The sequence below is a fragment of the Sciurus vulgaris genome (genome assembly GCF_902686455.1).
Source record: "Sciurus vulgaris genome assembly, chromosome: 3".
Lineage (NCBI taxonomy): Eukaryota > Metazoa > Chordata > Mammalia > Rodentia > Sciuridae > Sciurus > Sciurus vulgaris.
In genome coordinates this window covers 21,798,316-21,870,404 of record NC_136463.1, presented here as the reverse complement: position 1 = coordinate 21,870,404, position 72,089 = coordinate 21,798,316, and the positions used below count along the sequence as shown (strand labels likewise).

The window sequence follows — 72,089 nt, the reverse complement described above, 5'->3', positions numbered from 1 at the left end:
CATAATCAAGTGGGATTTATCCCAGGGATGCAAGGTTGGTTGAATATCCAGAAATCAATAAGCATAATTCATCACATCAATAGATTTAAAGTTAAGAATCATATGATTATTTTGATAGATGCTGAGAAAGTGTTTGATAAAATACAGCACCCCTTTATGCTTGAAACACTAGAAAAAATTGGGATAGTAGGAACATACCTCAACATTGTAAAGGCTACCTATGCTAAGCCCATGACCTACATCATTCTAAATGGAGAAAAACTGAAAGCATTTCCTCTAAACACTACAACAAGACAGGGATGCCCTCTTTCACCACTTCTATTCAACATCATTCTTGAAACACCAGCCAGAGCAATTGGACAGACTAAAGAAATTAAAGGGATACAATTAGGAAAAGAAGAACTCAAGCTATCACTACTTGCTGATGATTCTAAACTTAGAGGAACCAGAAAACTTCCAGAACTAATAAATGAATTCAGAAAAGTAGCAGGACATAAAATCAATATGCATAAATCTAATACATTTCTATTCATAAGTGATGAATCCTCTGAAAGAGAAATTAGAAAAATCACTCCATTCAAAATAAACTCAAAAAATAAAATACTTGGGAATTAATCTAACAAAAGAGGTGAAAGACCTCTACAATGAAAACTACAGAACATTAAAGAAAGAAATTAATGAAAACCTTTGAACATGGAAAGATCTCCCGTGTTCTTGGATAGGCAGAATTAGTATTGTCAAAATGACCATTCTACCAAAGACACTACAGATTCAATGCAATTTCAATTAAAGTCACAATGATGTTCCTCATAGAATTAGAGAAAACAATCATGAACTTCATCTGAAAGAATAAGAGACCTTGAATAACCAAAGCAATCATGAGCAGAAAGAGAGAAGCAGGAAGTATCACAATACCAGACCTTAAACTATACTACAGAGCAATAGTAACAAAAATGGCATGGTTTTGGCACCAAAATAGACAGGTAGACCAGTGGTACAGAATAGAAGACACAGAGACAAATCCACATAAATACAGTTACCTCATACTAAACAAAGGTGCCAAAAACATACAATGGAGAAACAGTAGCCTGTTCAACAAATGGTGCTGGGAAAACTGGAAATCCATATGTTGTAAAATGAAATTAAACCTCTATCTCTCACCCTGCACAAAACTCAACTAAAAATGAATCAAGAACCCTGGAATTAGACCAGAGACCCATCACCAAATAGAAGAAAATGTAGGCCTGATTCTTCATCATGTTGGCTTAGGACCAGACTTCCTTAACAAGATTCCCAAAGCACAAGAAATCAAAGCAATATTCAATAAATGGAATGGACTCAAACTTAAAAGCTTTGTCTCAGCAATCAATAACAATCAATCAATCAATAATCAATATTCAATAACATGAAAAGAGAGGCCTACAGAGTTGGAGAAAATCTTTTCCACATGCACTTCAGATAGAGCACTAATCTCCAAAATTTATAAATAACTTACAAAACTTTATACCAAAATTACAAAGAACCCAATCAATAAATGAGCCAAGGAAATGGACAGACACTTTACAGAAGAAGATATACAGGTGATTAATAAATACATGAAAAAGTGTTCAACATCTCTAGTAATTAAAGAAATGCAAATTAAAATAACTCTAAGATTTCATCTTACTCCAATTAGAATGGCTATTATCAAGAACACAAACAATAATAGATGTTGGTGTGGATGTGGGGGAAAAGGCACACTTGTACATTGCCTGTGGAGTTGCAAATTGGTGCAGCCACTCTGGAAAACAGCATGGAGATTCCTGAGAAAACTTGGAATGGACCCACCTTTTGACCCAGTTATACCACTCCTTGGTTTACCCAAAGGACTTAAAATTAGCATACTGCAATAACACAGCCACATCAATGTTTATAGCACCTCAATTCACAATAGCTAGATGGTGGGACCAACCTAGATGCCCTTCAACAGATGAATGAATAAAAAAACTATGGTATATATACACAATGGAATATTGTTCAGCCATAAAGAAGAATATTATAGCATTTGCAAATAAATGGATAGAATTGGAGAATATCATGCTAAATGAAATAAGCCAATCCCAAAAATCCAAAGGCCAAATGTTTTCCCTGATAAGTGAATGATGATACACAATGGGGGTGGGGAGTGGGGGGTGGTGAGAGAAGAATGGAGGAACTTTAGATTACATAGTGGGAAATGGGAGGGAGGAGAGGGCAGGATATGAAAGATGGTTGAATGAGACAGACATCATTACCCTATGTAAAAAATTTTAAAAAGGAAAGCACTTGAAAGAGAACACAGAAAGAAAAAGAAAATAGAAGCAGACCTCAGATGACTAGGAATGCTTTATTCAGCACTGGAGGGCAGATCTTTGCAGGGGAAATGGAAGTGGGCCTACACAAAGGTCTGGGTTTTATAGGGTCTTAGCAGGGCCAGGAGATGGGAGGAGTTTTGGTACAGGATCATTTAGGGTAGGGTGGGATGGCAGGTTGGGGAACAGGAAGGTAATTTCCTTGTGTCCTATTTTCCATATCCTTCAGTGTATATATATCACATTTTTTTATCCATCCATCTGTTGAAGGGCACCTGTTGGTTCCATAGCTTTGCTATTGTGAACTGTGTTGCTATAAATATTGATGTGACTGTGTCACTATAGTAGACTGATTTTTAAATCTTTTGGATATATGGCAAGGAGTGGGATAGATGGGTGGTCATATGGTGGTTCCATTCCCAGTTCTTTGAGGAATCTCCATTATAGCAGCATGAATTTGAACAGTCCCAATCAACAAATAAGCTACATGTTCATCTAGAGGACAATCAATAAATAAATTGTGTCATTTCCTTCATGGAAATTCTACAGCAATAAGAGTAAACATTCTATAGATACCTATACTTATGAATCCCACAGCCATAACATAAGGAGATTGACCAGTTATATTATCCTGAGGAACCCAAGAGTGAAAAAAAACAACACTGATTAAGAAGGCTACAAGTCAGCAGAGGGATCCAACCCCTTTAGGAATGAGTAAAACCAAAAGATTTCTGGGGAGCAGGGTTCATGTCTATTTCCTAAGCTGTCAGCAGTGGCCGGGTTAGGTTCACATTAGAATATTTTACCAAAAGAGAATGTAATAAATTTCATCCTCTTAGAATGGTAGACCTAAAGTATTTTAAATAGGTTAGTCCTCACAAACAAATCAGGTACCATCTCACCGAATCTTAATTCTCCCATGAAATAGAAAGAAGGCAACAAAGTAATAGATAAAACTAGAAGGGAGGAGAAAGAAACAGAGAGATGGAGAGAGATGGAGAGAGAAGGAAAGATCCCTAACCTAAGACTGCTGAGTCTGCTGGTATCCAGGTTAAGACTAAAGTCACCTGCTCCTCTTGCCTGGGTCTCCAAGGCTTGTATGGTAGAAAGTCCTGATCCTCAGTACTAGATAAAACAAAACTAATAGTCACCCACACATCCATCCATACCTGGCTCATCCACATGCACTGCTTCTGCTTCCACCCTCACTTTCTCATTCTGTTCTGCTAAGGAAGACCATGTGCCAAATATTCTCTTCCAATGTGCCTTGGATACACTTGAGACACACAGGTGGAAGAGCTGGTACACAGACAGGTGCCTCTACCAGACTTGAGTCAGGATCCTCTGGGTAAACGCATGCACTCTTCATCTCTGTGAATACAGCAGCAGCGTGCTCCTCCCACAGACACTTCCTAATCTGAATTAGGAACAAAAACTTCAGAGGAACAACTGCCCTGACCTTCCCAGGGCTGCAGAAGCCACCACATGACCCTCATGATGCTCAGAGCACCAAGGATGCTAATGAGGTGACTGTCTTCCTTTCATCTGGAAACAGTTCCTGCGAGTTACATGCTCGGAAGAAACAGATTAAACACTTCATTCACAATACTCATCACATTTGCATAAAAAATATTCTTCCTCAACAAACAAAAACTGAATGTAGAAAATAACATAAACAACAACAAGGTGAAGTGCTGCTGATTGGTTCATGCGTGGAGGCCCCAAGGATAAAAGAGCCCAAATGCAAGGAGCCCTCATATTGTGAACTCACCTGTGAACAGGATTCCACCCTCCACACCTGACACCATGGCCCCCTCCTGCTGCTCCTCTTGCTGCAAGCCTACCTGCTGCAGAACCACCTGCTGCAAGACCACATGCTGCAAACCAGCCTGTGTCACCTGCTGCTACAGCAAACCCTGCTGTCCACCCAGCTGCTGTGGGTCCAGCTGCTGTGGTAAGACCAGCTGTGGGTCCAGCTGTTGCCAGCCTTGCTGTCCCCCAGCTTGCTGTGAAACCACCTGTTGCAAGACCACCTGCTGCAAACCAACCTGTGTGGTCAGCTGCTGCAGCAAACCCTGCTGTCCACCCAGCTGCTGTGAACCTTGCTGCTGCCCCAGTTGCTGCATCATTCCCTGCTGCTCTCCACCTTGCTGTGAAACCACCTGCTGCAAGACCACCTGCTGCAAACCAGCCTGTGCGGTCAGCTGCTGCAGCACACCCTGCTGTCCACCCAGCTGCTGTGGGTCTAGCTGCTGTGGTAAGACCAGCTGTGGGTCCAGCTGCTGCCAGCCATGTTGTCCCCCAACTTGCTGTGAAACCACCTGCTGCAAGACCACCTGCTGCAAACCAGCCTGTGTGGTCAGCTGCTGCAGCACACCCTGCTGCAAACCCAGCTGCTGTGAGCCTTGCTGCTGCCCCAGTTGCTGCATCATCTCCTGCTGCCCTCCTTCTTGCTCTCAAACCACCTGCTCCAAGACCATCTGCTCCAAAAACACCTGTGTGACCCGCTGCCAGCCTTGCTGCTGTGTGTGCAGCTGCTGCCAGCCTTGCTGCCCATGATCAACTCCCAAAGATCAGTGTCTGTACAAATTCCTCTCAACCTGCTTGCCTTACCTGCACCAATTCTCCTCCTACCTTGACTGAAAACCAACATGCTGTCACCAGAAATTGTTCATCACCCTTCACCTTTAGGGAATGCAGACCTCTCCGCTCTCGTCCTCTTTTTCCTTAGGCTTTGTGCCTGCTCCATATGTCCTTAATGGGGAGGAGTGGTCTTTTCTGAAATTCTGAAGCCAAGATCTTGACCTCTCTAAGGAATAGGAAGACACTTCCTCTGAAGATTTTAATAAGTGTATGCAATTGTTCCTTCATCTTTACAGTCAATGATGACTTTTGCGTTGTCCTCTGGAGTCCTGTGTACTGCTTTCTCCTTTCACCATCACCTTCAGTTTTTTCCCTAGGTACAGCCCTCCTCCCTAAATTCCTAATAAATTCTGATTTCGATTCATTCCATATTGTCTGTCTTGTTTTTCTGTGCTAAGAACACCTGTTATGAGAGTCATGTGCAGAGTAGATTTTGGGGTGCAAAAGTCATTGCCGTTATATCACACTCTGTACAAAAGCTGTACAGTAGTTATTCATCTTGCACAATTGAAATGGCATATCCAATGATTTGCTACTCCCTACTTCCACCTCCCTCCAATGTCTAGAATCTACCATTCTATGCTTTCTTTATCTGAGTTGACCTATTTTACACGCCTCATATAAGTGGAATTAGGTAGTGTTTGTCCTTTACTTGGCTTGTTAGCCTAGCTCATTTACGCAGGTGGCCTAAGATTCATGCATATTAGTAAAAGGGGGAGGGTTTCCTTCTCTTTTACATCTGAATATTATTCCATTGTATGTTTGTGACACATTTTCTTGATCCATTATCACTCAGTGGGTATCTGGGTTCCTTCCATAGCTTGGCTGTCTTTAATTGTTCTGCCATGAACACTGGAGTGTAATGTCTTCGATATTCTAATTTCATTCTTTTACCTGCTGGATTGTACCGTGTTTCCAGGTCTGCTTTTATGAAGTCCCTCCATACTGTTTTCCCTTTCTCCGGAACCATTTTACATTTCCTCCAGCACAGCAGGGTTCCTATTTCTTTACATTATTGTCAATTATTTTTTAGTCTTTAGTTGCATTTTTTATTATTATCCAGATACAATATTCTATTATTGCATTTATTGCCATGGTGGAATAGTATTCTGTTTTTGATATCTCAGGCAATGAGGAAAAATTCCTTGGTCTTGCCTAAGGAACTGGAATATCAAGGAACACTATTCTCATCTGTGGTTTTCTAACCAGGCACTGTCAACTATTCCATTGTGCCCCCAAGACCCTGACCCTCGACATCCGACAACAGTCAGCAAACTGATCGCCGACTGCCAGTGGAGCACCAGCTGCCTGCTGTTACCTGGAAGTTCACTGTTACAGTACCTGTAGGTTTGATTACACGTGGCTGCCGCCATTTTGAGACAACAGCCAGGCCCTGTAGGACCCCTGGCCGGACTGACTGAGCCCCATCTCCAGGATCCCTCAGCCCGACCGATCACTCCCTGCCTCTGGGGCCCTCACATTGACTGACTGCTCCCTGCCACCAGGATCCCAAGACCAACTGACTGCACCCTATCGCTGGGACCCCAGACCGACTGATTGCAACCAGCCTCCAGGATCCCACAACCACACCAAACACATCCGACCTCCAGGACCCCTGCCTGACCAACTGCATCCCGTCTCCAGGACCTCCTGCTAACCACGGCCACACCCTGAGCTGCACTCCCCATTTGCCAACACATTTTGAATTAAGAGCAGCCATCTTGAATAATTCTGGAAGCCATAGCTCCAATCTTTAGGTGAGGCAAATCCCATCTTGAGACACCTGCTGGAGGCTTGAAGCTCATTGTCAGGTACCTCTCCTGTATCAGACTACAGAACTCTGGGAGGTTTCATTACTATATGACTGTTATACTGTAGATTTTCTTTTTTCTCCTTATTGAAAAAATTTAAGTTTTTATTTCTTTACTTTTCTTGCTCTCTTTTCCTTTTGTTTACCTGTTCCCTCAGAGTCTCTTTCTCCCTTTTTTGCATGCCAGCATCCAATTTCATTTGATTACACTCTCACACTTTCTATTATCTAGAACTTCTGTATATTCTTTTCTTATCCCATTAACAGCCACATACTACATCCCTCTGCATCCTCTTTGTCCTCCATTTGAAACTGCAGACCTTATTGCAAATTTGTTTGTTTTACTGAAGATAATATTTGAACTCATTCTGTTTATTATGACAATTTTATTATTGTCCTCATAGGGGCTATTTGGTCTAGGATTGCATAATGTCTGAATTGGGCACTGCTAATATTGATCTCTCCTTAAAGAAAGGGTTTTGGAAACCTATAGGGCCATGATAAGCCTATAGGGGGAAATCTGTAATACCCCAGATCTGCACTACTAGAGGGGAAGATACATGAACAACATGAAAAAACGAGGGAAGAAAAGAAAATGATCCAAACAAATCTAGATTCTATATTAATAGAATCCAATGACAGTATGTTAGAAGAAATGTCAGAAAAGGACTTCAGATTATTCCTGATTAAGATGATTCGCGAAGCAAAGGATGAGATAAGAGAGCAAATGCAGGCAATGAATGATAATACCAATAAGCTGAAAGAGCAACTGCAGGAAGCAAACGATCATTTCAACAAAGAGATAGAGATTCTCAAAATAAAAAACAAATGGAAATCCTTGAAATGAAGGAAACAATAAACCAAATAAAAAACTCAATGGAAAGCATCACCAAAAGACTAGACCACTTGGAAGACAGAACCTCAGACAATAAAGACAAAATATTTAATCTTGAAAATAAAGTTGCCCAAACAGAGAAGATGGTAAGAAATCATGAACAGAAACTCCAAGAACTATGGGACATCATGAAAACACCAAATTAAAGAATTATTGGGATTGAGGAAGGCACAGAGATACAAACCAAAGGAATGAACAACCTATTCAATTAAATAATATCAGAAAATTTCCCAAACCTGAAGAATGAAATGGAAAATCAAATATAAGAGGCTTACAGAACACCAAATGCACAAAATCACAACAGATCCACACCAAGGCCCATTATAATGAAAATGCCTAACATTCAAAATAAAGATAGGATTTCGAAGGCCGTGAGAGAAAAGCATCAGATTATATATAGGGGGATACCAATACAGATAGCAGCTGACCTCTCAACCCAGACTCTAAAAGCTAGAGGGGCCTAGAACAACGTATTTCAAGCTCTGAAAGAACATGGTTGCCAACCAAGAATCCTATACTCAGCAAAACTAACCTTCAGATTTGAAGATGAAATAAAATCCTTCCATGATAAACAAAAGTTAAAAGAATTTACAAATAGAAAGCCTATGCTACAGAATGTTCTCAACAAAATATTCTATGAGGAGGAAATGAAAAACAACAATGTAGGTCAGCAAAAGGAGAAACTACCTTAGAGAAAACCACTCAAAGGAGAAACCAAGCCAACTTAAAAACCAAAAATAAGCCAAATGACTGGGAATACAAATCATATCTCAATAATAACCCTGAATGTTAATGGCCTAAACTCATCAATCAAAAAACATAGACTGGCAGAATGGATTAAAAAGAAAGACCCAACAATATGCTGCCTGCAAGAGACTCATCTCATAGAAAAAGACATCCACAGACAAAAGGTGAAAGGATGGGAAAAAACCTACCATGCACATGGACTCAGTAAAAAAGCAGGGGTTTCCATCCTTATATCAGATAAAGTGGACTTCAAGCCAAAGTTAGTCAGAAGGGATAAAGAAGGACATTTCATACTGCTTAAGGGAACCATAAATCAGGAAGACATAACGATAGTAAATATTTATGCCCCAAACAATGGTGCATCCCTGTACATCAAACAAATCCTTCTCAATTTCAGGAATCATGTAGACCACAACAAAATAATTCTGGGTGACTTTACTGCACTGCTGTCACCACTAGATAGATCTTCCAAACAAAAACCAACCAAAGAAACTATAGAACTCAATAACACAATCAATAACCTAGACTTAATAGACATATATAGAATATTCCATCCGTCAACAAGCGGATTCACTACTTCTCAGCAGCACATGGAACCTTCTCAAAAATAGACCATATGTTATGCCACAAAGCAGCTCTTAGGAAATGCAAGAAATAGAGATACTGCCTTGTGCTCTATCAGATCATAATGGACTGACAATAGAAATCAATGACAAAATAAAAAACAGAAATTACTCCAACACCTGGAGACTAAATAATATGCTATTGAATGAAACATGGATAACAAAAAACATCAGGGAGGAGATAAAAAAATTCTTAGAGGTCAATGAGAATGACAATACAACATATGAAAATCTCTGGGACACTATGAAAATGGTACTAAGAGGAAAATTCATTGCATGGAGCACATTCCAGAAAAGAATGAAAAGTCAACAACTAAATGACCTAACATTACAGTTCAAAGCCCTAGAAAAAGAAGAACAAAATAACAGCAAAAGTACTAGAAGACAGGAAATAATTAAAATCAGATTTGAAATTAATGAAATTAAAACAAAAGAATTCAAAAAATTGACAAAACAAAAAAGTTGTTTTTTTGAGAAAGTAAACAAAATAGACAAACCTTTCCTTAGCCACATTAACAAAGAGGAGAGAGAAGACTCTAATTACTAAAATTCATAATGAAAAAGGAAATATCACGACAGACACCACTGAGATACAGAACATAATGAGAGGCTACTTTGAAAATCTGTATTCCACTAAAATAGAAACTACCAAAGACATTAACAAATTTCTAGAGACATATGCTCCTCCCAAACTGAACCAGGAGGACATACACAATTTAAACAGATCAATAGCAAGCAATGAAATAGAAGAAGCCGTTAAAAACCTACCATCCAAGAAAAGCCCAGGACCAGACAGATTCTCAGCCAAGTTCTACAAGACCTTCAAAGAAGAACTCATTTCAATACTTCTCAAAGTATTCCAGGAGATAGAAAAGGAGAGTACCCTACCAAACTCATTCTATGAAGTTAATATCACCCTCATACCCAAACCAGGCAAAGACACATCAAGGAAAGAAAATTTTAGACCAATATCCTTCATGAATATAGATGCAAAGATCCTTAACAAAATATTGGCAAACCATATCCAAAAACATATTAAGAAAATTGTGCACCACGATCAAGTGGGGTTCATTCCTGGAATGCAAGGATGGCTTAACATCCGTAAATCAATAAACATAATCCATCATGTCAATAGACTTAAGGATAAGAATCATATGGTTATTTCAATTGATGCAGAAAAAGCGTTCGATAAAATACAACACCTCTTTATGCTCAAAACACTAGAAAAAATAGGAATAGTAGGAACATACCCGAACATTGTAAAGGCTATTTATGCTAAGCCCATGGCCAACATCATTCTTAATGGAGAAAAACTGAAACCATTCCCTTTAATAATGGGAACAAGACAGGGATGTCCTCTTTCACCACTTCTATTCAACATTGTCCTTGAAACTCTGGCCAGAGCAATTAGGCAGACCAAAGAAATTAAAGGGATACGAATAGGAAAAGAGGAACTTAAGCTGTCACTATTTGCGGATGACATGATTCTATATTTAGAGGATCCAAAAACCTCCTCCAGAAAACTTCTAGACCTCATCAATGAATTCAGCAAAATAGCAGGCTATAAAATCAACACGCATAAATCTAAAGCATTTTTATATGCAAGCCACAAGACAGCTGAAAGGGAAATGAGGAAAATAACTCCATTTGCAATAGCCTCAAAAAAAAAAAAAATACTTGGGAATCAATCTAATGAAAGAGGTAAAAGATCTCTACAATGAAAACTACAAAACATTGAAGAAAGAAATTGAGGAAGGCCTTAGAAGATGGAAAGATCTCCATGTTCTTGGATAGGCAGAATTAATATTGTCAAAATGGCCATACTACCAAAAGTGCTATACACATTTAATGCAATTCCAATTAAAATCCCAATGATGTACCTTACAGAAATAGAGCAAGCAATCGTGAAATTCATCTGGAAGAATAAGAAACCCAGAATAGCTAAAGCAATCCTTAGCAGGAAGAATGAAACAGGGGGTATCGCAATACCAGAACTTCAACTATACTACAAAGCAATAGTAACAAAAACGGCATGGTATTGGCACCAAAATAGACAGGTAGATCAAAGGTACAGAATAGAGGTCATGGACACAAACCCAAATAAATACAACTTTCTCATACTAGACTAAGGTGCCAAAAATATGCAAGGGAGAAAAGATAGCCTCTTCAACAAAATGTGCTGGGAAAACTGGAAATCCATATGCAACAGAATGAAACTAAACCCCTATCTCTCACCCTGCACAAAAATCAACTCAAATGGATCAAGGACCTTGAAATCAGACCAGAGACCTTGCATCTTATAGAAGAAAAAGTAGGTCCAAATCTTCACCTTGTTGGCTTAGGATCAGACTTCCTTAACAGGACTTTCGTAGCACAAGAAATAAAAGCAAGAATCAATAACTGAGATAGATTCAAACTAAATAGCTTTCTCTCAGCAAAGGAAACTATCAGCAATGTGAAGAAGAGAGAGCCTACAGAGTGGGAGAATATCTTTGCCACTCATACTTCAGATAGAGCACTGATTTCCAGAATATATAAAGAACTCATAAAACTCTCCATGAAGAACACAAATAACCCAATCGACAAATGGGCTAAGGAAATGAACAGATACTTCACAGAAGGAGATCTACAAGCAATCAACAAACATATGCAAAATGTTCACCATCTTTAGTAATAAGAGAAATGCAAATCAAAACTACCCTAAGATTTCATCTCACCTCAATTAGAATGGCAATTATCAAGAACACAAGCAACAATAGGTGTTGGCGAGGATGTGGGGAAAAAGGTACACTCACACATTGCTGGTGGGGTTGCAAATTAGTGCAGCCACTCTGGAAAGCAGTGAGGAGATTCCTTAGAAAACTTGGAATGGATCCACCATTTTACCCACATATCCCACTCCTTAGCCTATACCCAAAGGACTTAAAATCAGCATACTACACAGATACAGCCACATCAATGTTCATAGCTGCTCACAATAGCCAGACTGTGGAACCAACCTAGATGTCCTTCAATTGATGAATGGATAAAGAAACTGTGGTTTATACATACAATGGAATATTACTCAGCCATAAAGAATGATAAAATTATGGCATTTGCAGGCAAATGGATGAAATTGGAGAATATCATGCTAAGTGAGATAAGCCAATCTCAAAAATTCAAAAGACGAATGATCTCACTGATAAGCAGATTATGACACATAATGGGAGGTGGGAGGGGGGCAAGAATGGAGGAAGGAGGGACTGTATAGAGGGAAAAGAGGAGTGGGAGGGGTGGGGGGAAGAAAAAATAACAGAATGAATCAAACATCATTATCCTATGTAAATGTATGATTATGCAAATGGTATGCTGTTACTCCATGTACAAACAGAAACAACATGTATCCCATTTGTTTACAATAAAAATAAATTTTAAAAAAGTCAACACATTTTTTAAGATAGAAAACCTTAACAAATGAGGAAGAAAAAAATTGCTACAAAAAACACTGAAAGCATCATATTTAACTATGAAATATACTATATGAAGAATATAAGGACTCTCAGCCCTCAGCCATGTGCAACATTGTACTGGAGGACCTAGCAGTGTACTATGGCAACCAAAATTTTAAATATAAAAAGATCATCATGAGATGAATAAAACTGTTATATGACTATGCATGTAAATTTCCAACCTCCCAAAAAAATCTGTCAATATGTTATTGATAAAATAAAGGAGAGCAAAGAGAAGTGTAGTTGGCGACCTGAAATGAGGGTAGACTAGAATGACTCTCTCATTTCATTTCGTGCATAACTCTCCCAGTTAATCACCATAAGTCCCACATCCTGGGAAACCCCTCGATACTGTGCAAAACTGATAAATGGTCACCCCAGGACTCATGTTGTCAGATGCTTTCTGAGTCTCAGTGTACTCCTCTCTCTATCACCTGCTCTGGTTCTGCTCTGCCATAAGGAATGCCTTGTGCCAAATAACCTCTTGCCAAGAATCTTGGGTAGACAGATGTCTGTTAATTCTGAACCAGGTTTGTGCAAGGAAAACCTTGAAATCATGCACGGATTCAATTTGTCACAGAGGTATATCATCATTACACCCACCGCAGAGATATTTCCCAAAAGAACAGGCTGTGGATGGGCATCTGTCCTCACTTTTTCTCCAGGTCAGAAGGAACCATCAGATGAAAAATAATGATCAGAGCAGGAAAAATGCCAATGATATGATTCCTTTATCTGGAAAAAAAAAATCCTGTGAGTTATTCCCAATTTAAAAAAAAAAAACAGATTAAACACTTTCAAAAGATTCATAACATTTAGAAAATGACTTCCTCCTCATCAACCCCAAAATTAATATGAAAAATAACATAAAGAACAACAAGGAAAAGTCCTACTGACTGTCCATTCTTTGGAAGTTCGATGCAGATAAGACCTAGATTGGAAGTAGTCATCAGAATCTGAAAAACTCACCTGTGAAACAGGATCCCACCCTCCACACCTGACACCATGGCCAGCTTCTTCTGCTCCTCTTGCTGCAAGACCACCTGCTGCAAACCAGCCTGTGTGGTCAGCTGCTGCAGCTCAGCTGCTGTGGGTCCAGCTGCTGCCAGCCTGTTGCCACCCTGTCTGCTGTCAGACCACCTGCTATAGCACCACCTGATGCCACCCCAGCTGCTCCTACAGTCCGTGCTGTGTAACCAGTTGCTGCCAACCTTCCTGTTACTGACCCTCCTACCATAGAATCATTTGGCATAATCAAACTCTTGACAACAAACCTGCCAGTTCCCTAGTTTCTCCCACAAGCTCTGTCACCAGGCTTCCCCAATGTCCAGCATGCTGCTGCCATCTTTTTATTAAATTATTGATAAAAAGGTTGTATGTACTTAAGTCTAGGGCTCCCCTACGCACACTTATACTTTGTGGTCAGGGGTGGCATTCTGGGATAGTGTCTTTTCTCTGGCCATATACTGTGTGACACACACAAAGGATCAAATAAATCACATTCTCTCAGGTCATATTTCATGTATCCACCCAAAACCTTAAGCCCACGTTTTTGTCTTGACCATACTTTATTAAGGAAATTAAATATGGGTCCCGTCTTAGGAACTGAGCTAAACACACCAAGGAAATTTTGCCTTTGAGCTGTCTACACTCTACACTATCCTGTGTTTTATGAGATGAAGCTGAAGCGCAAATCAAATACAGATATATCTGAGATTTTATGAAGAGACTGCCCAGTTCATAACACGGGAGAGAGGTAAGCGAAAATAATAATATTTGTTGTCCAGCGCAGTGGTGTGCATCTGAAATCCCAGTAACTGGGGAGGCAAGAGGATTGCAAGTTGGAGAACAACCTCAAAAACTTAGTGATACCCTACCTCAAAATGAAAAATTAAAAAATAAAAGACTGAATGTGGCTCAGGGGTTAAGTGCCCCTAGGTTCAATCCCTGGTACCAAGAATATATTTGCATATATTTACATATATACATGTTTACATACACACTATATATTTGCACGTATACATATATTTGCATATGTTTACATGTGTAAATAGATGCATTTGTGATGATATATTATGATATATGCATCTATTTACCCATTTAAATATATGTGAATATATAATATACAAATATATGATATATACATATGCATAATTATTTTTAGATGTTGGTCTAAATCAGACTTCTTCACCCTTGGCACTGTTGACATCTTGATCCAGGTGATCCGCCTCCTGTGGGGTCTGTTCTGTGCATTGAAGAATGGTGAGCAGCCTCCCCAGCCTCCACCCATTAGATGCCAGTAGTAATCCTCCCCAGTTGCACTACACAGAGCTAAGATGGTAGGAAAGTGGATCAAGGGTAAAATCACAAGCATAGAGTCTCTAGAGGAGTTGTCCAAATGTATAGAATTAAATAATTATAAAACGACATATCAAAACTCACAGGATGCAACAAAAGCAATATTTTGAGGGTAATTTATAGCTTTAAACATTTGCAGGAGAAAAGAGGAAAGCCTCAAAATAAATGAGCTAAATGTCCCATCTTAAAAAAATGAGGAGAAAAGCAATAAATAACATTGCCCCCTAACCACACTGAAGAAAAAAATACTATAAATAAGCATGGAAATTAGTACAACAAAAAAAAAAAAAGGAAAAAGAGTGAATTTTGACAGAGCCAGAAGTTTGATCTTTTTAAACAATGAACAAAATAGGTAAAACTCTGGCCAGATTAATCAACTAAAAAGCATTAAGATAGAAATTAACAGCATTCTGAAAGAAATAGTGGGCTTAAAATATGGATAAAACAGTTTTAAATAAGTAAGAATAAGATAATTTTAATTATCAGTTGTTGCGTTGCAGATTACTTATTAACAGTGACAACATGTTACCAGTTTTTATTATTTTATAGGCCAAATTCTTTTGCCTCACGTCAGATTGGCAAGGAAGAGATTCACAATGCCCGCGAGGGACAAGGATCGTTCTCAAGAACATAAATAACTTCCACGAACTAATAAGCATTAAAAAAAAACTCAATACTAAACAGAATGAAAGATGCAGATAGGAACATTGTTAGTTTGTGAAATTGTGAGGCAGCTGAATGAAGAGCAGCCTGCTTCATTTGATTGTTTTCTTCTTTGTTTTCCACTGATGTGTGAAGTAGCTGCCGGTCAGCTTCATCTATCCTCCACACCAAGTCAAGATCTCCACCTTGGGAAAGCTATCATCCCCCTTTCCCTCTAAGAATCTTGAAAAACAAATCCTTAGGACCGTTTCAGTCTCCGCACTGATGGCTAACATTTCAAATGATCCATGTCAACCATGTAAATGATCCACGTCAACCACATTTTATCAATGTACTCATCAGTCCTGTGTCCCCTGCCTTGTCTCCATGGTCACTTAGAATCATGTTTTTCAAGTCTTCGCTCCCATGGACCCTACACTGAAGTCTTGTTTTTCACAGCCGTTGCTTTCAAAGGCTTTATTTGTGTTTTGCATTTTCTATTATCTCTTGGAAAATCAGAGCATCGTAAGGATCTTAAACATTTAGAGAACTCTAGGAACTGAAGTAAGTGAGCAATGGGTTTTTACCTCCTTGTGGTCCAACCAGTCTGAGTGTTGTATCGCAAAGTTGAAGCTGATGAGATTTGACACCAGAGAGTTAGCAGAAAGATTAAAGAAAAGAAATGGGATATCCGCAGAAGCCATGGTGGACAGGAGATATGAAAGTGGTCCGCCAAAAAGGAAGGCAGATTTTTCTGAAGAAAACCTGAACAAATAAAAATGACATCTAGACACTTGCTTGGAAAAGAACTGGTACTGGCTCTGGAAGTAAAAGAATACTTTATGGCCAGAGCCATCTTGTGGTTAGACCTTAGATGACTTAACAGGACAGAGGGATTCTCAGAAAAGCCTGCCAAGTTGTCTGGCTTACTAAGTGCCTGTTCCTTTGAGGAGAATGAGCTGAGGAACTTCACTTACTGAGCATCTACAGGTATCATCCTAGATATTTTCTCATCTAATTTGTAACCCAGCAGGGTTTTATTATTCCTGTTTTACAGATGCGGAAACAAAGGCTAAGGGAGATTAAGTAACTGGTTCAAGATTACACAGTCAACAGTCTACCTGGCTTCAAACACTAAGCTGTTTAAACTACACTACCTGGGTGCTCTCTGCTCTTTGCTTCTGCAGGTATAGAAGGGGAAAAGGGTCTATGAAGCCTTAAACGTGAAAACAAATTACTTAATACATTCAGTTTCATATCCTGCTCCTAGTTGGAACTTTAGGAGGGAAAATATAAACAAAGAGTTCTATCTGGATATTAAAAGTTCCTTTATTTCAACAAAATTTATTGAACATGCACCCTGCCACATGCTCTGATTATAGAAGTGAACAAGATGAAAGTCACACACAGAAACGAGGGTGATTGATGAACATGTGTCACTAGTGATACAGGAAAGGTGGTTCAGAACAGCTGCGTCTGACAGGACTGTGTCTTGCCAGCTAATCAGGAAAGCATCTTCCCTATTGACCCCGTGAGCCAACTTACTGTTTAGAACGGCAGGGGTGATCCTGAAAGAATTCACGTGCAAAACTTTCTGAAAACATATGCAAAAATGATGAAAGCTTGTTGGAATAAGTAAGTAATTTCTCCAAAAACCTGCTGTTAGTTTACCAGAACAGGAATGAGTGAATGCTCCTCTCTCTGACTTTAGTCTCCAAGGCCCAGCCTTTCCTGCCTTCTTCCACAATGGAAAGCAAATGGATGGACAAACTTAGAAGGAAAGATGAATGAATGAGCTCTCCTGGTGTGCACATTCTATATAGTCTCCCTGGCAAATCCCAGAAAATTGATTATGCTTTGAAAATGCACATCACAAAATTGGTACTTATGCAAGAAGAAGGGATTAAGGGATACCCAACAATCTAGAAATTTCATTGAAATCTCAGTGCAACTAAAATACAGCAGAAAATTCTTAGGCATCCTCAGAAATCACTGTGAACTTGAGTTTAACAAGGAAAAGTTCCTGGTAAGCAAAATAAGTGACGATAAACTTGCTACAAGAGGACCATCCAAAAATTCATATTAGCAAGGCAAAGAAATCCTTGCTTGACTGGAACCAGATCGTTCAGTGCAGGGATAAAATTGCCATGTTTAGAGAAAAATAAATGTAATTTCCTATCAAAATTCACCAGAATAGAGGGCAGAGTTAATAAGCGTAGGGAATGCCATTCTGATTAGGAGCAACATGCTCCAAATGAGGAAAAGCTCAGGGGACCCAGCAGGAGTATAGACTAACGTGGAGCAGCTGTCTAACAGAGTTTCCCCAGAATGGATGAAAACACCTGAGTACATGAATGTTCAATTACTAGACATTCAAACACTGAATCTGTCAACTCCATGGCAGGAAGTTTATCAGGATTCCTTCCATACCTGGAATTCCTCACGGTCCCTAAATACCCTTCCTCTTGCCCCATCATTATTAGATGTATTACTGGCTAACACACCATTCTCCAAAATCCAGGCACCTTCAAACACATAATGCTTTTAAGTGAAGCAGACCTTTGTCATGGTAAATGGTATCCACTGGAAGAAAAAAACAAAAAAACAAAAAAAAAAGAGCAGGAGAGTGCTGTCTTCCAAAAGACATTCAGAGCAGGAGTCACACTGTGATAAATCGACCAGGGTTTGGCATTTTAGTCCTGCAGACAGAGAGACGTGGTACTGTTTACATACCAAGCATGAAACCACCCCTTGCAGCAGACTCTTGTTAAGCAAGCCCATAAAGCAAAGACACCTATTTATTAACTTGCAGGAGAATTAACTAATAGGAACTTCTTAACCACCACAGGAGCAAGGAACCAGCACAAAAAAAATTAAGGGAACTCAGCGTTGGAGGGCCTTGGACATGTTCGTTTCACAGTAGATCTCCCCAGTAGAACTGACAAACGCACAGTCCTGCAACTAACTCTCCAGCTCCCATGGGCACTGGTTTTACTGGATACTGGTGACGTTGACCCCAGCACTCGTGCTAGCTCCGGATTTCCATGCTTCACCAACACCCTCCTTTAGGCTTCACGTTATTAGATATTCAGTCGGATCTGAGTTAACTACTGAGACTTTTGAAGATTCCCTTCTTTTTAAGGTGTCTTTGCATAATTTGGATCTGATCCTTTGTAAGATGGGTTCCAAGTCTTGGATGGCATTGAACTGCAGTCCCCAATTTGTGATATACCCTCCCTCACTCATTGCATAAAGAGCATCTGTCACGGAGTTTACATTTTACTCTGGTTCATTTTTACCATAACATCTATGCACTATTTGTGATATTTCTAATTATACTTCAAGATAACTTGGGGTTCATCAACTTTTCTCTTATCCTCCAAAGTTTTTCAAAAAGGAATTCCCAGTGGTATAGAACTATCATCATAATAATAACGTGGAATTATCATCACCATGTTACATAGATTTGAGTGGAGTGTATCTGGTGTGGGAGTGTATCTTTGTTCATTAGGTTACCATCTCATATCACCAACTTGTTTGGAGAAACAACAGCCTTTAGAAATGATAGCTGAAGAAACTCTCTCAAATCAGATGAATCACAAAAGAAATAGTTAATAGTTACTCAGCAGATGACTCACACAGAAAACAGAGGATTAAGAATCAAAATAAAAACTAAAATGACTTGCATTTAAATAAGGAAGTGTAGACAGTATTCTAGGAAAATCAAGGGTGTTCTACAAATAGAGAAATTTCGATTAAGAACTGTTTTATTGTAACTTGTCAGAGAGCTGTTCACAACATTTGCAGGACATTTCTGTCTCTCTGTGGAGTCCCTGGTCAGATGGTTGGAGAGTGTTTGCAAATGACAACAAAATCTTCCTTCTTAATGAGATTCCGTCTCAGTCTTTTAATCTATCTTTAAAAACTACAGACTCGAAACTGATTTTTCAAGTTGTAGTAACTGCAATTTCTCATTATTCCCACATTTTGCCCCAGTTTCTATAATTTCCTTTTCTCTGCCTCTTATGATAACTTTGAATTGTCTTTCTAACCTTTCTGGCTAATTTCCTAATAATCTTTATTCATCTGGAAAACTCTAACTGATATGAGCCCTGCATCTTTCAACTATTCCCCTTGGGAAAGGCTTTTACATGTTTACAAAGTACTTCTGCTCTCTCCCCATGTCCTGTGACCCAGGCCACACCGATCATCTTATTTGGCTATCTGACAGTATCTGCAACATAAGACATAAATAACCACTTTCTGTATACGCATGCCTCTGATCACTCACAGATCTTGATCTGAGCTGTCTGTCATTCCATTCGCATTTGACAGGTCTCCACCCCCACCTTCAGACTCAGGCCCCACTGCGGGGCCTGAGGGTGAGAAGGCAAATCATTGGGTTTTGGTTCCTCTCGTCATGATGCAGAGCCCCCAGTAATTCATTCACATGGAAGGACTAAATCCAGCGGAATAAAAAGGGTTACTTTATAAATCTGAGAGTTACAAGCATAGGCATGTTTCATAATGGATATTGTGGCTCAAATTTAGACCTTTCGTCTTCACTCCCCAAATCTCGTGAGCATTTTGGTCTCTGTGCCATGCAGCCACTCCTCTCTCCCTTCCCCCATCCTGTGGTACCCGGGATCCCCAACACCTCATCTGAGCTGCCCCAGGATGCTCTCTTACCCCTTGTCTTCTTTCATACCAAACAGATCAAACCCACAATTTCAGGTCATCTTACTTTTTCTCCTCCAGCCACCCTATCTTCAAGAGTTCATGAAGATTTACAAAAGCAGAGTCAAAATGTGTCTATTCACAGATATTTATGGAAACCAGGCCCTACACAACAGGCCCTGCTCTAAATTAGAGGCATTTTCTAGCCTCCTATGTTATCTCTCCCAAGATCTGCTCCTTTGAGAATTCTTGTTTTCCAGCACCACTATCAGATTCTTCCTCCAGGTCCAAAGCATAAATTTTAAAAGCCTAAGTTGTAACGGATAATGTAAACCCGATAAGGACAGCCTTGTCTATCTTTTACTCTCCCTGTGTTCACAGCGGTTGTAATCTGTCCTGGCCAGAAAGCCTTCAGATCCCCTTTTGTTTGGCATTCCTCATCCAAGATAAGGTGGAGATAAAAACCAAGCAGTTCAGCCTCAGCCAAATTCTTGCTCGAAACAAAGATTAAGATGATTAAGATAGAAAGGAACAAATTTCAATAATCTTCTACCCCTTCAGATTGATTCTAAGCGAAATTAACCCAGTTCTTCTCCAGCATTCCCCTTTAAGTGCCCAATAGTAATGAATATGGCAAAGCACTAATATACTTAAAATATAAAACTAACAGCTCAGTAAGACCAACATCAAATCCACAAATAGGTGAACATATGAAGAAATAAGATGTAAGAGCCATTAGTAAAATTATGATTATGACATAAGAAAAAGAAGACTTCTCTATATTGCTTACATTTTCAAACAATTGTTGTGAACAAAATTGTATAGAGAGAAAATTCTATGTCTGGCTCATTGGTGAATTGAGTGCCCTGTTCTCTCCACTCTTCTTCTTTCCCTGCTCTTTCCTGGTCTTTCAGTTCAGTAAGATAAATTCCTTTTTTGAAGGTTTGAGATATATTTATAAGCTTTCTTACACTTATTGTTATCAGAGATTATAACAAGATTTAGCAGGGCTCTTTACTAAAATTTTACAAAAACTGGATTTTACAAGGCAGCACACAGAGGGGTCCAGGAGAAGTTTCCAAAGCTTGACTAAAGTTTGGGCAAAGAAGATTTATAATGAATGGGACATTATTACCCTATCTGCATATATGATTACACAATCAGTATAACTCTACATCATGTACAACCAGAAGAATGGTTAAGTTATATTCCATTTATGTATCATGTGTCAAAATGCATTCTATGGTCATGGATAACTAATCAGAACAAATTTAAAAAATCATATGGAAATAAAAATGGTCAAAATTTAAATAAATAAATAAATAAAAGCATTGTGTCCATCTACAACTAAAAAAAAAGTAAAATGTCAAGCTAAAAAAAAAAAGAATGTTTATTAATCTTAACCACCTTTTTAATTTAAAAAATTGTTAGACTCCATGGCCACAAGAGGTTGAATTTAGTTCAACGTCATTAAAAATTGTATGCACCCAAAATTCTCCACCCTGATCCTCTCCCTACGCTGATTGTCTGAATAATAGGTTAATTTTGTTACCTTGAAAGTATCTTCCCTTTCCAGGGCCCCTTGTGTATATAAATGTGTTTCCTACCCACTGTGATCATTTTGACTTGTCTTCCTTACAGCTAAGGTATTCCCCAGTTTATCATCTAATGAACTACACTCCTCTTGTGTATTCTTGTGTGACACAGATTATGCATACAGTGTGTGCTTCACACACCCTGAGATTTAAAAGATATTTTATATTTTACTGAGTTTTCCACATCTGTTCCCATACCACTAAGGCAAGAGGCCAAATTTAAGAAAATGGTCTAGGATGACGGATCCCACAATCAGGGCTTCCCTAGACCATTAGAGAGGAGTCTTTCTAAAGAGCAACCCTCTGGTTTTGTTTGCAACAGCTCTGGGCTACTGGTAAATCACCACCTTCAGGTATTTCTCCAGATTCAGGGTCTAGCCAACAAACTTGTGATGACATGGTTTAAAAGAGGAAATCTACTTCCCAACTTTCGGGACCATTTTTATAAAATGAACCCATTGATTTGAGCATACTGATGAGAACAGCATGAGCAGCACTCAAAGCCATGCACCCCACAGATGTGCAAATTCCACATGCCATGGAGGGGGCTTATCCTATAGGTTCTTTATGAGGCTGAACTTTGACTCGGTGTCAGTGGAAATGAAAACAGGTCAGGTGAGCGAGTGTGCAGACACTGACCAGAGTGGCAGGCTGGCTCCAGGAACAAGGGGAGAGAGTTCCTTTTGTTCAGGCAAAAGGGCTGTTTGCAAGGAGGTCTAAGGGTTAGAAAGATTAATTAGCTTTAGGTACATTGCACAGGTGTGTTTCCCTTCCCCATTAGGTAGGAAAGGTCAGTCTGTCACTCTGAAGCCAGATGTTGGTTTTTGCTTTTCTGTTGCATTCTGTCTAAACATCTGTCTTATGATGAGGATGAGTTGCTGCAGCTGTTTAGAGAACTCACAGATGGGAAATGGAAGAGAACACAATTCATGGTGAGTAAAAGGCTAAGAGCCCCAGGAACTTGCCATCCTGAGGGCTCCTCAACAGGTTTTGCCCTTTATGTTGCTTGTCCTGGGAGAGCCACACGAGAGCTTCCTGAACCTTCCTATGCATCTTGTCTCTGAGGCTGATCAGGTACTAAAAAGGGTGGGTACCAAGCTTTCACTACCTAAGAAGTTATGATTTCAGGTGGGAGACCAAAGAAAAATGAGTTATGGCTTAGGAGTGCATTCACCCTTTGTCCCTGTGGAGGTCTCTAGCTGTCTCATTTACACATATCTTTTTGGTCCATTTGGATGTCTCAAATGTCAGCTTCCACTCTATTTTCCCAATTGAGAACCACTGAGACAGGTCCTTAGTGGTCTTGACTTTTAATGACCTTCGTGAGGCTGCTTCAATCATTCCACAGGTTCTTCTGCCTCTACCAAAGCCCACCATGCCAATCCCACATTTGGGATTTCCAAAATCAGACAACTAAAGCACAGTTTTTGCTCTTCAGGAATACAATTTCAGAGGAAAAGTCTGATGTGTCCCCTCATTGCTAAGTAGATATCAAAACAATCAGAAAAAGGACAGGCAAAATTCCATTCTAAAAGACACTATTAGGAAAGGTGACATAAGTCGTTTTAATTCCTGTTAAAATTCTTCCCTTTGTGTGATTATTATCTTAAATGCCTTTTAAAGTGCTTTCCCACCCGTAAAAATACCACCAGCAAGTTATAAGGAGCTGTATATACTGGAATTTGATTGAAAACAAAAAAGGCCACATAAAAATACTAGTCTGAGCCATAAGACATTTCCATATTTATAGATTAAAAACAACTGCATGTCTGTGATTTCAAAAGTTTAACCTTAGGAAGTTCTGTGAACTAGACATTAAACAAGGTTAGTAGGAGCCCATGGAAAGAGTGAAGGAAGCTCCAAATAGTCTCAGGTTGACAAAAATAAATAAATTGAAAATGGGGAAAATGGCACACACCATGAAAATATGGGTTTTTTTTTAAATAAAATGATTATAAGCAAAGTGAAGATACCGTCCAACAGGATAAAGGCAGGTTGGGGCTGTAGTTCAGTGACAGAACTCTTGCCTAGGTCCAGATTTGATTCCCAACACTGGAAGCAAAACCAGGACAAAGTTCTACTACTTTGTGTCAATATTCTCAAGTTTGTGCTGGAGATATGGAAATGAGTGCTCTTTTTATTTTTGAAATGGGGATAATAAACAACCATCTGTAAAAGAAAGCAGAAATCCAACATGGGCACTAGTAAACAGTCACCAGGAGTTTGTCCTCAGGGGAACTGGAGGAGGGGGGTGCTTTCCTTCTCAAGCATACATTACTTTTATATTAAAAGGAAAAAAAATTAAAATGTTTCCTTTCAAACAGAAATAGAAAAACTTGCAAAGGTGAGAAAGACTGAGAAACAGAAGCAGAGATTTTAATTCTTTTTAATCTGAATAAGAACAGCAACAACTACCAAAAGAAGTTTGATGCAAGGTAAGCTCCTCGGTGTGATGCCGCAGCTTCATTGCAGTTGTTGGGTTTTTGGTGTTCTTAGTTGTCTTTACATGATGCATTTTTTCATGGTGCATTGGTATCCACCCCTCATGATTCAGGAACTTTAACAACTCAGTATCTGGCAAGGAAATTCTAGGCTTATAAAAGGAGTCTGGCCTCCTTAGTTCATGCTGAGACTGGAGATTGAAATAGATCTGAGGTCTTCCTGTGGGATGCAGCACAAAGAATATCAAGGTTGTGCTAGAAAGACTCTTTCTTAGTGTCTATCTTTTTAGACAATGGGAAATCAACAAATTCTAGTAGGTGCTCAGAAAATCTGGATGTTGCTAGGAGGAGATACTACGGTTAATGTGGACTCAAATTTTAGGATCTTACCTGGTAAGCCACACCTATATTTCCAACCCACAGAAACAGTAAGATAGTAAATGTTTGATATTTTCAGTCACTACGTTTTGGGATAATTTTTCTTGTGTTAGTAGATAACTAACACAATGAAACAGATCCATGTACCAAAATACATTGCTCATAAAAGCAACAATAATGAAATTAAAAAGTGAATTGCATAAATTCACATTGTATATGTAAATTCTTATGTTTGCAAGCCCTAATACTAGCTATTATTTAGATGCTTTATAAATATAAATAGGTGGTCTCTTTTTATATGAACTAACAATGACTAGCAGGGTATATGAATCATAATAGAGGTTGTATCTAAGAAGAAAAGAAGGGAAATGAGACAGGGAAGGGTACAAAAGGGACCACAAATTGACTAATGATATTTTATTTCAATTATATTTTTTTTAAATCCAAAGCAGATGTAAGTAAGAAAATGTGCATTCTGGGAAGTGGGTGTTTGTCCTATCTTTTCTTGTTTTTAAAATTGCTCCCTTACTCGGAACATACATGTAAACAAGGATTTAGTTAAAAGCATGTCCAAGCTTGGCAGAGCACTGTTTAAAACAGGAGGTTCAGATGTTTTGTGGGCAAGTTCTAGCAAACCTAAAAGGAGCAAGTAAATGCTATGTTATTTGAACTGTTGCCAAGTGTGGGAAAAGATATAAATCTTCCAAGCCCACATTTTTTATTTGACAGGTTTAGAACCTACAGTTTGTGTGCTGGCAGATGGTCCCTGAAAAATATTTGCCAGTGGACTGAGAAATCATTAATTGGGACAAAAAAAAAAAAAAAAAAGAAGAAGAATGTAGACAGAAGTGTCCAAAAACTATTGTAAAGTGAAATCTGAAATTTCAGTTTTGTCAAGAATTCTAAAACAATGCTAAGATTTCATCTTACTCCAATTAGAATGGCTATTATCAAGAACACAAACAATAATAGATGTTGGCGTGAATGTGGGGAAAAAGGCACACTTGTACATTGCTGGTGGAGTTGCAAATTGGTGCAGCCACTCTGGAAAGCAGTGTGGAGAATCCTCAGAAAACTTGGAAGAGACCCACCTTTTTTATTTTTATTTTTTCATTTTCAAAAAGAACTGCTAAAAGTAATTTATTACATTGTTTATAATACCAAAAATATAATTCCACTTTAAGCATGGGTGCACATTTTTTTTTTTTGCTTTCCAACTAATTTTTTTTGTTTTTGTTTTCTATTTATTTTATTGTAAACAAATGGGGTACATCTTGTTTCTCTATTTTTACACAAACACCTCTTAACCCAGTTATCCCACTTCTCAGTTTATACCCAAGGTCTTAAAATTAGCATACTACAGTAATGCAGTCACATCAATGTTCATAGCAGCTCAATTCACAACAGCTAGATTGTGGAACCAATCTAGATGCCCTTCAACAGATTAATGGATAAAGAAACTGTGGTATATATACACAATGGAATATTATTCAACCATAAAGAAAATAAAAACAATTTGGCATTTGCAGATAAATGAATAGAATTGGAGAATATCATGCTAAGTGAAATAAGCCAATCCCAAAAAACCAAAGGTTGAATGTTTTCCCTGATAAGTGGATGATGATGTATAATGGGGGTAGGGGAGTGGGGGTGAGAGAAGAATGGAGGAACTTTAGATTACATAAAGGGAAATGAGAGGGAGGAGGATATGAAAAATTGTGGAATGAAGAATCAGACATCATTACCCTATGTACAGGTATGATTACACAAATGGTATGAATCTACATTATACGCAACCATAGAAACAAAAAAAAATGTACCCCATTTGTGTACAATGAATCAAAATGCAGTCTGTAAAAAGAAAATGTAATTGGAGAGAAAAATGTAAAATAATAAAATTGCTGAACATCAGCTTCACTTCTCACCAGTTCTCCCTGCTATAAAATTTTGTGGTCAAATTTTTCCATGTCACCACAGAAATGCCACAGTGAACATCCTCTACTTGTTTTCCTATGAATCTGTGTGAGAACTTTAGTGGAATGTATCCTCAGGACCAGAATTTCTGGATCAAGTAGTATGCATTAATATAAGTTGCATAAATTGATTTAGATTGTTTCTTAAAATGGTCAAACGAGCCAAGAATCCCACCAGCAATCAGAATGATTCCTATAAAACCACATTCTCAACACTTAGTGCAACACAGCACAGCATCTATGCCCCATGAGCCAAATACCACTTGCAGCATGTTTTTGTAAATTAAATTTTATTAGAACTCAACCACACTCATTTGTTTACAAGTTTCTTATCAATACTTTCACAATGTAAAGGCAAATTCAGTAATTGGGATAGAGAACATATGCTCTACTAAGCCTAAAATATGTATTATCTATCCCTTTAGAGAAAAACATACTGAGCTCTGATATTCTACTTTTGCCAGTAAAATATTTATAAGGTGATATCATATTGTTATTTTAATTTGGATTTCTCTGAAAGATACTACTTTTGAGCATTCTTTCACAGAATTTTTAGTTTAGGGGCTCATCTTCTGAGACATTCTGTTCATATATCAAGGTACTTCCTTTTCCATCAGTTCCAGGGGTGTAAGAGGCTTTAGCCTTAATCCATTGAAGAAAAACTAGAACTTTATGGAAAACATAGAAGAGTCTTCAGAGTAAAACTAATCTAACTCCTTTCTTTTTTGTAGATTAGGACCCTGATCTTGCAAAAGGTCTCCTTTGAACTGACTCAGGGCTCTTTCCTCAACATGACTCTGAACTTCCCCTGTGGGATACATTTCCATATTGGAAATACCTATCCTTGGACTTTCAGTGAGATCATGCTGTGAAGTTCTAACTAGAGGTAGAAATGATTCCTGCATCCTTTGATCAATGCTTTTTTTTTTTTTTCAGTAGCACATTAGTTTAACCCAGCAGACACCTAGCCTACCAGCAAGTCCTATCCTCCCTACGAAGGAATGTCCTAAAAAGAGACTGTGTGGAGAAAGAATAAATACTAGGGACTGATATGGACCAAATTATCATGTACATATACTAATACATAATAGCAAATTCCACTATCTTATATAATTGCAATGCATCAATAAAAGATATGGTTAAAAAAGATGAATTGCTGAACCTTGAAAAGAGAAGAAGAGTCTGTGTAGATCATGGTCCTCATCTATATTAATCTTGATTGGCATTTCCACAGGCTATGCTTTGAGAATGCTAATGGTTAATGCACTGATTATTTTTTCCTGCTTTGCAAATAAATTCTCTAACTACTGATGGGGGGGGCAGTTGGATGAGCCCTATATCTCATGTAAATGATCAAATAAATAATTTATTTTAATTAGACCCATGACTCTTTATCAAATAAGTTCCATTTTATGTCTTACAGTAATACAGAAATAGTACCATATGCCTGGACAGTTCACATGGCTCACACTTCTTGGAGAGTTGTTCCTGAATTCTGTTCATGGAAGCCAGGATAGACATATAGACCAATACCAGCACTGAAACTGCTAATTGAGAATTGATTAATAATAGAATGGAGATTCCAGAAATAAACCTATAAATATATCTATATTATTAAATAGACCTAGAGCCAACTCATTTTAGATAAGAGTTCTCAGATCATCTAATAATCTTTTCTGTAAACAGTTCTGGAATAATTAGATAGCCACATGTAAAAGAAACCAGTTTTGTCACAGTGAAGAATCATGGCCTTTCAATTTCAAACCTAACTCACTCCATACACCCAGAGCTCCTAGATTAATAGAGAAACCAGATCCCCTTGAGGAAGGACCTTATACCACTGTAAGCATGCACTATAAATCCTCCTTTAAGATTTCCCCAAAAGAAACCCAGTGCAACCATTTAAAAAATGTTTAGGTTCAATAACTACATACAAGAAATATAAAACAGGATCTGAAGTTCCCTTCAACAAATTGTTTTTAAAACTGCCTCTTAAAATTTCAAGAACACATCCAACAAACCACCAAAAAAAAAAAAAAAAAAAAAAAAAATTAGTTTTAATTTCGTTTAAATTGGCCATTAAGTAAATTGATCATTAAAACCAGTGTTCAGTGAATTTAATTTCCCTAAGCTATTCTCAATGTTTATTTTAATCTATGGCTTCCCTGAACCATTTCTGGGTTTCCCAAGTCTACTCAGTATGAGGCAACTGAGTCCACTCAGTTCAGAAGGGCTCTTGGTGGTGAAAAGACTGAAAGCAAGTGAATTCTGTGTCCTTTTTCCCTTCCAGCTTGAGCATCTATAATTCTAGACACCTGCTACCCATGCAGACCAATGCGAATGCTCTGACTTGGAGGACCCAAGGTCACTATGTTCAAATGCAACCTGAAAGTAATCTAGGTAGGGGCATGAGGAAAGGAACAAAAGTACTGTGTGAGTCTTACTCATTACACTTAACCACTCACATTTTTATTTTCAGTTGGCAGCAAAGGAGTATTCTCCAATCTGAAAGACTAGGAAGCTTCCAGAAACAGGACAACTGGACAAAAAGCTTTGCTGACATGAAATGAATTGACAACATCAGGAAATGCAAGCTATAGAGTGGACCATACTTGCTGAAAGGTTACCCTCAATTAGGAAGGATTTCTCAGTGGCTAGCAAGTTCTGTCCTGAGTGCCTAGAGAGAATGTGGAGCTGGACTCTAAATATAGAGAATAGGTAACATTTGTGCAGCCAGAGGTACGCACCCACAGGATGGCTCTGCCCTAATGGACAGTAGCAAAACCTCAGAGGAGGTGTAAAAAGTACTCCATCAGTGAAGTCATGCTTTACACAAGCTGGACTCACAACTGGGTTGGCCAGAAGTTGGCAAGCAGGTATTTGCTTTGCATAGACTTGGGGAAGTTGGTTGGAAGCAGCTGAAGCCATCACTGGTTGATTTTCCTAAACCCGTCACACAGCAAGCTGGTTGGCAGGAAGGGGATTTGCAGCCACTTTGTTTGTAGGAAGTGGATCCACCACAAGTTTGTTGGCCAGAAAGCATGGCGCCACAGAAAGCTGGTTTGCAAGAGTTCTTTACAGAACAAGGGAATTGGCAGTTAGCCACTGGCTGACAGATGAAAGATACAGAAGGAGCTGGATGGCAGTGAGGTGCCTGGCAAGCAGAAGGCACACAGCACGAAGGACTGCAAGAACTGAACACACAAGTCAATGGCTGGCAGGAGACAGGCATGCAGGGAACTGATTGGCAAGGCTCAAAAATGTAGCAGATGGGTTGGTAATAAGTAGCTTTGCAGGGCTGGACTTCACCATCAATGTGTTGACATGAACCTCTTTGACAGCAAGTTGGTTGGCATGGACTAGATGCACAGATGATTGGTGGGCAAGCGGTTTCAGGACTGGGAGTTGCTTCAGAGCAGGGTGGCTGGCAGGATCTTGCATCACAGCAGATTGATTGGCCACAAGGTGCCTGGCTGGATCCAGAGGTGCTGACAGGTTCTTGGCAGGAGCTTTGTTGACAGGGGCTGACATCACAGCATTTCGTCTGACAGCCAGTGGATTCCAAGCAGGACGGGTGACATGATGTAACTGGACAAGCAGACTGACCGGTGCCAGATTCACAGCAGGCCGTGCGGGAGCCGATGGGTTGGCAAACAAAACCCACACAAGAAGTTTCCAGAAGGCCAGTAGGTTCGAGGCCACTTGGAGCCTTGCCGAATGGCTGACAGTTTTCTTGACATGTAACCAGTTGCCATGTCCTGCTCTGGCAGGAACTGGGTAAACAGATAGCATTTCGAAAGCTACCAGCAGTGGTAGGCACAGCTGGAACGGCTGTGCTGTTTCCGGGACAACAACTGTCTGCCATGGTGCTGATGTTAATCCTGCTGAGAAGTCGGAAACTCAGGGCATCTGAGTTCGGAAGACGGCCAATACAGAGGGGTTTTTATAGTCCTTCACCAGGGGCGTGGGTACCAGGGCATCTTTCCTTGTTATTGTTTTTATTCATTTGCAAGCAAACATCTGATTAGAAAGCTTCAGGAGCCCAGCAGATATCCCTACTTAGAAAACATGTCTGTAAAGCTGGGAGTTTTCTTTGCCAAGTTTGAATTCATTGATGCCGCTCTGGGATGAGCTGTCTCTTTTACAGGTTGCTCCCCAGCCTCACTGAAGCAGGCCTCTCCCCTACACCCTCTCATCAGGAGGCCTCCCCCACGCCAAAGCACCTGCTCTTTCTCCAGGAATGCAGTTCTGCACCATCTAGTCAGGAAGTGAGGCTCCAACCCTACTAGGAGAGAGGGTATCCAAGAGCAGGAAGGGAAAATTAGGCGGTGGATCCCAAAGCCACTTGTTCTCCTCTTTCTGGGACCATCCCATTTGACTTTCCTGAAACTTGACTTTATTAGTACTATGACCAATGATAACAGCTCTCACGATTTCCACCTGCTTCGTACTTACTATATTTACCACACACCTGACTGCATTCTTCATCTAACCTCAAAATGACCTTCATAAGTATCATCGCCATCGCTCTGTCAGAAGTGGCAAAACTAACTCGGAGAGTTTAAATCACGTTCCCCAAATGTACAAGAAATGAGTATAAGCAAGATTCAAACCTAGCTGGACTGGCCCCCAAACCTCTAACCTTATCTATTTGTTAGACCTCCTGACTTTGGGGAGGTTAGGGAGGGCCAACTCTAATAGTGATTGCAGGCTGACATTTGTACAGCAGAGTGCTGGCTCACCAGCATATTGTCCAGGACCCAAGCTGATGTGACTGTCATCATCAGTTAGATCAAACTGGTTGAATACTTACCCTCCTTACCAATACACCCAAAGACAGTCTTCTAATTTGGAAGTTTTAAAAACTGCAAATATTTCATCAAGAAGGATTAGACTCATATTATGGAGTCAGCAGCATGTGAATCTACAAATTTTAAAAAAATGCAACATTCAGAAGTAATATCAGGACATTACTGCAAAGTAGTTGTAGAATTAAGTCAAGCTTTTCCAAGAGCTCCTTGTGAGGGCTCTTCTGATCCTTCTCCTTTTGCTCTGGGCTCGTCCTGGCTCTGCATGACTGACCAGCTTCAGCATTCCCCACAAGTCCACTTCCTGGCCGGGATCGTGCTGGATATGCATGATGGAATGGAAGGGCAATGGCTTTGGATGCCAGGCAGGGCTGGTCTTGATTTCTGGCTCAGCTACTAACTCACTCTGTTGGACATGTTAGCTAATCAGCCCAATTGTCAAAGTTCCAGGCTTTCATCAGCAGCATTGTTGTTTCTTGGGTTATTTCCATTCTTCTTTGGCTGCTTCACAAATTAATGAAAAGGTTGGAAATTCTGGATGGTACTTGGCAAAGTGTTGAATACAAAATGCTTTCTCTTTCACCTCATTCTAAATGAAAGAGGTCGTTTTCCGATCAGAGTGATGTCTAGAAAGCATTCACACTGGTCATCAAAATGCCTTTTTCAGCCATAGCTTTCTATGTCACACCGTGGATCATTTCTGCTGCCTGCCTTCTCACATCTGATCTTTTTGGTATTTTTCAAACTACAGGGATCCCTGAACTACATTCTATTCCTTTTGCACCCCAAAACTGCTCATCTCCCAAGAGGAAATACCTTGGATCTTACCAAATAGGTCAATAAAAATGGGAATATGAGTCTATTTGTAAAAACACATCAACTTCAGTCTGAAAAAAAAGTCTAGTACATACCACTTGTATGGATTTGAAGCAATTCATTTTTATCCATTTTTCTCTGATCCTGATCTCATTTTCTTTCCTCTTAAAGAAACCTCTCAATAAGAAGAAAATCCATTTTGCTGTAGTTTGTGGCACTACAGATATCTAGTGTGTCACCAAACACATCTTATGACCTCATCAAGAAGTATGGTGACTCCCTAAAAAATTGGTGACTTTGGACCAAACTGGGTTTTAGGTATTTGTATGCTACTTACTATTAGTGACTGTCCTGAATTGTGTGTATGTTCTCTGTGTACACATATGTATATACACATATATGTGTATGCATGCCCGTAAACCCATACATACATATGTGTGATATTGTTTTTGAAGTTTATACACACACATAGTTTTCTAAGGTTTACTTATTTATATCAACCAACATTATGTTAGTAAAGTTCACCATGTCATATGTAATCGATGTCCATTTTGACTAAAGTATAATGTTCCATTATGTGACTATACCACAATTTACTTATCTGTCCCTGGGCACTTGGATGGTTTGCCCTTCAGATGTTTCATCTAACACATAAAAGGGAAAATAAGGAAGAATAAATCTTATCGCACAGAATTGCTGTGATTTTCGTGAAGCACCAAGCCCAGTGCTTGACACAGAGATTTAGATAACCCTAGCTAACTCCTCTTCTGACTCTGGAAGAAGACAGAGATAAATGCCAATGGTCTGATGAGATGTGGCTAATGTGAAAATTAAGTTTCACTTGTGGCTCTCCCCTTCTGTCATTGCTTAACCTACTTTTTCTCAAGTCAGTGGTTTTGCCTCCCAGGGGATGTTTGGCAATGACTAGGCAGAGACTAGGGGTGCCATTTAACAATCTACAAAGGTTCAGCTCCCACAACAAAGAATTACATGGCCCAGAATGATCACTATGCCAAAGTGGAGAAGCCCTAGTCTAACCCTTCCTGTGCTTGGGATTACTCAAACTGCACCTCAAGGGCAAAAGATAGACCTCTATTCTGTGCACTTAGTGAAAGAGGTGACTGCTTTGAAGACCCTCTGTACTTGGACATTGTAAGAGGATATGTAGGAAGTTTACACAAAGAGTATCTGTGGGGAACAGGAGAACATAAGGAAAGTTCTCCCATAACAAATCCAGGTTAAAAGCATTATACAAAATGTAGACCAATGGTACAGAATAGAAGACACAAAGACAAACCCACATAAATACAGGAATCTCATACTAGACAAAGATGCCAAAAACATTCACTGGAGAAAAGATGGCTTATTCAACCAATGGTGCTGGGAAAAATGAAAAACCACATGTAAAAAAATTAAATTCAACCCTTATCTCTCACCCTGCATGAACTCAACTCACTGTGGATCAAAAACTTAGGCACTAGAACAGAGATCCTTCAACTACTGGAAGAAAAAGTAGGCCCAGATCTTCACCATGTCGACCTAGGATCTGACTTCCTTAACAAGACCCCTAAAGCACAAGAAGCTAAATCAAGAATCAATAAATGGGATGGACTCAAACTAAAAAGCTTCTTTTCAGCAAAGGAAACAATCAATAATGTGAACAGAGAGCCTACAGATAGGTAGAAAATCTTTACCACATCCACCTCAGGTAAAGCATTAATCTCTAGGATATATAAAGAACTCAAAAAACTTAACACAAAAAAAATAATAATAATAATAATCCAATGAAGAAATGGGCTAAGGAACTAAACAGACACTTCAAGGAAGAAAAAATATAATTGAATCAACAAGTATATGAAAAAAATGTTCAACAGCTCCAGCAATTAGAAAAATGCAAATCAAAACGACTCTAAGATTTCATCTCATTCCAATCAGAATGGCAATTATCAAGAATACAAGCAACAATAAATGTCAACGAGGATGTGGGGGAAAAGGAACACTCATACATTACTGGCGGGAATACAACTTGATACAACCATTATAGAAAGCAGTATGGAGATTCCTCAGAAAACTTAGAATGGACCCACCATTTGACCCAGCTATCCCACTCCTAGGTTCATACCCAAAGGACTTAAAATCAACATACTACAGTGACACAGTCACATCAATGTTTATAGAAGCTCAAGTCACAAAAACTAAACTATGGAACCAACCTAGATGCTCTTCAACAGATGAATGGATAAAGAAAATATGAGAGATACACACACACACACACACACACACACACACACACACACACACACAATGAACTATTACACAGCTTTAAGGAAGAATGAAATTCTGGCATTTGCTGGTAAGTGGATAGAGTTAGAGAATATTATGCTAAGTGAAATAAGCCAAACCCAAAAATCCAAAGGCCAGATGTTTTCTCTGATTTGTGGATGCTAATTCACAACAGTGGAGGGATAGGAAAGAATAGTTGCTTTATGTTAGGTAGAGGGGAGTGAAGGAAGGGGAAGGAGTATGGGGGAAGGAATGATAGTAGAGTGAAACAGACTTTATTACCTCATGTACACGTATGACTGCATGACTAATGTGATCCTAAATGTGTGTAATCATAAAAATGAGAGATTATACTCCATTTATGTATGATCTATCAAAATGTACACATGCATTCTACTGTCATGTATGACTAATTAATACAAAATTTTAAATTAAAAAAAAAAAAAAGAAATCCAGGTTACTTGAACTTCCTTGTTGTCTAAGTATAACCCATTTGTTTTTTCATCCCACTTTGGACCCCAAAATCATTAGCTTCCTCTATAGTCTCTCTGTATTCAGGATCATGTTCTTCAATGAGTTCCCTACATCAAGGCCAGAGGGACTTTGCAATACCCAGTGCTCTTCATGCCTCTGCCCTGCATACAACCCCTCGATACTTTCACATCAACTCTGCACCAAACTCAAGACCAAGATGGGTGGGTTGCTTCCTACTCTCTCACTTCTGGGCTCACCTCTCCCCTAAGGACACCTCTGCCCAAGCTTCACCTAAGAAGCAGCTTGTTCACAGTTTCCCCTGTTCATTTGCACATGTATTTCCTGCCTAGAAATCTCTTCCTTCACTGTTTGTAACTGGTTAACTCCTACTTGTGCTAAAAGATTCAGCTCCAATGTCATTTCCCTCAAAAATTCTTCCCTGGTGCCCACCATGTCTTGCTGGATTCACAGGTCCTGTTACAAGCACAAAAGAATAAAATAATTATCTCATTGCATATTTGCCACCCCACCAAAGAGTGAACTCCTTGATACCTGGAACTCAGACCTTGGTCTTTTCATTCCCAAAGCCTAAACAGTCCCTAGCACCTACCTAACAGCTATCGAATGCTGGCTAGAGGGATAGGTAGAGAGGTGGGTAGATGATGAATGGATGAATGGGTAGAAGGATGAAACTACTCTTAAAGACAAAGAAAGTCTCTAGTAAGACTATGGCATTAACAGGGGAATAGCAAGTCACTTCAACTTAGCCACTTTTATTGGACAGTTAAATACACCGCATTGAAGAAGTCCCCGAGGAACATGACCACACACCACAAGGGAGCCTGTGCCTATGGACAGAAAAGATTTGGTGTCAGGACAAAGACTGGTGATGTGGCAAAGAAGCTCTTCTCAACTTAATGACAGCAGAAGACAAAAACTCAGAAGGTCCTCCTCACAGTGACCCAGCAGGCCTTTATTTGGATCATTAGGATACTGACATTCCTGGTGAGTTTTTGGAAGCATAAGCAGATGGAGTGCAGAGAGCAAAGATTCTAGCTAAGCCATCATGAACTTCACGGAAGACAGTCAAGTTTTCTCTACAGCTTGTGGTTTGCTTTGCAGGAGTTGGTGGGCTTGGATCACTTCAGCGGTCTGCAGGCTTGCCAGCAGCAGGCTGAGGGGCAGCAGCCTCACGGGTGTTTGGGCTGGTGGGTTTGGCCTCAGAAGGCTGCCTGGGACTCTCCTCTGGGTCCTCTGTCTTGCAGGGAGTTGAGTCAACACAATCAGGTTGGCTGGACGTGGACTTTTTGCACTCTGGTTTACAGGAGTCAGAGTCAGCGCAAGGCTGGCGGGAGCAGACAGGGCGGTACGAGTAGGAAGTGTAGCAGGTGGGGCGGCGCAGGATGGAGTAACAGGGGCGATAGCATGCAGGACGGTAGGAGATGGATGTCACGTACGGCTGCCTGTAGGTGATGGGCCCAGAGCAGATGGGGCGGTAGATTGGGCGGCAAATCGGGCGGTAGGAAACCGAAGCACTGCAAGGCTGTTTGCAGGAACTAGGTATGTAGAAAGTCCGAGGAGGGCAAACTGGCTGGCGGATGGCAGAAGCAGAAGACCCGGGTCTGCAGCAGAGAGGTTGGCAGGAGGTGGAGGGGCAGGAAATAGGCTCACAGCAGACAGAACGGCAGCGCTTGACTACATAGCAGGAAGGTTGGCATGGGCTGGGCACACAGACACATGGTGGGCAGGGGCTGGGCTCAGAGCAGACAGGTTGGCAGATACTGGAGACACTGCACGGGGACTCTTGGCAAGGACCAGAAATACATGGTGGCTCACAGGGACTTGGAACACAGCAGACAGACTGGAGGCAAACAGGCTCACAGACCAGAGCCATACAGGTGGCTGGCTGGCAAACACTGGGCTCTGAGCAAGGTGGCTCACAGGGGCCAGAGTCACAGCAGACAGGCTGGCAGCTATTGGTCACAGAGCAGACAGATGGACAGCAGCTAGGTGTGGGGCACACCGGCTGACAGCAAGTGGGCTCACAGACCACAGGTTGGCAGGAGCTAGGCATGGTGCATACCGCTGAACAGCAGCTGGGCTCACAGATGACTGGTTGGCAGCAGCTGGGTTTGCAGAGGACGGGCTGACAGGAAGCGGGCACACAGAGGACTGCTTGGCAAGGAGTCGTCTCACAGCACACAGGTTGGCAGCAGCTGTTCCCAGAGCAAGAAGGCTCACAAACAGTGGCCTCACAGCACACAGGTTGGGCACAGCTACTCGCAGAGCAGGAAGGCTCACAAATGGTGGCCTCTAAGCACACAGGTTGGGCGCAGCTGCTCACAGAGCAGGAAGGTTCACACACAGTGGCCTCGCAGCACATGGGTTGGCAGCAGTTGTTCACGGAGCAAGACGGCTGACAGCACTGTGACCCGCAGCTAGATGACCCACAGCTGTCTTCACAAGTCACCAACTGCCACGTCTGGCTCTGGCAGGAGCTGGGCAAGCAGATGGGCCCTCCGCAGCTCACCTCCGTGGAGCAGAGAGACATGGCTGGCAGGGAGGGACATTTTCTAGAACAGCAGCCGCCAGACATGGTGGAGTTGCCTCTGCGTCCTGTGAATGCTGGGAGGTAGCTGCCTGACTGTGACAGCTCTCTCAGGCCCTCGCTTTTTTATACCCCTCACTGCTGAGTACTGTTTGGGGCCCCTGCATCTTTTCCTCATTGCTGTTTGGGCCAGTGTGCAAAGGAACATCTTATTATGCCAACATTTGTTGATCTAGAAGTTGTTTGTCTGCCCATAAAGCAGATGTTTATTTACTGACTTGCTAAATTTGGAATCCTCAGAGCTACAGGTAGTCTTGGCATAAGCATCATCACCTCCAAGCTGGAGGGTCTGTATTTCCTAGTAGCACGAAGGAACTTACTACTCATTAGTACTAAGCCTTGGGTTGGGCACAGAGGATGTGCCATAGATGAGAACTTCTCTCCCATTCCTGTGGGTCTTCCTCTGTAGCGGGCAGACAAGTGTTCAGGCAAATTCACTGCAATGCAGGGATCGGCTCCACAAAGACACACAGGGATAAGCAGAGAAAAGCAGGAATGAACTCATTCAGGGAAGGGACCTCTCTGCTGAATTTTAAATGAATGCCCCTTACAGCAACCACCTTATTTAAAACCATCAACAATCCTAGGACGCAGAAATCATTCCTCCTCATTACAGATGAAGAAAGGGGATGGGGATCAGAAAGGTTAAGTCACTTGTTAAGGATGGCACACCGCCTGCCCCCTTCTCCTCAGCAACCTGGGTGGACTGACCTTTCTCAGGAGACCATCAGAGTCACACATCACAGGCTCAGCCACAAGGCAGCCTTCCATCCTGTTCCATGAGCTCCTAGGCCCTGGAATATTGGTTCAGCCTGTCCCTGGGACTTGGCCCAGCCTCTCTGCTTCTCCTCCTCCTTTGCCTTCCACCCATGTCTCTCCCAAGCATTCAGCAACTTCCAGCATTCTCTCTGCCTTTGGAGATCTTGACAGCCCCTGAAATAAAGATGCTGTTAAGACCCACAAAGTGAAGAGAGGTTACAGGGTGGCCTCCCAGATTTGTCAAAGGCATTGTGAACAAGGGACTTTCTTGTGTTTGCTACTGTTTGAGAGAGGAATGGGTGAGAAATGAACCCTACGTTTCCAAACACCAAAGCTTGATGTCCTTGTTTAGAGAAGGGCCTATCTTAACTTTACCAGGTGCTTCATTGTCTGTGCAAAAGGCAGGCACAACCTTGGAAGAGCCAAACCACTGTGCCATTCTTTGGTCCCCTCTTGCTTCCTTACTGTGAGCAATCACTCACTCTGTTCCTCTTGTTATCCATTCAACTGAGCTAACACTGAATTCTGTGTGAGGGATACTTAAAAACTGAGTCCAATTTCAGCCAAAGGAGCATGAGTTGAGAAGAGAGATTTGCACATCTGTAAGCGAGTGTGGTGCCCAATTGAAATTGTTATAACAGGGGAGTGTGCGGATGCTTTCAGGGGCAACAGGGGAAATACCAGCATGGCTTTGGGGAAGTTAGGAAAACCTTCTCAAGGAATATGATGGCCAAGTTAAATCCTCAAGGGAGAAGGAGGAAAGACTGGTAAGAACTGGAAAAAGATGAACTGTGGAAACCAAAGACACAATAGCAGAGTATGTTTGGGGAGCAGCTAATGGTTTAGCCAGAATGTAAAGTACAGGGTAAGAACAGTGATGGGATGAGATGGGGTCCCTCATACCCCATCATGAAAGGCAAGTAAGAAGTGAACTGTGAGTAAGAAGTTGGATTTTATCATGGTACCTGGGGGTTAAGGAGTCACTTGATCAGGTTTGCCTTTTGGAAATGTGTCTCTGGAAATGGAGAGGAAAGGAAGAGATTCTTCTTCATCGTTCATATCATATTATATACGATATATCCTAAAAGTACCATAAGTGTTAGGGCCTTTGTTTATTCACTGATGTATACACCCAGAGCGGTGTTTGATACATAGGAAGTGCACAATTAATATTTATTGAATGAACAAATGAGAACCTCTGTGAACAGCTAAGAAGGGCCACTCTTGGTAATTCAGAGAAATCACTACCTCTACTCATGCATCCGGGAGATGTAGCCATGAGCAATAGAATAACCAGCAGCTCTGAGTCACATCCACTCAGAGCAGACCTACTGGTCTCTTGGCAAGTCTGTCACACGGTCACACACCACACACCTGCTATAGCTGTGGCCTTATCCTGAGGATTAAAATATCAGTTCCTAAGAGGTTAATTCCATCCAGAGCAAAAATTACTTAAACTTTAGAGCCTGAAACTGAACCAGGGTAGAGTCAAATCTCATATTCTCTCCAAAAACAAGACATATTAATACCAATGACTTTTTAGATAAAACCAAAAAAAAAAAAAAATGAAATGACAATAAGCTATGACCATACAATCTAAAATAGCTATAAAATTAAAAGACTGGTAATGTCAAGTGTTTGCAAGGATATGGAGCAACTGAAACTCTCAGACATGGCTGGCTGGAATACACAATGGTGCATCCACTTTGCAAAGCACTTTGATCATTTCTTACAAAGGTAAACATTTATTTATCATTTTCCTAGCAACCCAAATCCAAGGTATCTGAAATAAATGAAAACACAAGTCCACACAAAAACTCATACACAAATGTTTTTACCAGCTTTATTCATAATAGCCAAAAACTCAAAACAACCCAAATACCCATCAATAGGTGAATAGGTTTTTAAATGAATGTTTAAACGGATGTAAATGGATGCATGTTTTTATACATACAATGGAATACTATTCAATAAAAAGGAATGAACTATTAATACCTGCAACAATATGGACAAATATCAAAAACGTTATACCAAGTGAAAAAAGAGTTTACACTGTATTGTTTCTTTCATATGAAATTCTAGAAATGGCAAAGTGTTCAATGGTATAAAGAACAGACTGCTGATCTCCAGGGACTGGCCACAGGGGATGACTGAAAAGGGGAAATGGAGAATTTGGAGGATGATGGAAAGTTTCATGTCTAAAGTACAGTAGTGATAACATAGGTATCATATGTACAAGTGTCAAATGTCATCAAACTGTACCCTTTGTTATATTGATAACAGAGATTGTGTTGTACTCTCAGCTCTTGAGTATTTGCAAGAGAGGATTTCAAGCAAGACACAGGCTTAATAAAAATTATAGCAAAGTTTATTAGAAGAGAAAGAAAAAGAGGGGGGATTCACCTCCTAGTGAGAGAGCGGGTCCCCTCAGGAAAGCAACATCTCACTTCTTTGTGAGATCAATTTTATTGTGCTAAAAGGGGAGGTTTCTGGAGAATTGCGCCCAAGCACTACCTCTTAGCTATTGACTGACAGAGGAATTGTGTCTGATTTTTAAATCCCCAATGCACATTTTCTACCTAAAGGGACTCCCAGTCACTTTGGTTTGTATAAAGGTCACAAAGACCCTCTTTCATCCAGCTCCAGCTTGGAGCAGGGTGACTTGTGTTCTTTTTATCAGCAGAGGAGTTTTAGGACCTATATCCCTCGGAGTAAAGAACAACCCTGGAAATAGCAAGCTTATTAGTCAAGGTTTGTACCATGCTGTCATCTTTTTAAACCACAGCTGGGTCAGAATGGCCCATGTAAGCTCTTTCAAAGAAAAACACTCTGCGAGTTAGCACATAGGCTCCACCTGTAGAATTAAACCTTTAAGCTCCATGATCTCACTGCTCATGTCTACCTGCTACCTAACAATATATCAATAAAACTGACTTGTAAAAAATGAAACAGACAATTTTTAAAAAGCAAAAAAGTAGAATCAGCATAATTCCAGTTTTATTTATAAATATGCTAGCAAGAGATAGATCTCAGTAATAAACTGTCAGCATTCAGGAGGTTATTGTTTCTTCTTTATATTTTTCTATAGCTTTTTCTATTTTTAGGAACCACTGATATAACTAAAACAAATAGTTTTGCTTGCCTGCTTATCCAATGAAGCATTGCTTTGCAGGACTAAAAACCAACATTGTTTTTCTAGAGCAAGAACGCATTTAGTTTTCTTCCATATGTGACTGAAGAACACTTCCAGCAAGAGGCTGAATCAACTCTCTTTTGGGTTGTAACTTGGCTGGGCTCCCACACCTACTTCAATCTTCCTAGCAGATGTGCGCTTAACCTTCCCCCATATTAGAAATACATTTGGTTCCAAGGCAAAAATAGGGAAACCAAGCCAGGGCATGAGGCTAGAGGAGGAACTGGGTGCCCAGAACATCCCTAGGACCTGGGTTCATACAGTCTTGCCACAGGAATCCCATCCATTCAGAACCAAACTTGTTTTACCTTCCCTGACTTTTCCAGAAAGTTCTTACCAAGCCAGATGGTCTCCCACTCAATTATCCTAGGAGGACTTCTATGCAAAAGGAAGCCAGGCCCTCAATCATGACCAAATCTGTCCAGTGTCAGCATTTACCCCAGAACTTTTAACAGTGCAGGTCCCAGGATACCCTAGATCCTAAAGCTAACGGATACGATCTCTAACAGTGAGGCCCAAGTTTCTGTATTCTTAAAAGACTCCCCAAGCAAATCTCATGCAGCATAATGGAAGCTTCCATCTATATCCGCGCATCTCTAACTTCAGCGCAAAGAATTACCTGAGGCTCTTGTTAAAAACACAGATCCCCAGGCCACGTTCCTGTGGATTCTGATTCTGTATACAGGGGCAGAATCTCCAGTTAGCCCCTGGTGATTCTGACGTAGATAATCCACAAAGCACATTGCAAAAGTCCTAGTGAATTGCCAGAGTAAATTTTCCTAACTTAGTCCCCAGGAGGAGCTGAAGGAAGAGGCGAGAGGACTGATCGGGTTATGCCAGCACACTTGAATTTATTAAGAGGTTAACAAAGTTTTTTGATTGTTTTCTGTTTTTTGGGTTGTTGTTTTTTTTTTAAACTCCAAAGCAGCAGAAAGCTAGGGAGGAAGATCAGTCCCAAAGACACCTCGAATAAGAGAATGACTTATAGTGACAAGGTATTGAACTTTTTGCAAATAAAGCCATGGGAATTCACCCTTTGAACTCAGGGATCACTTCCTCGAGACCCAGTTTTAATTTCTCACCAAGAAACGACTCTTGTTCTCAGTGCCTGGAAGCACCAGGGCAGGCACTGGAGAACAAGCTCTCCTCTACAAGTGACAGGAGAGGCAAGACAGTGTCTTGGGGCCAGGGAGGGTCCTGGAGACAAGGGGGTCTCCAGCTGGAGCAGATGGAGGCTGTCACTGGCACCGCCTCGGTGGGGACGGGAAAGGTCTTCATTTCGTGTCGCATACAGGTGTGGGCTGGCAGCACACAGGGCCACAGCACCCGGAGCCACAACATCCAGAGCCACAGCAGCTGGAGCCACAGCAGCTGCCTCCACACCCACTGCCTCCACAGCCACTGCCTCCGCAGCCCCCGCAGCCAGATCCACAGCAAGAAGATCCACAGCAGCCATTTCCACAGCCAGAGCCTCCACAACCGCAGCAGGACCCGCAGCAGGACCCGCAGCAGCCGCAGCAGGCGGGCTGGCAGCAACACTCCTCACAGCAGTCTTGTTGGGTGCAGCACTTGAAGCAATCCCCTGGGCAGCACCCCATGGTCCCAGCAGGTCAGCTTGCAGGTCAGCAACGCGGCCGGAGTTCCCCCAGGTCTGACAGTGGCCAGCAGGACCGCAGCTTTTATATCCCCTCACCCGGGGGTGTTGGCACAAGAGACAGGATGTTTGCTTTGTTATTATTTATGCCAGTTTCCATAAGAACGTCTCATTAGCTGGCTGTTTATTTTCCAGCCCCGAGTACCTCGACTCATAAAAAAGCCCCACTCGTCCCAACTGCTATTTGTCCAGAGGGTAAAAATACATCTACAAGAAGACCTGTCATTAGCCCAGGTTGAGGAGAGGAAGAAGAGGCTGGCCACAGTCTGGAGCTCTGGAGTGTGGGCTCCGCTCCCGCATCTTCTCTGGGGGTAAGGGAAGACCCCGGCACTCAGCAGTGCACCTTGTTTCAAGAATGCCAGTCCTTAGAAACCAGAGCGGTGGAAGCTGGATGCCCTGGTTCCTTCCGCCATGGGCAGAGGCTGCAGCCGAAGGTCTGATCACGGGGCTCCTCCCAGGTGGAAATGGCATCTTCATCCCAGCCCATGTGAGCCTGGCAAATATTTGTGTCTGTGTGTGTGGTATGTGGAGTGTGCCGCGCACGTTTGTTTGGGCTTGGTCGGTGAGCATCAATCACGAGTAATAACCGACTTGTGAAATGGAGAAAGACTCACCATAAAACTGCACAAGGCTGGGGAACCACATTCCCTCTCAGCAGCAGAGTGAACTGAACCCTCAGATTTCTCTCTACATGCTGGAGAAGAGCGGTGCTGAGAACTTCCCAGCCCCTGGCCCCAGGCCTTGATGTGAGGAGGAAGAGGTGCAGGAGGGAGGGAGGAGTGATCACTGACTACCCAGAACAGTGCATCAAAATGGGAATGCTGTATACTTTTTTAAAAAGAATCCCAACCTTGTAGACCACCCTGCAGAACTTGAGATTAGTATGTAAAATACCCAGAGGGTCATCCCAGGAAATAGGATGTCTTTGGGAAAAGATTAGAATCCACAGAGGAATAAGGTCCGTGTGTAAATTCGGAGATGGTTCAAAATTCCTGTCTTGGAATTTTAGACTCCAGTACCTTGTCATTCTCTTGGAATGATAATGGCAGCTCTGGAGCTGACGGGCTCGGCCCTCTGGAATACAATACCCACTAAGTCGGGGGACTGGAGGATGGGAATCAAGATCAAAGGACACAGCCCCTCCTTTTCATTTCCCTTTCCTTTTGAGATGGGCTGGGAGGGAGGCAGCCTCTAAGAGGAGCTAGAAGGACTGAGGAGAGGAGGAAGGTGGGGGAGAGAAGGGCAAATGGCAAATTGGTTCTGACACCACAGTCACTACCTCACAGAAGTGGGAAGAAGCCCTGAAAGGTCATCTGGTCCAGGGTTTCTAAACCCATTTTCACACTGGAATTGCCTCAGGTGGCTTTTGAAAAATGCAAATCTCCAAACTGCACTCCAGTTCTATGCTAAATCAGAATATGTGCTCAGGAGAGCTTTGGAAGCTACATACTTTAAAGTTTCTAAGGTGAGCTGGATTGTCAAATAGTTTAGAAAACACAGATATGATGTAATACCACCATTACCATGCACCCAAGCACTTGTGTTTTGTGGAAGATGATACCAAGGTCCAGAGAGGACACATCAATGATGGATTCGACCCATATCCAGATGTTCCCTTCCCCAGCCCAAAGTTATTTACGCAGTTTGAGGTCTGCAGATGGACACCTCTAGGGAGTACAATACAACAAGGTGCACAAGAGCTGTAACCTTTTATTTATTTGTTTTTATGAAAGGTATACATTCGCAAGGTGCTGTGGTTTGGATAAGGTTTGAGTGTGTCCCCCCCAAGGCTTCATGTTTTGGGAGTTTGGTCCTCAGTGTGGTGATGGGAGAGGTGGCAGGGTCTTTCAGAGGTGGGACCTAGTAGGACTCCTTAGGCATTTGATACCACCCCCACAGGGGAATGCTGCTCTCCTGGAGTTCTGTTGAGAGCTAGTTCTTATAAAAGCCTGATCCCTGCCCCTTGAACCACTCTCTAGTTTCCTGTCTGGTGATATGATATCCCCCTCTTGCATACTTGCCTGCTGTTTATGATACCATTCTGCCAAGAGACTTCACCAGAGCCAAGCCTCATGCCTTTAAATCTCCAGAACTGTGAGTTGAACAGACTTCTTTTCTTTATAAAGTTACCTAGTTTTAGGTATTTTGTTATAGTAGCAAAAACTGACTAAGGATAAAAGATACACAGGTATATGCAGTGAAAAGTCCTCCTCAACTTTCTGTCCCATCATTCAGTTCTCTTGCCTCCTACTCGCCCTCTCTCTGCTCCCACAATTACTTGCTCCCTCTGTGCACCAATTGCCTCATCTATACACTGGAAATTGTGGTAATAATAGTGCCAATCTTATACAGCTATTGTGATTAAATGAGTGAATATATATACATATACACATAGAACAATGATTAGCCTCGTGTGGTTGCATAAACACTAGCTATTATACGCACACCAGCAAAGAGATACAGGTGCATTTTGTTCATTACATAAATGGTAGCATAATATACGTATTGTGATTTTTTCCCAGAAAAGAATTATTTTATTCAAGTAACAGCAAATAGGAAACCAGATGGGGACCCCCTAGGCTAGGATAAATAAGGCAGCCTCTCCCTACCAGCATGAGGGATAAGAGAACTCCTATACTTTCAGTGATCAATGTGGGGCACACCCCCTCAATCTGCTGCAGTATCCTAAAGGTTGAAGTAATAGGTAGCCCAGGCCACTGCACCCCAGGCCCCCTTCCCCATAAAGACCAACTCGGGGAAGGGATTGTGGGTAGAAGTGAGGCCAGAAATTGAACAAAGACAGACAATTGTTCAGTGAACAAGTTTGTGAACACAGGAGAGTTAGATCCAGAATTTTGGAGGGTAGGGAGGGTCACAGGGGTGGGCTCCTCCTTATCAATACCCCTTGGAGAAAAGGGGAAAAGGTGTAGCATGGAGACAGAGAGGGTTGGGTGAGCTACCCCCCATCTCAGTGGTCACAGAGAACCATGGGCCCCCCGAACCTCACCTAGTTTTAAGAGGTGACTCTGCCTCTCCATTGGTGCCACAGACGCTCAGTCCCCAGGGTGAGGGCAAGGTGGGCCAGGACCCCTGTGAGTAGGGGTAGAGGACTCACCCCTTCCTCCCTTCCTGTACCCAGGAGGGGCTGTCTAACCAAGTGCAGGGGTTAGACGGGTAGGGGAGGAAGAAAAGTGGAGTAAGACCCACCTAGTGAGGGACACAGGTGGGCTGGGGTTCTCCTCCTGGCCAAATAACACCCTTCACTGGCCACACGTGCTACTGCCAGTACAGGGGAGTGGACATATCAAATGAGATGGGACTTGGACCCCTTTTAGGCCAAGGGAGCGCTGATCTTTTAGGGAAAGGCAGAGAGAAGAGTGGAGGGGCAGAGAAGAAGGGCTGCCCCAAACCAAAGACCCAGAGTAAGAGGATGCAGCCAGCAAGGGGGGGGGGGGGGGTGGCGAATGTATTACCGTGTCCAGTGTGCCTCCCCGGGTGGGAAGAAGGGTGGAGGGAACTGAGACCAGAAAAAACTACTCTCCACAGCGTCCAAGGTCCCGCCGGGGCCGACCTGCAGTGCCCTGAGGGGGCGGGGTCGAGGGCGCAGCACTGCTGCATTCTGGGAGCCAGTGGCCACCTGTGGGCGGGGGCGGGAGGGGGGTGGCAGGGAGAGGAGGGGGGCGGGGGGAGCTGCAGAGCAAGTGATCCGCTGCCAGAAGGAACCGGCTCCCCCGGTTTGCGAGCCGGCCCAGGGCACGGCTCCTGCTCCTCCGAGGGCTCCTCCTCCCCTTTCTCCTTCTCCAACTTCTGGTTCCCTCCTTGGAGTCGTGGTTTCCCAGGTCTTGGTAGCATCTCTGTATTTGCTGCACTTTGGTGAGCCCAGCCCAGATGAGAGGCGTGCTAGGTGTTAGCACCTGGGCGGGCTTCTGGTGACCCCTATGGGTCCCTCGCTTCTCACTGCTGTCCTTTCCCTGCCTGGAGGCCCAGGGCTGGCTGGACTTGGTGCTGGGCCTGCTTATCTTCCTTTCCCCTCCGTCCCGACAAGAGCCCAGCTCTCTGGACTGTGTGCTGAGGAGTTGCAGGGCGCTGCAGCCGGCAGCAAACGCAGATACCTTCCTGGGACCGAGCCAGCCCCGGGAAGGACCTGGCTCTGCGTCCCATCAGAGAACTATACACACTGTGATTGACTCTGGTCCTCCCGCTCCTTAAGATGTCTTAGAGATCGTTATATATGGCTACATGAAGAAGTTCTTCATAGTATTCTATTGTATCAGCAATGTATATTTATTCCCTGTGAGAGCCATTTAAGTTGCTTCTAACATTTCTGATATCTTCCTATTGTAACCATATTGCAATGAATAACAGTGTGCCTGAGCCATTCCATACATATCTGGCTACATCCCTGCTATAAACTCTTAGAAGAGAAATTGCCAGATTGATGGATTCTTGAATTTGCTATTTTGATGGCAAATCACCCTTCACAAAGTTTGTACCAATTTTCACTCCCATGAGCAATGTGTAAGATTGTCTTCTCATGCGTCACCAACACAATGCATGCATCATCAAGGGATGTGACCTTGCCAATCTGATAGGAGAAAGATGGAATCTTGCAATAGTTTTAATTTGCATTTCTATTATTGTGAATGAAATTGAACAATATTTCATATGCTTGAAAGCTGTTTATGTTCCTTCTCTTGTAATTATCTTTTCATCTCCATCGCCCATTTTTCTCTTGGGCCATTAGTCTTTTTCTTTGATAGGAAGTGTGATAGAAAATGAAAGTTTTACTACAGAGGAGTGGAGGAACGTGTTCCCATGTGTCTCCCCACTAATTGTACTCCTTTTTCTTTTGGAAATTGTGACCTGTCAGTACTCATTTAGCTACAAAAAGATCCAAGTTTTTTTTTTTTTTTTTTCCTAACTATGTCCATAGTCTTTGCAGAATAAAGATACTGCCTCTTTGCTGAAAAAAGAAAGATGAAAAAGTGATATGAAATGAAATTAAATAATAAAACGAAACACAAGCTTTATCTGTATTAGGAGTTGTAAGTATTTTTTCAGGTTGCTGTATGTAAAGTGTTTATATTAACAAATTCCATACCTGTTTACTGTGAAATTTCTAAACAATTCAAAAACAAAAAATAAAAGAGAGAAAAGTTAATCTATAATTCCACAACAAAGGATATTTACAACTAATATTCAAGTTTTTCTTTTAGTGTTCTATTCTAAAGAACTGCATATCAATGTTTATGTGAATGTAGATAAACATTCATACATACATACATCTATATCAGGTGCTAATTTCCAAGTCTATGTTCTAAGGTATGTTAAAAATATAAAACTTCATTTTCTCTAAAATGGCTTAAATCTATTTCAAACCTTCATTTAAGTTATAGGAATAGCAGAGTCAGTTCTATGTAAACTCAGACCATTCACTCTCTTCTACCATCAGAGTCCACTTTGAATTGCCTAACTAAGCATTGCCTCTCTCTGCCTGTCGACAGTAATAACCCCACCCTGGGGGCAGTGACTACGGAAAGTCCCCATGGCTGCCCACTTCATGAAGAAAGAGCAATGGTCCAAGAAATTGAGGAACAAAATTAACACCAAAGGTCTTCTCACATATTTTTTTTCACAATTAAAAACGTATATACAATTTGATTTGTATACTGAATATCATACTTGAGAAAAAACTCATGAGTGTATTGATCATTAAATATGAGAATTTCTATTTTCCAGTTGATATAAATCTTCTCTGCTGTTGGATATACCGGCTGGTTTTACTTTTCTGGTATTAAAAGCAAAACACTAAGAAATTCTTTAAATGTGGATTTTGTATCTTTCATATCTCCCTAAAATAAATTCCTAAATATGTAGCTACTGAGCCCTTCAGCATGTTAATAATTATAAGGACATTAATAAATATTTTTAAATCACTCCCCAGAAAGATTTTCCCCATTCGTATCCACTTCATAGTGCTTTCACCAATGCCAATCACGTATTTTTTCTTAAATCTCCTTGTCAGTTGGATAGGCCAATCATGAATTCTATATTGTAGAGTTTTAGTTGTACTTATTTAATTATTAGTGCATTTGTTTTATAGCTTGCTGTTTCTCCTTTTGGAAATGATCTGCTTCTGCTGATTTTTCTAATTAAGCTATTCATCTTTCCTAATTTAGTTATAAAATCTAAATTCATGCAAAGTAATCACTTTTTCACTGTGTCACTCACACATGTCACAAAATTTGTCCCAGCCTGTCCTTTGAATTATGTCTGTGTGAGGACTTTTCTGTCTATGCGGACAAATTCATTTATTGTTTTCTTCCTGCAGCTTTTATGTGTCAAAAGTTCCTTCCCCCTCCTCAAATCAGACAGCCTTCCACTTTATATATTCTAGTTTTTATGGTTGCATTTTTTTTTTGTACTTAATGACTCTTACCTGTCAGGAATGTATTCTGGTGTGTGGAAGATACTGCTTTAAAAAAAAAAAATAGTCTTTTCATCTTAATTGGAGAACTTCAGTGTTCTTGCTTGTGCAAGAACAGGATGCTAAGGTCATCAAAACCAAGGCATGCCCTCTGTTCTGGTGGCCTCTAGTGTTCACCTGAGGGCTTTACACATGTCATTTCTAGTGGTTTGGGAATTTTCTGTTTGTTGTTCTTTTCTGAGATGCTCACAAGATGGGTCCTCATGCTGGTTTCCCCAGAAGCAACTACACAAAAATTTGGTTTAACATGAGAAATCATTATATTTACATAGCATTGACTTAAATCGTGTTTCCAATTAACCATCCTGTGCAAAGGAAGCACAGTATCGGCCCCTCCCATGTGCCAGGCCCTGCATCGAGGGCCTATATCTTATGTGGCTTTTCTTGATTAACATTTAAGATAGCTATATACAATAAGCGTTAGTAGTTTTCCTTTGCTTTTGTTGCTGTTTGTTTGTTTTGTGGCTCTGGGGATTAAACCCAAGGCCTCTGCATGCTTGACAAGTGCTCTCCCACTGAGCTACACTTCCAGCCCATCCTTGCTTTGTACATGAGAAAACTGAGGCTCATGGAGGGCAAATATTTTAAGTAGAAGATGCAGGGATCAGATTCAAACCCAGATCTAAGTGCTTCTGAAGCTCATCCTTTTTTTCTTCTATGTCTGGCTTTCCTGAGGGAATCACAGAAAATTACCTGTTTATCTTAAGGCAAGCCTTCAACTCAGACTATCTATAAGTGATTCTAAGTTGCACAATGACAGAGACACAGCCATCATGGCTGTTTTAGTCACCAGCTTACAGTGCCTACTGTAGAGTGGGCACTCAATAAATACCTGCTAAATAAATAGAACCATAACTGAACGTGAGATGACCTTCTAGTGTCAACTCAAAGACTGTGGGGTCCCTGCCACCTTCCACCTGTCATCATTGCCAATCACTATTGTGATGGACAATCTGAATATTTAGTTTCATTTAATGTTTGCATTTATATTGAAATAACCACAGGAGACTACTAGCTCCTGTATCAAACAGAACAACTACATAGTTTCTATTTCAGATGAGAAGGCAGGCTGGTATTAATCAATGTGATGCAAACAACCAAATATGTCATCTTTTTAAAAACATTTGAGTCTTCTTAAAAAATATAAAAAATCCAGGCACAGTGGCCCATGCCTGTAACCTCAGAGATTTAGGAGGCTGAAGCTGGAGGATCACAATTTCAAAGCCAGCCTTGGCAACTTAGCAAGGCCCTAAGCAACTTAATGAGACCCTATCTCAAAATAAAAAAATAGAAAGAGCTGGGAGTGTGGCTCAGTGGTAAAGTGCCCCTGGGTTCAATCTCCAGTGCCAGAAAAAGAAAAAATATATATGCATGTACATGTATGTGAGTGTGTATTCATCAAGAAAGATGAACTACCAAATAATCATCACCAAATGAAGTAACAGTAACAGGTAAACTGAGCACTGAGACTGCTTCTCCCCCAAGGGCATTTTTTGCTGAACTTGGTAAACTTAAATCACAGTCTTCATGCCCCTGAAGGGTGACAGAAATGGAAGACAAACTCCAGGAACCACCCAGGGGTAGAGACACCTCTAGGAAACCCTCTACCCCATGAAATCGGGTCATCAAAGGGCCACTCCCTTGTTTCACAGTGACCCAGAAAGAAACTCAATCCTCCCACTCTTATCATCAGGACCCTCCCCTATAAAGAAATTTGTCTTACACATTACCTGGATGACTCAAAAAACTCCAGGTCACCTTACACATTACCTGGATGACTCAAAAAACTCCAGGTCACCTTACACATTACCTGGATGACTCAAAAAACTCCAGGTCACCTTACACATTATCTGGATTATTCAAAAAACTCCAGGTCACTGGGAGCAGTGGCACATACCTGTAATCCCAGTGACTCTGGAGGCTGAGGCAGGAGGATCTCGAGTTCAAAACCAGCCTCAGCAAAAACGAGGCACTAAGCAACTCAGTGAGACCCTGTCTCTTAAATAAAAAGCAAAATCGGGCTGGGGATGTGGCTCAGTGGTCGAGTGCCCCTGAGTTCAATCCCCAGTACCAAAAGAAAAAAAAAAAAAAAAAAAAAAAAACAGAAAAAAAAAAGAAAAATAAAAGAAAACCACAACTCCAGGCCGTGAATATTAAGAAACCCCTGTGTGGTAGTGTCCTAACACACACTGGCAGACATAATTGGCATAAATGCCAATCCTTTAGGAGGAACACACCATCACTTCACCTTGACAATTCCTACAAATAATATTTCCGAGAAAAATGAACCTGGTAATCATTATCACTATCCACCAAATATTTCTCTTCCTTTCAGGAACATGGTAGGAATGTACTGGTGTTCTGTCTGCTTCGAAACTGGGCATGATCAAGTGACTCGCTATAACCTGTGAATGGAAATGAAGCATGTTGACTTCCAGAATAAAGCTTTATGAGCTTTTCTTCACCCTGCCAGGCAGATGTGTGGAAGTCTCTAAAGTCCGAGCTACTGCCAGTCTGAGATCTGGGGAAGCATGACTGTTAGAGTCCTCCTCCTGACTCACGTTGGACCTAGAGCTTGAGCAAGAAATAAATTCTTATTCCAAGGAGATTTTGGAAATTGGGGGGTTGTTACTGGGGTAACTGTAAAGTAGCATACACTGATTGACACAAAAAAGGAACAGAGAAAATATTTTTTAAACCCGTGCTGCCAGGTTTTGTGGCTATTCATGTTTTTCTGTGTTCACTCTAAGTGGATTTCAAATCAAATAAAGATGGGATTAAAGGTAACATCGAGGACTTCCTTGGTTTTCATACTCATTCTCATTCGGATTTCTCCTTCCCAGAGACAAACACGATCATGGATTATCCTGGTTCTACAATGTGTCTGTAAATCCAGGATTTTTCTTAGATGTAGGCATAAATATGAACTGGTATTTTCAATCAACTTATTTAATTGGATATGCAATCAGTGTGAGTTTGCCAGAACTCCTTAGTCCAACCAAAAGGCTTGCTTTTTTTCACCAGGCTTATATTCATTATCATTTTAACCTAATGCTCATAAAAGGAAAAAAAAAAAAAAAAAAAAAGATTCTTTAGACATTTCCTAATTCTCTCAACTAGAATTCAGAACTTTCTAGAATGGATACCTTGTGTTTTTACATTTGATCAACTTTGGTTCAAAGGCCGCTCAAGCTTTCTGTCTAACCAGAGACGCCCAGTTCTCTAGAGAGAGAACCAGTAAGGACAAGGCTAAGGCTGAGTCCCTGAGCACCATGACCAGAGTGGGCCCGGAAATTTTCTAGATCTCCCCTTAAGCATTTGGAGAAGCACTGGGAAAAAAAAAAAAAAAAAAAAAAAAAAAAAAAAAAAAAAAACCTTCTGGTGTGCATTCAATTAGCACATGGAAAAGTTACTTAGGTTTTTAATTTCTTGTTTGTATTGAGCTTGATTCAAAAGTTGCTTTCTGTAACTACTCCTGCCACCAAACTTCTTTTAGGATGAAGTTTCCTGCCTAATCCTATGAATGTCATGGTTGTTAGTGTAGGAATAAGACACCACCTTCAAAGAACACAGTGACCCAGTTAAGAGAAGGATTACTCCTTTCTCATCAGTAAAAGATACTCATATGCCTGCCTGTTCCCTGATTCACTCAAAGTCACCTAAGTGCAATTTCGCCGATAAGTAAGAACATTTTTGCTGCATGACATTATTCCAGCAACCTCTCTGTGCTTCATTTCTTCATCTGACCCAGATGGGTTATTAGTATCAAGCAGGTATGTTGTTAATTATTTGCTGAGCACCTAGTGTGTTCCCTCCTATGTCCCTGTCATTAAGGCACCGCAAGAATCAGTTGCCCCCTGCCCTGGCCCCATATTGAGGATTGAACCAGGTATACCAGGCAAGCACTCTACCACTGACCTACCTCCCCAGCCCTTGCAGAATCTGTTTTTAAATGTGAAAATCCTTCAAAGTATTTTAAATTAGCTGACTTGAGGGTCAGTCTAGCAGGGATAATGGCCTGGATGCGCGAGTGTGGCAAGATTGCTATACACGGTGCTTAGGGGTTACACAAAGCTCAAGAGCACCCAGAAGCAGGCTGCACTGAAACTGACAATCAGCACCTGTGTGGCTCCATCCACCCCGTCAGGCAGCCTGTCTCTTACTAAAATAGGTCGTAGAGACCTGGCTGGGAGGCCAAGACCCGGAAAAGCTAGGAGAGGGGCAAATGATGTCCTGGGGGCACCAAAGACCAGAACCAGGAAAGGTAACTCTAGTAAATCCAAGGAGTAAACATGGGACCAGAAACAGGAGGTGAAGGCAAGGTCGTGGAAGACACAGGGCCACAAAGATCCAGTGACAAACTGACAATTTACAAATTGTTACCGAAAAATTTTCCTGTTTCTTTTTCTTCTTTTTTCTCACTTCTCCTTCTTTCTTCCTTCCTTCCTTCCTCCCTCCTCCCTCTCTCCCCTCTCCTCTCCTGCCTCTTCCCTTTCTTCTTGTCTTCCTCCTCCTCCTTGCTCTCCCCCGACTTTCTTCCAGGGCCAACCTCAGAGCCAGACTGCAAACCCCCAGTCAGTGCATAGCAGTAAGGCAGAGGTGGGCTTTTCTAAAATCCTCGGCATCCAAAAGCCAAACAGAACTTACCATATCTTGTCTGCAAGATTCTGGATGCTTCCCCAGCCCATCTGTCTCTCAACCAGGCAATATCTTCCTTCCACCAGCCCACCTCTGTGGGTCCCTGCATTTCTGTTCAAGATACGCTGCCTGGGGCAATGAATCTAACAGAGTATTTATCAAGAACAGACTTGAAACTCTTTCATCTGTGTCCTCTTCCCCCACCCCCAGAGTCCGCCCTTCTCAGAGGGATTGCACTCTGGGTTGGTATGTAATTGCGTTTACCACAAAGCCTGCAGCAGTACCTCTCAAGGTGACCTCTGCCCACCCACCCGAACTGGCTCTTTGACCAAAGACCACACACAGCTCTGCTCCCAGCATCCAAGGTGCAGATAATCAACCTTCTCTCATACTTTTCTGGACAGTGAGCAGCCCCCAAGACTCTGCAACTAACCAACAATGAAGTCTTCAAGAGCAGATATGAAATTATAATGATGATAATTATTATGATCATACTAGGAGGAAGACAGCATGATCTTCCTCCTAACACAATACATGCACGTGCAAACACGAGTTCACACACACACACACACACACACACACACACACACACACTGTGGTACATCCATGAGTAGGCAGGTGTGCACAGATGTCTATCTGAATTCATTTTTCTCCAGTTTGCAGCCCTGGAACTCAGATCCCTCACTTTCTTGTCCCATCTACCCTCTTGGTGGCCCTCAGCTCAAGGGAACTTGAGACCAGGTTCCCACGTGGGTCCAAATGGGTTGTGTCAGCTAAGCCTTTGAATCTGTCCTGAGCAATAGGAAATAAGGCCAGGACATACAAAAACAATTTCCTCAGGGTCCCTAAGGAAGCAAAGAGAAACTCTGTTTCCTGAGCACTTCCTATGCATCAGGTTAGCTTTGAACAGCATTCCAATTTTTATTTTTAAAAGATTAAAGCAATGAGGTGAATATTATTCCCCCATTTTCATAGCTTAAGAAATTGAGGCTCTGAAAGGCCACATACCACACCGAGGGCTGAGCTCCAGAGAGAGGACACAGCTCCGATTGAAACTAAAAGTAGCCATTTTCAAGACCCCAATTTTTCTGGGGCTTGGTTTACATCCTTTTCACCTTTTGATCATTTTTACAACCTTAATCACTCAGGTTCCAACGTGTAGCACCCCAAGCTTTTAGTTCACCAGGGTGGCCACTAACTTCACCAGTGCTGCCACACAACGTCATCTGCCGTTCATGCCAACATGTCCCGGCCACTGCTGAGCACTTTGAATTTCTTATAAATATGTCATTGAGGAAGCTGTAAATCTTCCCTAGTCTTTCCACTGAAGACTGGTGCTTGTCCCTGCTTGTGCAAAAAGCGAGAGTGAAAGCCGGCTGCCTCTGCACACCTGCAGTGGGCTCAGACAGAGGCCAGGCAAGGCCAGGCATGAGTTTCGCAATGACCCGGGCAGGCCACATCACGATCCTATCTTCTTCAAGTTTGAGCAATCCTGTTAGTTTTGGGCACTGACCGACTTTCCTGTTTCTAATGAGGAATGTGAGCTGTTGTTCGATGTCAGTGACTGCTTGAAACAAAACAACACACTTGATTTGTTACTGTCATCCCGACCCTACCGCCTTCAACCTGGGTGCTCAGAACACCTACGCCCACTCAGCCACCCAAGCACTCCCTTTAACAAAGTTGTCTATCAATCCATCCCTTTAACCCTTCCAAGCCTTCCGTCTTCACTCCAAATAAAATCAGGTCCTCCCCAGAGCAGCTGAGCCCCCCATCCCCAGGCACCGCCCACTCCTCCTTAGCTCATTGCTAAGACACACTGGTCCCCCCCTTCCTTTAAAGGTCTCAGCTCTGTTCCCTCTCTTGTCTTGCTGGTTCCTGTGTCTGGAATACTCTTTCTCTCTGACCTATTCCTTCTCAGTTTGCAGGCTCGACTCAAATGTCATCTACCATAGAAACCAGTGTTGACCATGATTACCACTATCACCCAAACCTGCATCGATCATTCTGCTCTACTTTCTTCTAGTGCTTACCAAGATTGAGAGGTGAGGACTGGGGATATAGCTCAATTGGTGGAGTGCTTCCCTTGCATGCACAAGGCCCTGGGTTCAATGCCCAGCACCGCAAAAAAAATAAATAAATAAATAAAGGATTGACAGGTGAGCTGGGCACAGTAGTACACCCCTGTAATCCCAGAAGCTGGAGAGGCTGAAGCAGGAAGATCACAAGTTCAAAACCAGCCTCAGCAACTTAGCAAGGCCCTGTCTCAAATAAAAAAAGAAAAAGTACTGGGGATGTTCCTGGGGTTAAATGCCTCTGGGTTTAATCCCTGGTATATATATAAAAAAAATTGATGGGTGATATCCAATGGGGACATTCCCTTGGAAGGAAGTCAGACCATATATTGGAGTGAATACTTTGATTTGATGAAAAAACACTGGTTACTTTTATTGATAAAAGGCAGCCAATTTTGGAATTTATGAAACAGATAACTATAATTTTTGTGCCAGAATAAGTTTATTAGGAGGATTAAAAAAGGATTTTTGTTACATCACCAAAGACCAAAAGTGTGACAAAGAAGATTAAGTCCAGTTACACTCTGTAGCCCATCAGCTGTACCACACTTAATGTCATTATTTTCAAAGTGCATTTAGATAAGTTTTGCTAACACAGAACATGTCATGCAAATGTGTCATTAGGACAATAGTTGTTACTTGATCCTGTTGTAGATCTCTGTGTGGGACTCAAAAGACAGGCTTTGCACTCTCTTGTGCTCGAGAATCAAGCAGGAAAGGCAGTGGAAAGCCTCTGGAAGGTGCTGCTGATAAACGGTTTCTCCTGTGTCCAGTGTGGTCACTGTTGGAGTTGAGATGTGACTGAAGTCCTTGTCCTCCCCCTGGCAGTAGGGCTTCTAGCGCCCAAAAGTGCTGCAAGGCCCACACCGACCTCGTGTGACACAGGGATTAGCAACGCAGGGCCCAATGGGTTTGTCGCACGCGTTGGTTGTGGCACAGGGGTTGCAGGGAAGCCTGGAGACATAAAATCATTGGATCTAGTTAGAATAAAATGGACTAAAGAAATAAAATGCTAAAAGCACTCTGAGTCAAATGGTTGAAATGATAAGCCATTTCCATCAGGAAAACTATTCCTCGCCACTGCTGCTTCAAGTGCCCCAAAGAAAGAATCAATAACCCTGTACTCACTTGCAGTCCTCACTCTCCAGCAGGCCCCGGTACGTGTTGATCTCACACTCCAGCCGGGCCCGGATGTCCAGTAGCACCTGGTACTCCTGGTTCTGCCGCTCCAGGTCAGCCCGGATCTCAGAGAGCTGGGACTCCACGTTGCTGATCATGCACTGCACCTGGGACAGCTGGGAGCTGTAGCGGGCCTCGCTCTCTGTCAGTGTGTTTTCCAGAGAGTTCCTCTGTGGTAGGGAAGACAAAGGAGTATCAGGGTGCAGCTCCTTTAAGGGATTTCTCCATGGGCTTGCAGAGTCACCAGCTTCAAAGGGCTAAGGACAGTGTGACCCAAAGGCGACTCTGCCTCCCCGACTTCACACTGCTCACCAGCAGGTCTGCACAATACACACCAGGTTGTGCTGGGCCTGCAGCTCAATCTCCAGGGCGTTGACCGTGCGTCTCAGCTCGATGATCTCCGCCTGGCACGACTGAAGCTGCTCTGAGCTGGACACCACCTGCTTGTTCAGCTCCTCGGTCTGAAACACCCAAGGGAGGAGACAGGATCAGACCCTGGCCTGAGGGCCCTGGGCCTCGGGTCCTGAGTGGCTGCGTGCTCAGATGCCCACCTGGGTGGTGAACCACTCCTCCACTTCCCTGCGGTTGGTTTCCACCAGGGCCTCGTACTGACACCTGGTCTCATTCAGCACGCGGTTCAGGTCCACAGTGGGGGCGGCGTCCACCTCCACGTTGAGGCGGTCTCCAAGCTGGCAGCGCAGGGTGTTGACTTCCTGATGGAGGGAGGGGATAATTTTACATATCACAGAGGATCTCAATCTCTCCTTAAATGAATGCAATTGAACTTCTAATCATTCTTAAGTTTTCAACCAGTTCCACTCCTTCTGACCTCGCACTGACCGGATCTTATATTCAGCGGCTGATTTGGGTATTCCAGTTCATAAAGGACCTTCAAACCCACAACCTCCTCCTGCCCTTTGGATTTACTGCACCACCTCTCTTCAGAGAAGTGTGGTCATTTGGCCTCAGAGCTGAGAAGTGATCAGCCACAATTTAAATTCTGGTCCCTAGAAGCCCAGTTCAACCATCTTGCTAGAATATCTCAAGGTATCTTAAGTTTGATTCTTAAGTCTAGGCAATAAAAAGGCAAAATCTGGCTAAAGAGAAAATAAAGAATGTTTCCTTCAAAATCTGCCATCTTAGAATAGAATAGACTTAGTGATTTACTGATTCTACCAGTGTAGAATTTGCTGAAGGACATAAATATCTGTTCACTTCACTGCTAATCTCTTCACAATGTTTGGTACTTGGGTTAAGATGGATATCAGATAGACGAATTGTGTGTCATCTCTACCACTCACAATATAACTTCTAGAAGCTTCTGGATTTTTCAATGTCTTCATCTTTAAGAACTACTTCTGGAACTCTAACAGGCTTAGCCTCATGTTTGATAGAAAATAAGTTTTCCATTAATATTAAGTCACCACGAACATTGTTCTGGGATTTCAGGTGTGCAAATGTCTGACCAGCCAAGGATGAAGAGCATCTTGCCCTGTGTTTCTTCCCAACAACACTGAATAGCAGAGAGAGTTCTGGACAGGAATGAGGATGATTGTACTCTGTTTCTGGCTCAACTCTTTTTCCCTCTCTGCTAGGTGGCTCTAGGCCATCCTGTCCTCTCCGGTTACAAAGTAGACAGAGGCTGCAGCCTATGCTCTGACTTGAGCATAGAAGAGGTTACATGGCCGCCATGTTGCTGAACTTTCCTCATTATGGAGTTGGCCAGTCTCCTTCGTCCTCATTCCCTCCCCTGGCAGAAAAATCCTAATCTCCTATCACAGATTTTGAGATTATTCATTCTCTACAAATTCCTTTTTGTTTAGAGAATAGTTTCTTGAGCTAACTGAGCCTCAACCCACCGCCTCTCCCACGGCCCAGGGCAGGTGGACCCCAGCCCTGGCGAGCCTGATTCTGCCGTGCTCTAGGGAACTTCACCTGCTCGTGGTTCTGCTTGAGACAGAGCAGCTCCTCCTTCAGGGACTCCACCTGCGCCTCCAGGTCAGACTTGCACAGGGTCAGCTCATCCAGGATCCTGCGCAGGCCATTGATGTCTGATTCCACCAGCTGTCGCAGGGACAGCTCCGTCTCATACCTGTGACCAGAGGAGGATCAGGGATAGGCTGGCAAGAGTACACCTAGCCTTGACTCTGCTTTGATTTCAATTGGTCAGAAAACTAGAAATCGGGCTTGGTAGTTTTTATAACCATCTTGTCCTTTTAGGTAGGTCCTAGAAGAAAATCCACTGATAATTATTTTGTTAAAGAACCAGTGGATTTAGGAGGAGAAAATCCCATGAACTGTGAGGTTTCCAACAGGGATTCATTTCCTACATTCTCATGACTGTGTTCTGTGCTTAGCAGGATGTCAGAGGACCATGTCATCTACACTGGTGAACTGTGGCAAACTGATTGGGATGTCTCTCTAGAGAGGAGAAGGAGGAAGAGGAAGGAAGGTGAATCCAGGAAGAGGGATCTCTGAGGTCTAGTGAGAAAGAGCTCTGTGGGTGGTGGGGAAACATTTGGAGAAAAACTTGGTCAATGTATGTCAGTGTTGTCAACAGGCTAAGGGAGAGTGGATAAATAAGCAGCACCCCACTTGCCCACTCACTTGGTCCTGAAGTCATCTGAGGCCAGCTTGGCATTGTCAATCTGCACCACCAGCCTGGCATTCTCAGACTTGCTGCACAGGATCTAGAAGCACCAAAACATTCTAAAATGAGCAAGGGCTTGGTTATTTTTGCCAATGGCAATCTCTACTAATTCACTCCAGGGAAGGATCACATCACAGCGTATCTTATATTACACTATGTAATGCTATCGGTATAAAATAGGTGCTCAAAAAATATTTGAGAAACTAAATTTGAAAAAAAAACAACCTTAAAATATGCAAGGAAAATATCAACAAATTATCTTCCTCTTCCTTTCCTAATAAGCAATACCAAGAAGCTGATAACAATTCCTATTTATTAAAAATTGAATCCTGCCCTCAAGATACTTTCAACTGAGAAGGGAAGATAAATATGTAAACTAGGAACTGCAAGAGCTGGGTTGGGGAGGCTGCCATGCTCTCCTAGCCATCGAAATGACTTGGGACCATTCATTCCCTCCTACATAGTTTCCAATCTTTATGGGTTTAGCCAATCATTTCCTGTACCCCTCACTGGACACTGTGCACCAGTAGGATCCCAGAGACATCCAGGTAAGGACAATGGAGTTGGAATAATTCAGTGTCCAGAAGAGAAAGGTAACCAGAGGTCAGAGCAGCCCAATGCCCACTTGAGGGAGAGAGAAAATGACCTAATCCATTTGCTCAGTTTTCTTCATGAGGTCTGTTCTTTTCTTTCACCTCAGGGTAATAATTCTAGGGTTTGGAAATACATGGCAGCATTCAGAGACAGCTTTAAAGAACAACTTGTTTATCTGAAGTGCTGCTAGTTTCACCTAAACTATTTGCCAATATCCAGACCTAACAGGCCCAAGTCTGAAAGTAGACGAGCCTTCAAAAAATAAAATGGAAGCACAGACGTCAAACTCCTCATCCCACCAGAAGCTTGTGTTGTTTTACATTGTAACTAGGATGTTCTTCCAACAGCTTCCTGCTAAGAACACATGGTGCCCACCCCCTCACCTTCTGCTGGAGCTCCTCGATGGTCCGGAAGTAGGCCTGGTAGCTGGGGCACACCAGGGGATCCTGCTGCTGGTTCCGCTCCTGGATGCGGGCCTCCAGCTCCGCGTTCTCCCTCTCCAGCTGGCGCACCTTCTCCAGGTAGCTGGCCAGGCGGTCATTCAGGAACTGCATGGTCTCCTTCTCGTTGCCATTGAAGGAGCCCTCACAGAACCAGTTGCAGTTGCCCACATTGGCAGGGATGTTGCAGGCCCCGGGCAGGGTGCAGCCATGGCAGCTGGGGGGCACGCAGGGCCGGGAGGAGCAGCTGCTGCGGCAGCTGAGGTTGGGCAGGCAGCAGTTGTACGGCATGGTGCTGGGAGGGTGCGAGAGGTGCCCGGCTGAAGACAGAATGCAAGTTCTGCGAGCCACAGCGCTGTGGGTCTCCTTCCTTTGGTGAGCATTTATACCCCTCCACAGAGGGTGTGGACATTTAAGGCAGCCCTTTTTTCTTTTTGCTCATTTGGTGATCGTCAAAGCCCTTCCCTTCTGTTTGTTATGTGTTTCCTCAGAAGAGTCCCTCATCTCATAAAAGACTTTACTTGGGCTTCTCCCTAAGTCAGGACTCTGCCATGCCATGCGTCATGAAGTAAGAGCTTCATGGTGTGGCTTCAAAGAACTGGACTCATGAAAGCCCTGGCCTTCATTAGTTGGGTGTGGCAGGTCTAGGGACAGGATTGCTGCTCTATCTCCTGGCATGAGGGCCCTGACTCCTGGCCAAGACTCTGACTCTCCTTGAAGAAGTAGAAAAACATAGCTCCTGCCTGTGTATCTTTTGCTAGTTCAAATTTCCAAGTGCCAAATTCGTGGTTCTCACAAAAGAGGAGTAAATCCTTTCTAGAACAGTTAAACAACCTGGGTCTTCATAGTCCTGCTTCCTGATATATCCATGATAATGTCTATCAGCCAAATCACAGGCATCCACCAAGATGGTACTTCATTCCAGGCAGTGTACTCGACAGTCTGAGGAGTGGAAGATTGGACTGGTGTGGTCAGAAGGAGCTTGCATTTGCTGAGAACCTGCACAGGCTGCTACTGAACACTTTTCACAAACACTACCTTGTCACTCTTCACCCTAACCCTTCAAAGCAAATGATATAATTCCCTTTTTACAGATGACAAACCAAGGCACAGAGGGTAGGTGATAACAAGTTGTGAAGCATGGATCTCTGCTCTTTCCATCACATCATGCTGCTGAAATCTATATGGCCTACCTCCTTCCCTACCTCCCTCCTCTCTGAGCTCTCATTTTACCCTGAACATGATATTGCCATGGCTGTGTGCTTTTCTCTCCCTTTTGGAGTCCCCTAAAGGCACGGTGGGATCTAATCATCTTTGAGTCCCAGCTCTAAGTGGCTGCCACACCATGGACATTGTTGAGTGGGTGTGTGTTGAATGAATGAAGAAATGAACAGGAAATAATAATCAGAGGAAGGAGGTGACAAGTGATGAGAGAGTACTTTACAAACTGGGGATAGCAAGCACCACCAGGACTGGAGGTTCACAGGAATAGATGCATGCTTGGACAAGGAAGGTACTAAGAGGCAGAGAGGAGAAAGGTAGGAACCAGGTGTGCACACAGCAATGGGGCAGGCAAGCCCAAGGCATGGTTGAGGGACTCCAGTGAGTCCAGATGGCTGGGAGGGGAGAGCTGGGAAGGGAAGTGGTGGGAAATAAAGCTGTCTAGGGAGGTCATGGTCATAAAGCAGAGGGCCTGAAAGACAAAGCTAAGAGGCTTAGACTTCCCTGGTAGCAGTAGAGCCAACATAAGTTTTTGAGCCAATGTAAGTTTTTGAGCCTAAGTGTGGTGTGACAGAAACTGTTTGGGGAACTGTTTCAACCCACATTTATCAGTTTTAGAAACATGAAGGAAAGACTGGAATCACAGAGGCCAACAAGGAGACTTACAACAGACCAGGCAAGCAGCGATAGGGACCAAAATGAGTCCAAGTTCTAGAGTTCATGATGGGGTGACCATGACAGAAAAGATTTTAGTGCCAATGGGAGAGTTAGAGAGATGAGCCAAGGAAGAGAACAGGAACTGAGGGCCAAACTGAAGAATTCCAAAGAAATGGAGAGAGAGTGAGACATGGTGAAGAAAATGAGGTTAGAGCTTCACAGAAAGATAGGGAGGAGAGCTTCAAAGAGGAGGTGATGTCAGAGCTGCGGTGTGCAGCAAGGGGGCCACACGAGATCAGGACCATGGAGAGGGTCTTGGCTACATGGGTCAGAAGGCTGTCAAGACCTTCCCAAAGTTACACAGGTTAGCCTGCTGTATACAGCACCTGTGTTTTTTTGTTTTGTTTTGTTTTTTTTTAATATTTTTTAGTTGTAGATGGACACAATACTTTTATTTACTTTATTTATTTTTATGTGGTGCTGAGGATTGAACCCAGTGCCTCACACGTGCTAGACAAGTGCTCTATCACTGAGCCACAACCCCAGCCCAGCACCTGTGTTCTTAAAGTAATGCCCACACTGAATCCCTGTAAACTGAGATTTGAACCATGCAGAGTTGAGATGTTCATCACTTAGAGAAGTTCTGCCATAATCTATTAGTACAGCTGATTATAAAGCCTGTGAGCTTTGGTCTAAGTAATCAGACTTTCATGCAATAATTGGAGTGTGCTTGAAACAGTTTAGAGATGCTGAGTTTGTTTGAACTTGATGATTCATAATAGTTTGGAATTTAGGAACAATCATCCCAAGAAGCATAAGCAATCTGAACTGGCCGTGCATATGACCACTTCAGTTTTGTTGCAAGATGTAAGATGAGCCTTCTTTGATATCTTAAAGAAAGACAATGAAGAAAAAAAAATCTAACCTGGGGAAGCATTCATTGCCCAGGGAGGGGAGGAGCTACTCACTGTCTTCAAAGCAAAGGAGAAAGCAGAACTCGGCAATGGACACTCCCCAACAGATCCAAGGCACTCAGTCACAACCAAAGATCAAAAACTAGATAATTTGCAGTTTTTAAATTGCATTTTGCACTGGACTCTTTCCTCCCTTCTGCCTCCTAATGTAAATCTGAAATGCCAAAATTGTCAAAAGAGAGAAGGAGAAGTCTTGGAACAAGGAGGATATCAGAGATATTAATGATCATCTCTCATTCATGCCCCCCCTAATTTTACAAATGGGGAAACCAAGGCTCAGGATGAAGAAATGACTTTCTTAGGATCATAAAATTAGAACCCAAAACTGCTGCTCACCACTGCATTCCCTAGCCCATCTCCTCCATGGAGATATTGTTTTTAAAATCAATCTGATATGCCATTATCTAAGGGAAGAAATCAAAGATGATGAAGAGAAAAGTAAAGAATAAAAATATGAAACCTTGTTAGCCATAGATTAGTGCTGTTGAAGAATTAAAGATGCATGGGAATAACAATAGAATTCAGCAAAACCAAAGATCCTTCTTGTCTCCCTGATTTCAATTGTCATTTCTAAGTTGATGTTATAATTATACCCCCAACAATTTTTGTAGTGATTTAGGTGCAATTACACCCCATCATATATAGAATTATATGCTGTCAGTTTAGAGAAACTTAGAATAAGAGTGAGTCAAAGGCTACACAAATACAGCAATTTTTTTAAATGAGAACAATTAAGAGATTGACACTGGATGATTTTGAATGTTAAGAATATTAATGTTTTCTCTTCTTTCTTTCTTTCTTTATATTCTTTTATTCTCTCCAACTTTTTTAAACATGCAGTCCTTCCTTCTGCACAGGAAAACAAAATAAAATTTACATCAATATTCCAGATGGATGGGCTGGGGAGATGGCTCATCTGGTAGAGTGCTTGCCTCACAAGCACAAGGCCCTGAGTTCGATCCCCAGTACTGCAAAAAAAAAAAAAAAAAAAAAAAAAAAATTCCAGATGGAGCCAGGTACAGTGGTTCATGCCTGTAATCCCAGTGGCTCAGGAGTCTGAAGCAGGAGGACCACAAGTTCAAAGCCAGCCTCAGCGATGGCAAGGTGCTAAGCAACTCAGTGAGACCCTATCTCTAAATAAATAATATACAAAATAGGACTATGGATGTGGTTCAGTGCTTGAGTGCCCCTGAGTTCAATCCTGATATCAAAAAAAAAAAAAAAAAAAAAAAAAAAAAATCAGAAGGAAATTCTTAGAATTCTTTTAAAATAATTAGTCATAAAAATGAGCCTGGTCAGGCTCCTATTCCAAAATGTGCACTGAACAGCACTTGAGCTGGTTATTCTGGAAATAAAACTTGTGATTGGCATTCACACCCTTGTGCTAACTGCTGACTTTGCTGAGTCTGATGGTGAGCTGTGAAGAAGTAATGAAAGGAGACCAAACTTCCTGCAGCTCCTGAATGGACTGATGGGAGGGTCAGGAAAGCCAAAGAGGAACAATCCAGAAAGAAATCCTCTGCCAGGTTCCTAGCAGACCACAGTCCAAGGAGACGAGTATTGAGATCCTCCCTGAGCTACATTCTTGCCATGGAACATCACAAACACATAAATGACAGTGAACTTTCTTTTCTGAAAATAGTTTCTAAGTCTGATGGAGGCTAGAATCTTGGCGTGTTAGCTCTGCGGAAGACCTGATGGATCATTTCATCATTTTACCCAACTCTCATTTTGCAAATAGGGTGACTGTGACCCAAACGGAAAAAAATTACTTATTCAATTTCACACAGAGAGTTTATGGAAGAGTCTAAATTGGAAAAGAATACCTCAAAGAAATGAGGGACAGGGGACAAAGCTTGTAGTCCTTATGAGAGAATAAGAACGGAGACAAATGGAAAATCTAAGTCTCTCAAAAGATGGAACCCTTTGTGAAAAGGTGGACTAGAAAAAATGAGTCTGCTCGTTGTTATAGGAAGATTGTTTTTAAAAAGCTGAACTATCTCTTACTGGATTCTAAATTTAAAATGATAAATCTCCTTTGAGGTAGTTAAACTAGGTAGTCACCTGTGTATCACCAATGTTTGGGATGGAATTTATAGTATACATATGAACCATATCCATACTGATAAATTCACAAAACACCAAGGAAATAATTCACAATGAGCAAGGAAGAGAAGACAAATGAAGCAGGAGATTAAAGCCAAGAATAGTAAATAACTATGTTTCAAGACAAAATATGGACTCAAAACCCAAAATAAATTTCCACTCTACCAAAAGAAGTCATTATTTTTTTTAAAGATCAAACAATTTCTAGACATGAAAGACAAAGCTTAAAATATAAATTTTAAAAGTAGGTCTCCTGCAGTTTCAAAAAATCCAGTTTTGTTTTGACATCAATGATATTCTCAAAGCTGCTGAATTTCCTCTCAGATTCTACTGAATTAACAGAGTTATAATCAGCGCACAGTCCTAGCCTCTATAATCCTATTGGCAATTTTTATATAAGCCAATTCCTTTCCCACTGATTAAATCACAGCAAGTATCATTTTTTTTTAGCTTAATTTTATTAGTATTTGTTCAATAGAGCTTTACAACATCCTTTGACACAATTCTGGAAGTCAATAAACTTGTCGAGTTTTGGGGTTTTTTTCTTTTTTCATCAAGTGAAAAATCTACTTTTATAAAATCAAGTAGATCTCTTGAGAACTGACGTTCATCTTGTAGGTTTTCTAATAAAATACATAGATATACATTTCTGCTTCATGTTTCATCATTCATTCCCCTTACTTTTATATTTTAATCACTTTTTATGCATCAAATTATCATTAACTTTAATAATCAACGTATTTCTTATAAAGTACTGCTATCTTGGTTAGAATTGCATTTATTAAAACCAACTCTGATGAGGATTTTAATAATTTTTTTCTATTTTCTAAACAATTATAAAATAAATCTGAAAATTCAATTGATAAGTTAAACATCAAGTTAGACAAAGATGAAAAAAGAATAAGTGAACTGGAGGTGATAGCTAAGTTTGCAAGAATGTAGCCCAAAGATATTTAAAGATAGAAAACAGGGAAGAGAAAGTGATAGAATGCGAAGGACCAAAGCCTGTTTAAAGGAATCCAAGAAATAGTGGTGTGAATAGCTCCAGAAAATCCCTTCCCCAGAATTAGCAAAGACAATCAGTCAAAGTCTCTGGAGATTAATTAAAGGGCTTACAACACATTGAGAAGAACTAATGCAACAAAAAATAATATGGTATATGAAAAATAGTGGAATGAGAGAGACATCATTACCCTATGTACATACATAATGCACAAAAAGTTGTACACCATTTGTGTACAATGAATCAAAATACAGTCTGTAAAAATAAAAAAATAAATAAAAACAAAATATGGTAAGGACATGGGGAGGCTGTGGTGTTTGAGTCACAAGGAGCTGCACTTATCCCTCCCAGCTCTGTCTTCCAGAAGAACATAGTCTTGGCAGCCAAACGAGAGTCGCCATACTCCCCGGCAACCAGAACACACCAGCAGATCTCATTTTCCATAGCTCATCCATTTTCTAAACCTTTGTGGGGAGGAACCAGGCAGGGCAGCTGGTAAATAGCACTGTCCCTCTTTTGCTCACACTTCTGGGTGGCAGGAGAGGTACTTTGGTGGACTCAACAGTAGAGTAGGTTAAAAAAAAAAAAAAATGATGGCAATGCTCCCCAAACTGGTCTACAATTTGAATGCAACATCTACCAAAATCCCAAAAGGCCGATTTAAAGAAATTGACAACTTCAACCTAAAATTCAGCTGGAAATGCCTAAACAATCTTGAAAAAGAACAACAAAGTAGGAAGATGCTTATTTCCTGATTTCAAAAACTTACTACAAAGTACATTCAATGCAGGTGCCAATAAAATTAACAGGGGAAAACAGTATTTTCAATAAATAATACCTGAAAAACTGGACATGCATGTGCAAAAGAATAAGGCTTTGCTCCCTCCTTACACCAGAGACCAAAAAAAGGAAGAAAAAAAAACCTCAAAATGGTGCAGAACCTAAATATAAGAGCTGAACCTATAAAACTTATGGAAAAACATGGGTGTAAATCCTCATGATCTTGGATTAGGCCATGGTTTTGTAGATATGGCACCAAAACATTGAGTGATTAAAGTAAAAAAAAAAAAAAAAAAAAAAGATTAAACTTCAAAATTTTAAAAACTTTTGTACTACAAAACTTTCTTTTCATCAAGAAAGTGAAAAACTATCCTACGAGAGAAAATGCTTATAAATTATATAAGAAAATTGTATCCAGAATATACAAAGAACTACTACAGTTCAACAGTAAAAGATAAATAAGCTAAGTTTTAAAACAGGTAAAGAATCTGAATGGACATTTCTCCAAAGAAGATATATGCAGTGGCCAATAAGCACATGAACAGAAACTCGACATCAGTAATCGTCGAGGAATTACAAACCAAACCCACAATGAGATGCTACTTCATGGGCACTAGGATGGAGATAATTTTGTATAAAGAATGAAAAGTCTCAAGTGTTTGTGAGGATGTGCAGAAATTAGAGCCCTCATCTATAAACAATGTTCAAATGGTGCAACCACAGGAAACAATATGGCAGTTACTCAAGATTTTAAGCATAAGGTTATAATATGTCCTAGCAACTTCACTCCTAGGTATATACACAATATATATATCCACTCTAGAACTTGAAAACAAATGTTTTTAACAGTATTATTCTCATAACAATGAAACAACCCACATAATCTAGTGGCCATAATGCATGTTAGAGGTTACAAACCTGGAAACATTAAGCTATATAAAAGAAGCAAGTCAGGGCTGGGGATTTAGCTCAGTGGTAAAGAAGTTGTCTAGCATGTGTTAAGACCCTGGTTTCAATTCCCAGCACTGCCAAAAAAAAAAAAAAAAAAAAAAAAAAAAAAACCAAGTCAATGAATCCCACATATCATGATTTCATTTCTATGAAATGCCCAGAATAAGTAAATCTGTGGAGACGGGGGTTGCCCAGTTCTGAGGAGTTGACAGACAAAAGGGAGGTGACTACTAACGGGTACAAGGTTCCTTTTAGGAATGACAAAATGTTCTAAACTTGTAGTTATGGTTATAGCTATAAGTATATTTTAAACCATTAAATTTTGTGCTTTGTGTGGGTAAATTTTATGGCATATGAATTACATGTGGTGTCTTAATTATATGTCAGTGAAACCGATGTATAATTTCTAAAAAGGAAACCAGAAGGAGAAAAGGGAGACAATAAGATATTTATGTTCTTCACAAAACATAAAGGCTGAGAAATTCCCACACCATTGAAAGGCATGAATCATTTCAAGAAGCATGCAAGTCCTGAACAGGAGAACAAAACTAAACCTGCCCTCGACACAATGTAGTGAAGATACACAATGTTAAAGTGAGCAAGACAATCTTAGAAGTAGAGAGGGGGGAAAAGAAAAAGCATTATCACTGATAGAAACATAGTGAGATTGAAGGTGGGCTTTCAGTATCAACCACAGAATTCAAAAGATAATGGCACAGCATCTTCAAAATGCTAAGGAAAACAGCTGTTAACCTAGAGTTCCTTTTTATGCTTAATAGCACATATTAATTATACAACTTAATGAGTTTCACTGTGACATTTCCATATGTGCATACATTACGATTTGATCACCTCTGCCCCTTCTTACAGCTCCCTCTCTCGCCCAACCCTCCAGCCCCTACCCTGATCCCTCTTCCACGGTTTTTATTATGAAGGGATGTTAAATTTTATAAAACCGTGTTTTTTCATCCATTGAGGTGATCATGTGATTTTTTTTTTATCCTTGAGTCTCTTTATATACTACATTATATTTATTGATTTGAATATGTTAATCCATCCTTCCATCCCTGGAATGTAGCCAACTTGGCTATGGTGTATGATCTTTTTAATGTGCTGTCTGTGAAAGAGTAGAGACCCCCTTATAAAAAGAAAAAGGTAGAGACCCTCTGACATAAAACAAATATATCTAGTTAAGATTGACCAAACCAAAATGGGTGCGAATAGAATCATTTGAGTTGTTCTGACTGTGGTAAATACAAGGACAGTACCCAAGATAAAATAATGTGGCCAGAAGTTAAGGAACATTGCAACCATTTCTGTGAAGCAACCCATCCTCTCAGAGGCCCCAGAAGCTACCGGTTTCAGATATGGGCAATCTGGCTTCCCCCAGCCTAGCTCGCCCTGCTAACCCGCCAGGTGCAGCCTGAAATAGATAAGCTGGAGCTGGCAGCTTAAATTCCTTGGGGGGGTGGGGGGAGGAACAAGGTCCCTATTGTAAGCCTGCCATAATTTTTTACGGTTTTCACTTTTAAAACCAGCTTGCTGAAGTCTCTCACTAGTAGTGACCCACTTGGAGTGGTGATCCTGACATGTCAGTCTGTTTTCCTTTCTTTTTATTTTTTTTTTCTCTTTCCCCAAAATAAACTTTTTTCCTACTTTTGTTTCTGGTGGTCTCACTATGCGTTAATAACCAGACCCCATAACACAATGATTTGCAAGTATTTCATTGAGTATTTTTTGCATCCATGTTCATCAAGGATATTGGTCTCTATTTTTTTTTTCTTTTTTGTTGTATTGGTTGGATTTTGGTAGCAGGGTAATAGAAGCGTCATAGAATGAGTTTGGAAAACATTCTTTCATTTCTGTTTTATGGGCTACCTTAAGGTTCATTGGTATTGTTCTTCCTTAAAATGCCTGGTAAAATTCAGCATTGACTCTGTCTAGTCCTGGACTTTTCTTTATTGGTAGATTTTTTTATTACTTCTTCAATCCCATTGTGTGTTATCAATCTATTTGAATATTTTATATCCTCTTGGTTCAATTTTGGTAGATCATATCATATATCCACAAATTTGTCCATTTTTCCATATTTTCCAGTTTATTGGCATAAAGCTTTTCAAAATATTCCCCAATAATCCTATGAATTTCAGTGATACCTACTGCACTATCCCCTTTTGTGTATGTCATTGTATTTATTTGGTTCTTCTCTCGATTACTTTGGCTAAGAGTTTTTAATTTTATGTCTTTTCAAAGAAACAACTCTGTTTCATTGATCCTCTACATTGTTCTTTAAGTCTCTGTTTTATTTATTTATAAATAACCTTTATTATTTATTTCCTTCTACTGATTTGGGTTTTTGTTTGTTCTTATTTTTATAAGACCTTGAGATATATAATTAGGTTATTTATTTGAGAGCTCTCTGTTTTATTTTTGTTTCCTTAGCCTTCCTTTATTGATGCATTATAATTATACATAATAGTGGAATTCATTATGCCATATTCTTATATACACATAACATAATATGATCCATCACTTTTTTTTTTTAATGTTGGCACTTACAGCTATAAGTTTCCTTTTTTAAAACTACTTTCAGGGCTGGGGAGATAGCTCAGTCAGTCAGTAGAGTGCTTGCCTTGCAAGCACAAGGCCCTGAGTTCATATCCCCAGCACAAAAAAAAAAAACAACAACAACAAATAAAACTACTTTCATTGTATCCCACAGATTCTGGTACATTGCGTTTCCATTTTCATCTGATTCTAGAAATTTTTTTTAATTTTACCTTTGATTTCTTTAGTACTGGGAATTGAACCCAAGGACACCCTACCACTGAACTTTAACCTATGCTCTTTCCAATTTTTGTTTTGATACAGCCTCTCACGAAGTTGCTGAGGGTCTTGCTAAGTTGACAAGGCTGGCCTCAAACTTGTGATCCTCCTGCCTCAGACTTCACTGGGGTAGCAGAAGAGCAGCACTGTGCTCAGCCCCCTTTGGTTTCTTTAATGACCCACTGTTCATTTTAAAGTGCACTGTTCAATCTCCATGTGTTTGTATAATCCTTGTGGTTACTCTTGCTGCTTCTAGTTTCATTCCATTTGATCTGATAAGATTCATGGATTTATTTCAATTATTTCTATTTGT

General features: G+C 41.3%; 5 protein-coding genes across 5 annotated transcripts; 1 reads left to right on the top strand and 4 right to left on the bottom strand.

The window, feature by feature from the left end:
- Positions 1–4,136: 4,136 nt before the first annotated feature.
- Positions 4,137–4,889, top strand: LOC306657420 (uncharacterized protein; the record flags this gene model as incomplete). Its single annotated transcript, XM_079133396.1, has 1 exon — positions 4,137–4,889. One exon carries the CDS (start codon positions 4,137–4,139, stop codon positions 4,887–4,889), a length of 753 nt encoding a protein of 250 aa, XP_078989522.1.
- Positions 4,890–29,403: 24,514 nt separating this feature from the next.
- On the bottom strand, positions 29,404–30,465 carry KRTAP29-1 (keratin associated like protein 29-1; the record flags this gene model as incomplete). The annotated part of the gene is made up of 1 exon (XM_079132856.1): positions 29,404–30,465. The coding sequence occupies one exon, from the start codon at positions 30,463–30,465 to the stop codon at positions 29,422–29,424; it is 1,044 nt and encodes a 347-aa protein (XP_078988982.1). The 3' UTR covers positions 29,404–29,421.
- Positions 30,466–35,859: 5,394 nt separating this feature from the next.
- KRTAP16-1 (keratin associated protein 16-1) lies at positions 35,860–37,765 on the bottom strand. The gene has a single exon (XM_079132824.1). It carries the CDS (start codon positions 37,575–37,577, stop codon positions 36,126–36,128), a length of 1,452 nt encoding a protein of 483 aa, XP_078988950.1. The 5' UTR covers positions 37,578–37,765; the 3' UTR covers positions 35,860–36,125.
- A 4,005-nt stretch (positions 37,766–41,770) lies between these two features.
- Positions 41,771–48,687, bottom strand: KRTAP17-1 (keratin associated protein 17-1). The gene is made up of 2 exons (XM_079132897.1): positions 46,669–48,687; positions 41,771–43,935 (listed from the first exon to the last, which is right to left on the bottom strand). The coding sequence occupies exon 2, from the start codon at positions 43,137–43,139 to the stop codon at positions 42,816–42,818; it is 324 nt and encodes a 107-aa protein (XP_078989023.1). The 5' UTR covers positions 43,140–43,935; positions 46,669–48,687; the 3' UTR covers positions 41,771–42,815.
- An 8,193-nt stretch (positions 48,688–56,880) lies between these two features.
- LOC306657120 (keratin, type I cuticular Ha3-I) lies at positions 56,881–61,599 on the bottom strand. The gene is made up of 7 exons (XM_079132849.1): positions 61,202–61,599; positions 60,182–60,264; positions 59,510–59,666; positions 58,126–58,287; positions 57,910–58,035; positions 57,524–57,744; positions 56,881–57,349 (listed from the first exon to the last, which is right to left on the bottom strand). The coding sequence occupies exons 1-7, from the start codon at positions 61,547–61,549 to the stop codon at positions 57,232–57,234; spliced, it is 1,215 nt and encodes a 404-aa protein (XP_078988975.1). The 5' UTR covers positions 61,550–61,599; the 3' UTR covers positions 56,881–57,231.
- Between the last annotated feature and the right edge of the window lie 10,490 nt (positions 61,600–72,089).

Excerpts from the sequence above, each read along its gene's own strand:
- KRTAP16-1 (XM_079132824.1), bottom strand. The coding sequence starts at position 37,577 with ATGTCTGGCGGCTGCTGTTCTAGAAAATGTCCCTCCCTGCCAGCCATG.
- KRTAP17-1 (XM_079132897.1), bottom strand. The coding sequence starts at position 43,139 with ATGGGGTGCTGCCCAGGGGATTGCTTCAAGTGCTGCACCCAACAAGAC.
- LOC306657120 (XM_079132849.1), bottom strand. The coding sequence starts at position 61,549 with ATGCCGTACAACTGCTGCCTGCCCAACCTCAGCTGCCGCAGCAGCTGC. Across the intron at positions 60,265-61,201 it reads TCGAGGAGCTCCAGCAGAAG|ATCCTGTGCAGCAAGTCTGA; the intron begins GTGAGGGGGTGG and ends TGGTGCTTCTAG. Across the intron at positions 57,350-57,523 it reads CTGGAGAGTGAGGACTGCAA|GCTTCCCTGCAACCCCTGTG; the intron begins GTGAGTACAGGG and ends TTATGTCTCCAG.